Genomic DNA, 70,760 nt, shown 5'->3' on the forward strand with positions numbered 1-70,760 from the left:
GGAATCTAAGATTTTAGAAAAATACTTTTGAAAATTTTGAAGTCATTGTTGTTACATTTTAGTATTCAAGTAATACATTAATTAGACAATCATCGCAGATTAAATGTTTGTTTTGATGAATTACTTGAACCAAAATAAATGCTTCAATAATCTTTTTTTTTTTTGTTAAAATTCTAATATAACTTTCAAAATTATATATATGTTTATTTGTTAAAGTGTCTATTGCACATGTTTTAAGAAAGAAAATGTGGAAGATAAAAATCAAAATATTTAACTTAAATTAAAAAAAACAATGCCTAGTATTCAAAGTTACAGAAAATGGAAAATATTTGTTGGAAATGTAGAAGAATATGTCATTATACTAACAATTGTAAGTACACAAAATAAATGAATTAGAATGGGATAAAAGTTTTAAAAAATTAAATGTATTAATAAACTCCAAGTTAGAAGTTAGAAGAATTTTCTATAGAAGAAAAATAAAAATAAATAATAAATAAAGCAAATTATCAATTAAAAATCTCCATTTTTAAAGATGGTCAAAATAAAAATAGTAAAAAAGAAGGATATTTATAAATACCCTGTGAGAACTAATCTTTTGACATTTGCATTTTTTATATTTTTGACTCGTGTTTGTTTATTTATTGTGGAAAAAAAAATCTTGCAGAAACTAGATAGGCAGTAAAACTCAAGCCTAATGGCAAAACTAAAATTAATATCATAACTACTACTGCTTCATTCTATTGATAAAAATATTATATATTTTCAATTTTTATATTAAAATATAAATAAAATTTCATATCATTAGAATAAAAAAGAATTAAAGATTTATATTGTATACGCATACTCCATTGAAATAAAATTCTTTTGAATAATAATCAAAAACAAATTTATAAGAATTTAATTAAAAAGAATAATATTATATGAATATAAAAATATGTGTGAATCTTTGATGCATATCAAGATTTTTTACTTCTTTTAAAAAATATATCTAATTATAAGATATTTATTTTAACTTAAAATAAATTATTTTATTTATAAAAATGTGTCATGTGTGAATTTTAAATTTATAAATGAAAGAGTAAAAGATATAATTTATTTGTAAAAAAAAACTATATATAACATATTTTCATAAAAAATATCACTACATATAACAGAATATATCCTTTAAGAGATTAAAAATTATATTTAATTCACAAGTAAAAGCATCAACTTTATCCAAAGTAATTAAACTATTTTTTTTAAATGATCTTATCACTATTAACACAAACCATTTAAATTGGATTGTGGGATTTCTGAGCGTTCTTGTTAGCGAGTAATGTTATATTTTTCTAAAAATTATTTTTATAAATGTTTTTAATATTCCATAAAGATATTAAATAAAAAAAATAATTATAATTATTGTCTTGAACTTTATAAACAAAGGTGTTAAATATATTTTTATTCTTTAAAATATTTTAAAAGGTTAGTGTAAGTCTTTATTAAACGAAAACAAAATCAAACAATTATAAAAGTGAGTTGAATTCAAGGAAAATTAAATGAATTTTTTTGGTACAAAATTATTATAGGAGAACGAACACGATCACCTAAAATGATCCTCTTAAAAAAAAGGTGTGAATAATTCAGAAAGTGCGTGGGAATAATAAGTAGTGCAAAACGACATATTAATTTAATGTCTTGTGTTAGTGTCTTGGAATGTAAATGAGAATGATTTAGAGAGAGGTCATAGCATAGGTGGGTCTGATATTTTGGGGCACGAAGCTTCCTGTTCCTCTATGAGTTGGACAAGGCAAGTGTCATTCATTTTCCTCTTTTTTTTATTTTTCTTTTTGGTCAATAAGAAAGGAATAACTTGAACGACTCTTTCTTTTTCTGAGAATGTCAAGGTTCGATATAACTTTCCAACACGGATATGGGCCCATTGGAAGCCCAAATTCAACCAAAATTAGGCTAACTTAGCTATCCACGCGGAAATTAAAAAGGGGTCATTTGGGAGAGACGTTGCTATTAGAGTTAGTGGCACATATGGCACTGACTCGAAAAACAACTAAACCCGTGACCCAATAACCAAATTTTTCTAAGGCCCACAATATCCACTATCCATATTTTCCCACCGTTCCTTCTCTCCTGACTCATACTATCACTTATCAACCTTTTTCTTTTATTTAGAGAGTGATATAACCAGACAACCAATCTTAAATTTCTCTAATCATTTATGCTTCCTTCTTTTTTTTGTCTGAGCAATTACGGAAACTAAATAATTTTAACAACCTCAAAATCTGTTCCTCATAATTATTGCTTTTACAAAGTTGTTCTAAGATAATGTTTTACAGGTAATTAATTTCATTGAAGAATAAGAGAATAACCAATTTTTTATAAATTAAAAATGTAATTTTGTTAGATGAAAATAAGAATAACCAATTAATGTTCCTGTCTCTCGTTACATAAAAAATATTTTTTGTTTACTTAATAGTTGAAAATGTGTAATATACTAAAGTGATCTACAATTGTGGGTGTGACTATGAGAATGAGAAGGCAGAGGGCATGACTTATTTCATAGGGTTCAAACAAAACGTCTTTGGACACGTTAGCCCATTTTAGTTTACACACAGAGCCCAAGCCAAGTTTTCATTGTAGACCCAATCTATTAGGAGGACACTTGATTTGGGCCTTTTTCCCACCAAAACAAAAACAGTGGTAGAATTACAATCTTACCCTTTTGGCAGCTGACGTCACAATATAGGGGTTTTTAAAATAGTGAATTTGAGTTTAACTCAATCTTATAAAATCAGTTTGTAAAGTGAGGGTTGTTTTTCACTTATATACTATTTAATTGTCTAATCTCTAAGCAATGTGAGACTTAAATTTTTTCCAATATGCCCAATAATGCTAGACGTGAGAAGGTGTATTGGAAAAACTCAAGTTTCACATCGGCTAAATATTAGACAATTAAATAATATATGAATGAAAAGTAACTCTCACCTTATAAACCGGTTTTATAAGGTTGTGTTAAACTCTAATCTACAATAATAAGAGAGGTTGGAATCCAATGGTTCAGCGTGAGAAAGCACCGGCGAATTCATTCATGTTAGGTTATTTCTTCATTTCTCAACATTGGGATAATCTTAGTGGCTTTTGTGCAAAAGAGAATGGGTGAAGTTGGTGATCATGTTCCTATTTTACTTGTTTGGTTTTAGTTATTTGGTGGCAACATGCAAATGTTACATTAGAATGCTACTGCACATTGACACAACGTTATACTTACTGTAGAATGTCATGTCAAAACTATTTTTACTACAGAGCCTTGTACAATATAACGGCGCAGTACATTAGTTGAGCGAGCCAGTATATAATGGTGGTATCCATGATTGTCAGGGTCCTGCATGATTTTCTGCCTTTATTCTTTTTCTTTTTGGGATTTCACGTCCCTTCGTTTGAAGTGAAAAATGAAAACCACTGTTTGTGAGTTTCATCTTTTTTGCTGAACGTTCTCTCTATCAATTTTTAACTGTGTCCTCCACTTTGGACTGGAGTACTGGATCTTATTGTGTCATATCAGAGATCAAGTTAATGATGCATCAGATTGGCATCGACTCACATGTACCTTGTCCTCAACATTTATAATCTTGTACGAACGAACTGATATATTTCCAGTTTCAATCCTCTTGTAATAAATTGCTAAAATTGATTTACTTTACAAGCAGCTGAAGGACGATGTGGTTTGGGCATCTTTACTCTTTGTGAAGGCAATACTTGGATCTGACTCAAAAGAATATGTTTCAAATTGGCAGATTTTGAAATTTTAACTCCATATCATTGAGTGAAATTCTGGTGAAACCTACTCAATGGAAATTGACATTTACATCATTTAGTGACACTTGACATAAATTTCTCTTAATAATAAATAGTGTAAAAAAAAATATATATATATATTTAAAGAATGTTTGGCTTATATTCCTTGATTGTATATTATATTGAAATGAAACGAGGTTTTGAGATTTCACATGAAAAACAACAAGGGCACATGTTATGCTCTTTGTAAGTCACGAGACGTGATATAAGTAGCATGCTGTGTTCATATGTTAAAGCATTTTATTCAGAAATTGTTAAAGAAAATCTGTCTTGGGCCTGGGTGATGTGATATGAATTAATGTGGCCAGTTGAAACTTAGTTTGCGGTGCGTTTGGAAGTATATGGCGCAACTCATGGGGTGCAAGTGCAACAGATAATTCATGTAGTTTGAATGGTAGGCATTTAGTTTTGGGTCATATCCTGTTACTATCAGAAATGTACATCCCCCAAAGAAACTCAAAACTTTCGGTCTTGGCGTTACTCTTTGGATTCCCATTATGATAAAGCTCAAGGGCCACTTGTGGGGTTGGTTACCTGGGGGAAAATCATAATGGGTGCTCCATGTTGCATTAAAACAGTACGATTGGACCCACCTTATTAAGCAGCAATCGTTCAAAGATAAGCAAGAATCAAACTGCTAGTGTTGCTTTCTTTGTGCTGAATGGTGTCTCGCCACTGTAGGTAGTGCCAATCAATGCCCTGGCTGCTCTCGTCTCTATCACCAATCCCTCAACACTCCAAGGTGATCTCAATTCACACTTTAAAGATTTTCTTTTCTATGCCTCTCAAACCCGATTAATCGTGTCTTTACTATAACCAAACCGAACAAAAGTTGTCTGAGATAATCGGAATTCGTAAAAAAGAGATTGATCAGAACATGAATTTTATGGTCACTTTGCAAAGTTAGGCAGGCTAGAAAGAGAAAGCAGCAACAAGGAAAATCCTATTGCTATATTAGCTAACCTGCTATTACAAAAGTGAAACTAAAAAGGCCATCATACCCATCATTTTCCACCAGTTCCTAGCTGCTATAGCAGCGTAGGATCCGTGAAATTCAACAATCAACACAAAACAATAATACATTTTTTGTTGAGAGTTTTCTGGAGTAGTTCTTATTCATTAGCAGGCACATACGACACATGGTAGCTGCTCTTGATTGATGAGAATTGAGAAGACTCATAACAAGTACATTCAAAAGGGGACCATAACATGCATTAGCATACATAACATTAAAATATATATGGGATTTGATTGAAATCATCCACCGTTTCATGTCGGCTCAATAATTGAGATGAAGAACTGTGGCAGAAGATATCATTGAAATCGCTGCTAGTGGAAAAGTCAGGGAATGGGGGCAAGCTAACATGTGCATGCAAGATATCAGGAGAAGGGATGGTAGCAGCAGCACAAGCAGTAGCATGACAACGAGCAAGACGATCCTTGGCAATGGCCAGGTCATGTTGAAGCTCCACCATCTTCCTTTGCAACAGAGCTATGGCACCAATGCATCCATAAACCGGATCTCTCAGCCTTGCCTCAGCCTCATATGCCAGAGAATTCACCGTGTCCTCTCTCTGCTCCTCTGGCACTTCAATCAGGATCTTGCTCACATTGCTCGCTCCAAATACCTTGTGCACCTTGGCAAACTTCTTGCACTCATCAGACCTGAAGTACGGTGCAAAAATACAATTGGGTATGCATCTTCTCTTCAATAACTTGCAAGCTGCACATGAAGAGCTTGAACGGGGCTCATAACCCTTCATGGCTCTCACTTACATCCACTTTCCTATGTTCTATCCTCTATCCTTCGCTCTCATAAATATGTGGTCCTTCATGTGCCTATTTCTATTACCTCTCTTAAGAATTTTAACATTTAAAATTAGGACAAAACTCTCATATAGTACCATAGGTGCGACTCATTCGGTCCTTTAATTAATTAAAATTAAACTTACTTCAATAAGACACATTGATATTTAATATGAAAAATTTATGAATATTACCAAAATTAAACTCTAATTCTAATAAGTGAATAATACCAATACTTTTGTCCTTAAAATTAATATAATTAAAAATGTTATTTTGTTTTTTAAAAAAAAAAAGAGTATATAGACAGCATTAATATCTCTTTCCCAATGGTCTATTTTGTGAGCAATTACGTGTCATCACCTATTAGCTCAGCAGGATTGATCATCGTGCCAGTAACAAGAAGGTAGCAGCAGGTTTGGGACCTGCATGGGCCAGTGCTGTCTTCTCACTTCATTTTCTAATTGCTTTTTACAAAAAAATTCATTTGCAATTTTAGTTTTTCTGGTTAGTATTGATATTGATTTTTCTTATTTATATCATTCATTCAAACTTGAAGAGCAAAAGTAGGTCCAAATAATTGATTCATTCGGACAATGGGTGCGATGTGTTCGTAGTTTTCAAGTCAGACATGATAGTTCATGAATAAAGACGGGATATTTTGATTGATTGGAGGAAAGAAATATTCTACTCCATAAAATATTAAAAATTATCTTTGGGGGGGTAAAGAGGTATGGTCACAAGAAGGAAACTGATGGGATCAAAATGAGTACTTCTATGAAATGTAGTTTGGCAGCATAGCATGAGTGGAGCCAAAAATCATTAAATCAAGTAGTTGTTGTGTGTATTGTTTTGTGCTTTCTATCATAACATGTTTAGTTTTTTCAGTTGCTATTTCTTTCTTTCCATTATTGTTGATTTCTAACACATGAATTGGGAATTTTAGGTGAAACACATGGAAACCAAATCAGTGCTTGCCAAATTTAACCACATCAAAACATCTATTCAAAGAAGAAAATTAGGGTGTGGGTCTGGCTGTTATCTGTTTTCTGATGTTGATCATTTTTGTTTCCTTAACACTAATGAACCTTTTTTTCATAAGTGTCAATTCAACTCATTATCACGGGAGCACTTTGGTTTGTTAAACCTTTCTATTTTTGTTGCTAAGGATATATAAACGTTTTCAAATGATCCGTTATAATTCATTTCCGTACTCCAACTTTCATGTTCCCTGCCTGAGAAATGAAAAAGTTACATTTGGGTTGTCTTATTTAATAATAATAATCAATTATTAATGTGAAAAAGTAGGTTACTTTCACAAACTTTTTCAAGTATACACAAATAAAGCGAGATAACCTTACACCCTCCCCTAAAAAAGTGATATATGGTGCAAAAGGAAAAAAAAATGGCGAGGATTTAGTTTTTATGGTGTGTATTAAGTGGCATTACCATTATTGATACACTTGGATCGTGAACATTAAACATTAAAAAAAAAAAATCATTTTAAAACTTCCCACCTATCATTTTAGGCTTTGAAACAATTGTTTTTATAGCAGTAGCAATTTCCATTTTTGGCAAACCTGAATTTAAAAGAAGATTAACGAAATTGTATACTTAAAAAGGTTGATATTAAAAATGAAAATTAAAAATATTCCTTTAATATGGCAAACAATGATGATATACTAAAAAATTGACATTTTATCTTTTGCTGGTTACCTCTCACCAAAATATTTGCTTGAAATGTGAAGAATGGAAACAATAAGCAGTAAAATATTGAGCACTATATGAAGAGGACTTGATAGTATTTTAAGAATAAACATTATCTTTAGCATATTGCAAACCACCGTCGGTTGGAAACGCAGACACGTGCGATAGAAGAATTTATATGACTATAACAAAGTGCTAAAATGACAGTACAACAATTCAAAGTTTAGAATAAATTATTGTTATTTTTTTGTAACCCTTTGTGGGATACGGAGAAAACAAAACAAATGAGTAGGAAAACCTTGAAAATTGAATTAAGGATAAAATGAGAGAAAATAAAAATTTAAATATTATTTTCACTTCATTTTTTTAATTAAACAGAGAATACATCATTTTATAATTATTATTTTTCTCGTACAGGGAGAAAAGAAGACAATGAAGCTAAGGTTTAAAAATATATTTGGATGAAGAGTAGTCATTATAAAAAGGGGGAACAAATGAGTGAATGTCACTTCAAACGCATGGTGGAAGATTGAAAAGGGGATAGAAGAAGATAATGCAGCCTCAAACTCAACAGTGAAAAGACTCCACTTGTTTAATTCACCAACTTGTTTCATTTTATTGTATTTTCCCACTTCCCAAAGGAAGGGGAATACGGATGAGGATATCACATGAATTTAGACACACCATTTTATATGTCACTTTAAAAATATTATTTAACAGGTTTTAAATTTACGAATATCATTTCCAATAAAATACTTTTAGAGGATCCAAAATCAAATTCAAAATATGATATATATATATATATATATATGTGTTTAAAATTGGTTTAATAAGTGAAATTAGAAATTTTTTAAAAAAACTCCATCCAATATACTTAGATTAGTATGTTTATACGTGGAATAGAGATAAAAATTTATTATTTTAAATTAGCATAAATATACTTCTTATATATATTAGTAAAAAAAACAAAGGGTATTACAAGTTTTGTTATTAAAAATTATGTATAGTTATTAAAAGTAAAATAAGGAACATAAAAATAGATACTAAAATTTCCTTTCTTGTATCGAAATTTATTTATATCGTCTTAATCTCATCACTATTAGGTTTATGAAATAATTTTTGTTATTATTAATATATATTTTATTAAAAATTGATCTTTTACTTATTTGAAATTTAAGATTTATGTTCATTAATCTAGTTAACGGGCCATTTAAGTTATGTGAGCCTAAAAAAAATAGACTACAAAGACCATTATTATTAGTATTATTATTATCAAACTACGCTTATATGTTTTCACAGACCAAATTAAGTTTTAAAAAGTAGGGTTTATATATGATGGGTAAAGCCAAACTAAATCATCATTTTGCACAACATGTCAAATCTATTTAACTAAATCCTAACTTATTATATCTTTTCACAGTTAGAAGAAATGGAGTTTTTATATATTTAAGGTGTCTTTGGATAAATGATTTAGTTAAGTGTTTTTTCTAATATATTTTTATCATATCAAAACTTATATTATTAATTAATTTGACCATGAAATATTAAGATAAATAAAAATATTTTAATAAACATTATTGAATGAGTTATTAAAAAAAGGTAAAAATAAATTTTTAAGAATTGTAAACAATTAGAATTAACGTAGTGATAAAGATTGTGACAATATATATAAATTTTTAAGATCGACCTTTATTATTTTTATTGTAGAAAAAACAAAAAACAAAAAAGTTTATATGATGGATCAATTGATTTAATATAATTGACATAAAAAAAAGTGATATAATATAATTCGCAAGCATAACTATGCTCATTAAGCATGTGAAGTTAGTCCTTAAATAAATTTTCATTCCTTGAGGATTAGTCTCTAGCTCTTGACCTGAGGATACAGAGAAATTCATTTTCACTATTTTGGTAACTAAATGAGGATACTTGCCCTAACTTAAACTCATATTATTCAAGAAATTTTTAAAATTTTGTATATTGGGTAATTTCATAACTTTTATGTTAAATTGACAACCCAACTCAAACTAACTCAAATATGGTTAGTTTTTTTTTCTGGGTGTAAAATCGGACCAAGCCTAAACTTATTAATATTTTAAATTTAAATATGTTTTAAACTGGAACTATCTATTCATCTCCTGCCATATAAACAATAAACATACATAGTATTTTAGCATGTAGAATATATAGGTAAAATATTTATTATATATAACTAAAATAAATTATATATTAAAATAATTATATTTAAATATATAAATTATATTTAAATTTTGAATAAATAAATATTTTTAAATATATATAAATTTGTTTTAGATTTATAATAAATAGTTTATATTAAAATATTAAAATTTAATTTATAAATAATGATGAAAAGTAAAAGCTGAATTAGATATAAAGTTAAAAGAATCTTATTAAAATAAAAGTTTTTAAAAATAATCTTGTATAAGATAATTTTTCGTATTTTTTAATAAGAGTTTGATTCATGTAAAATAACATCATTGAGCAATTTTGAGACATGAGTGGGAGAAATGAGAATAGGAAGATGAAAGAAAGAATGTCGTTAGCTTTTAGAAATTAAACGCATTAATAAACTTTGGATTGGAAAGCCTCATACTATGGTCTAACTAAAAGCTTAGCTGTTTTGTTTGTCCAACACTCCAACTAATGATTTAAAAAAAAAAACTGAAAAACCAAACACACCTTTATGTCACTGTTTTTCATGGCTGGTTGCCAAGCCCAAGTGGTTAGAGGTTAGTGAGGATGACAGCTGTTTCCATTTACAAAAGTGGGCTTCAGATTTCCATATGGGCTTTAGGAGGTTGATCCAAAGAGTCCCGGGCCTGAGAACTAAAGAGTTTTCCTTCTTCTCATTTGTTATTATTTATTTGACAAAAGAGTCGTGTCCTTAAATCTAGACAGAAACTGAGAAACATCTACCAATGTCAAGAGTGTCCTTAAATCTTTAATTTGGTTTAACAGTAGCTGGATCGGATGAATCTTCCATGCTTGTTATTAGTGTAACAGTATATTTCCATTGGCTCTAAATATTAATTAAATTCTTAGAGAAAAGAGCTGATTAATTATTTGTTATGCCCAACCTTGTATTGTTAAACACCATGTAGTTGTTATGCAAATATGGGTGGAGCAGGATAATCCAGAAATATGATATCAAAATTGATAATAGGAAGTGAGGAAAGTTTAGAATCAACAATTTTAGGATAAAATCATATTAACCTGATTTATTGACAAAATATATTAATCATGGCATTGTACATAGTTGAATTGTAAGATAAAAAGGCATACAACTATAATTAAAGTATAATCTACATGCAAAATATTTCAAAGATAAAATATTATATATTAAATTAAAAAGTTGTATTGTTGTTATTTTTTGTTAATTTTTTTTTATTATTATTAATACATGGTTGTTAAGAAATTATATTTTTAAAGAAATATATATAAAATTAGACCACGTTGGAACAACTCAAAACATAACATTTAAAATCTAAATTGTTAAACTCCAACACCAAATAATTCTTTTTCCCCGGTGAGGGATCGAAGTCAACATTCCCAAATCATTCCATCAAATATAGTGTTAATTTGTGGTTGCAATTTGAAGTCCAAAGCTTGAATCTTTGTCTAATAATTGCTGGTAATGAAAATGCACATTAATTAGAATTTATAATTAATGAACCGAACCGCATCAGTGGAAGTAGATCAAAATTAAAAGTTGTGTCTAGCTAGATTCAAAACTCCATTTCCTTTTATCTCTATCTTTATCTCTATATTACTTTTGCAACTTTTGTGGTGTAGCCGTTAATGGAGTGAGTGAGTGCTTAACGAAATCAACACATGACATGTTTTGTTTTTTCATAAACGAAACACCCCTTTTTTCGCTTTAGAATCCGCTTTCAACTTTGACAGAATTTACAGATTCAACTGTATCATCAACCAGTGTAGTTCGCAAATCAAAATAGACTCCAAAGTTTCAAAATATCAGTTTCACTAGAAAACTATAAAAGGGAAAGGGTAAAAAAAGACAACTGCGCTGAAATCTAAAAAAGGAAAACCAAATTTAACGGGATAAATAAAAGTAAATTCTTGAAAAATTGTGACAAACAAAAAACTATTAAAGTCAAATATTAACTTGATTGGCTACTTTTTCTTTTAAAACAACACATTGTTGGTTGTTAGATTTCGGTAAATGTTATGAACTTTTTTAATTTGCTGGTACATTTTGAGGTACAAAAGAATCAAGAATGAACTATGCCCGTTTATTACGAATACCAATTACAATAACGAAATTCAAGCCCATGAACTTTAATTTGCTAAATGTAATCTCAGCCGAAAACCCAAGAATTAAGGGTTGACTTTTGTTTAATCTGCCACTTGGTAATTGAATACAGACTGGAACGTGTTAATTTACTGATATAGAATTCAATTAAACATCCTTAAATTAAAATTTATACAAAATAATATAATGCAAAAATGACAATTATTATTTATTAATAGTCGACTATTGAAAAGTAACATAATACATCGATCGTATTAATTTTGGCTTAGTGATTTCCCGAAAAGGACCAAGAGCAGGATGGAGAAGGATTAGAAATGAAAGTATCCACCCTTTATAAACTTACATGCATTATCACATGAACTTATAGTAATATGAAATTTTACCCAACCCATGCCAACCATACGAAACTGAATTATTTTATGCATAAAATACACATATATATACCTGAAGAAGTCTGATATCACAATGTGAAAGAAAATCACGAGAAAGATAATTCTAATACTTCAAATAACGTCTAGTACGTGGTCCTTCAGACAAATATTAATAGGAGCAACTAAAGCTCATAATAAGAGGTAAAAGGACGAGAGATAATAGTAAGAAGACTGTGTGGAGCAAGAAATTGAATCAACGCAATGCATTCATGTTTAGTCATCCCAGGAAAAGATTGAAGCAGTAAATCCACCCTCACCAACACCAATCAGTGACAATAAATAGGATGGCGGGTAATCACTGACCCTAATAATGATGAATTTTATTTTGAAGCCAGAAAAGGAAATCCATCCATTTCAACCTGTGGTTGTGATTTTTCCAAAATCAGAATTTTCTATTTGCGTTGAAAAATATAGATGCAGATCAACAATAATAAGATAAGGATATAGTATAACAGCTTCAGTAGATAGTTACTGGTGAGGTTAAACATGTATTCCTATAGGTATTTTGAAAAGAATTATTTTGGAGAAAGCATCCATGTTTCTGTTAACAGCAGTTTATTCGATGGCGACGCAATTCAGTGTGAGTGAGGTTCCTTCCACCAAGTGGGGTCCGGGGAAGAAGGTAGATATACCAAGGTGGAGTATAATAATTTAGCAATTAGTAGCAGAATAGTTTTTTTTTTTTTTTTTTTTTTTTCCTTTTGTTTTATGCCAAGTTGGTCCCAATCACGTGGAACCGTGCAACACAGGAATTTCAGGTTTTGTTATTTAATTAATCATAGTTATCCTTGTTTCACGAGAATTCTACAACTAGGTATAGTATACTATAGGGACACATAGATGAATGGGAGAGACAGAGATGTATATGAAATGAAGGAACAAGAGATAAAAAAAAACAAGAAAAAAGATTTGGGGATTGATTTTGGAATATGGATGAGGTGGAAACGGAAATGACTGGTCATCACTTAAGAAAGGAAAGCAAAGGCAACACAGAGACAGAGGTCTTTTACTAATTTTTGTTTTTGGGTTATTCAATTTTCTTGGAAAAAGCGATGCCCCCAGAATCTTGCCACAAATCTTTCACACTTTGATCAGAAAAAGAAAAAGAAAAAGAAAAAGAAAAAGAAAAACCAGCCCACCCCCTACAAATAAATACCACCCTCTAGCGCACACACTTGTCACTACAAAGCTAAGCTAATAACTCCACAATGGTGCGTGTCAAAGAAGCTGTGGTAATAACCCCATCGGAGCCCACACCCAACACTATCCTCCAACTCTCCGCTTTAGACTCACAACTCTTTCTGCGCTTCACCATAGAGTATCTCCTCGTTTACAGGCCCGCTCCGGGAATGGACCGGGCCTCCACCACGGCCCGTTTGAAAGCCGCATTAGCCAAAGCGCTCGTTCCTTATTACCCATTCGCCGGGAGAGTGCGGGCCCGCTCCGAGGGGCCGGGCCTCGAGGTTCTCTGCCGGGCCCAGGGCGCCGTCTTCATCGAAGCCTCCTCAGACCGCTACACCGTCAACGATTTCCACAAGGCCCCCAAAACCGTTACGCAATGGAGAAGTCTCTTGTCGCTCTACGTCACCGACGTTCTCAAAGGCTCGCCGGTTCTTGTTTTTCAGCTGACGTGGCTGGCCGACGGGGCCGCCGCCGTCGGCGTCGGGATCAACCACTGCATCTGCGACGGCATCGGCAGCGCGGAGTTTCTGAATCACCTCTCCGATTTGGCCTCCGGGAAGCGCGATCTGAAACCGAAGGCGGTTTGGGATCGGCACCTTCTGAATCAAAACGGGACTCGGGCGAACCCGGCTCGTCACCCCGAGTTCGCGCGGGTTCCGGATCTATGCGGGTTCATGAACCGGGTGACGAGCGGGCTTAAACCGACTTGCATTGTGTTGGACGAGAGACGCATCGAGGCGCTTAAAAGCGCGTGCGGAGGAGGAACATCGTTCGAGGTTGTGGCTGCGCACGTGTGGAGGAGTTGGGCTCGGGCGTTGGGGTTTCCGAGGAACCAGACGGTGAAGCTTCTGTTCAGCGTGAACGTGCGGAAGCGCGTGAAGCCGGGATTACCGGAGGGGTATTATGGGAACGCGTTTGTGTTGGGGTGCGCGCAGAGCAGCGCGTGGGAGTTGGGGGAGAGAGGGGTGGGGTTCGGGTGGGGTCTGGTGAAGCGTGCGAAGGAGAGGGTGGACAGCGAGCACGTGCGGAGCGTGGTTGAGTTGGTGTCGGAGTCGAGGGCGAGTCCTGAGCCGGTGGGCGTGTTGATTCTGTCGCAGTGGTCGAGGCTTGGTTTGGAGAGTGTCGAAATGGGAATGGGAATGGGGAAGGCTGTGCATGTGGGTCCCATTTGCTCTGATAGGTACTGTTTGTTTCTCCCAGTCACCGCTGAACGCCACAGCGTTAAGGTCGTCCTCGCTGTTCCCTCCCTCGCCGTTTACAATTTTCACCGCTTTCTCCGCCAATCCCATTCCTAGCTTCTCTAATTATCTTTCACTTCCATCTTCCACATAAATAATAACAACCAACTAATTCCTAACTTTCTTTTTTCCATTAATTTCATTATTAAAATGGAATTATTCCTTACAAACACTAATCAAAATGATCAACGTATTAAAATGGTTTAATTATATAATGAAGATTAAGGAATAACGGGAGTGAACATATGATAGGTTACTGATCTAATCAATCAATCAAATGTGGGCATACTCTTTACGATCTTCGAATTGAAATTTATTTTATGCCATTCCCACTTGCTGGCCCTTTCGTGAACTTTTGTTATCCCGCTACAAATGTTTCATCTAAGCACCTTATAAAATATATATTTTAAAATACCATGAATTTCAAAAGACAAACACAAAAGATTAACAACTGGATTCAAGTTTATCTATATTTCTATAAATTGAAGGGGGATTAACAGATTGATTACATTTTTTTCTTTTATCATGATCCATGTGCCATTTTTATTTATCGATGAATTAGTTTCTAATCATCATTATTTTCTAACTAAGATCATTAAAAGATTAAAACGAAATTGAACTATTTTTTTTTTAAAGATTTATAACTCATTTCTTAATAAATTTAAATAATTTGTAGCATGTGAAATTATGGTTTTTGAAGATAGGCAGATGTTCTTAAAAAATATTTTTAATGTTTACAAAATTAATAAGTTCTATTTTTTTTATCTTTATAAAAAAGTTCTTTAATTTTTATCCCTCAAAATATGAAATTATTACTTTTAGTTTTTACTTATGTGACTCTTATTAGTAGCTGTTCTTACCGGAAATCTGCTGTAGAGCTGATCCGCCGGGTAAGATTGGTGAGCCTCCTTCGCTGGGTGTATTGGTGCTCCGAGATGGGGGAGGTACCTGCAAAAGAGACTCCGATGCTAAAGTTAGGGTTTGTATGAGTATGAGTCTCGTATATATAATGCACATACCTTTGTGTGAGTTAGGGTTGTCTTGGGCCTGAGATAAGATATGATATGATACGATATCATATAATATGATATGATCACGTTGTGACATAATATGGTATAATTGGAGAACGGTTTTAGCCTGGGACGAGATCTCCGGGCTCGGGCGTGATCTGTCCGGATTCCGGGCTGACGTTGTTCAACGCGTGCCCAGGATGATCCTTATAATGTCAACCCGGGCTGAGAGCCCGGGTGCGAAATGCGGTCAGTATACTAGCCCCCCAAGCTCCGAAGGCCGTAGGCCGAGGAGTTAAGGTCGGGCTCGTGAGAGGAGAGGTGGCTTTGCGCGTACGCTAGCTGGAGGCTCGCCACGTGTTGCGACTGTTCATGCTCTGGAGACGTTTGACTGACGTATTGGGGGCAGTGACGGTTTTTTAATGATGGTTTGGTAATAAGTGTGTCGTCGGGTGTGCCTTTCAACTGACACGTGTCGCGTCGGTTTTGAATTTCGGGGAGAGTTTTAGCCTTTCTCTCTTCTCGCGCTTCTTTCCTGTCTTTCTTCTGACTTCTCGAGTACGAGAGCTTTTCTTGGTTCCCTTTACCTCCTTTCTCTTTTGCGCTTCCGTCGCCGTCGTCGTTTCCGGTAGTCCCTTCTTTGGTAGGGTTGTTTTCTAAGGAGGAGTACCAGGTACTTCCTTTTTATTTGCTTCTTCTCTTTTTTCATGGCCGGTGGAAGTGGTGCCGGATCCTCTGCGTCTGCCAGGGGCAAGGCGCGTGGCAAGGTGGTGGCCGCCGAAAGGGTCACTGTTGAGAAGAAAGATTCGCCGCCACCTAGGGGCCCAGAGCCGGGCGTTCCTGGTTACGACTGGGTCAAATGCGAGGTGGCCGAGGCTCAGAGCATTTTTCGCTCTTTCCTCGAAGTGAATGCGTTTCGGAGAGCGCATAGGGTTTGCGATTCCTCCATTTCCCACATGATTCGGCTTGAGCCCTGTCAGGCTGATGAGGGCGTGTATATGGGGAGGCCTACTGATCCCCCTCATTTCTATGTATATCAATGCTTTTTTAGGGATTTGGGTGTCTGTCTTCCTTTTACCCAGTTTGAGTGCGATTTTTTGAATTTCATCAACGCGGCTCCTTGCCAGTTGCATCCCAATAGTTGGGGTTTTTTGAGGGCTTTTCAGGTCCTGTGTACAGTTCTAGGTATAGAGGTGTCTCTTCGCGTCTTTCTTCATTTTTATCAGTTGAAGATGGGCGTTCCGCCTTATGGCATATTGTCCCTGAGCGGGAGTAGGGATGGGGGCTTGTTTACTCCCTACTCCCAATCGTACAAAAATTTCAAGCAGGAGTTTTTCCGGGTCGCCCTTGTGGGTGTTGACCCTTTGGAAGACGAGGTGTTCTACTTCGGCGGTTTGCCGAGGTTTCCATTCTATTAGTGTCCCAAGCCATCCCGGTTTCACGGTTTGGGGGATCTGAAGGTGACGGCCGCGGAGACGGCCGCCATCAAGAATCTTGCCGCGCTCCCTCGTCCGTTGGATTGCAAGCTCGTCTTGTCGCTTGCGAATTCGCCTTTTAGGGAGAGGGGCATAGAGAGTGAGTATTATGTGCTCTGGTAGGTTTTTAGGACTTGTGTAGTTGCCGGTTATTGATGTATTTCTGTTTCTTTTCTGCAGGCATTATGGGCAGAAACTTGTGGCGTCAGCTTAAACACCGCTACAATGTTTCCGAGCTCGAGGTTCCCGAGCCTCCGGAGGAGGATGCTGTCTCCCTAAAGACCCACCGAAAGAGGAAGAGGGGGAAGGAAGAGGTTAGGGGGACCTCCGCTTCTCACGATGTCGAGGATGCGACCTCCCGGGCTGTGGACGCTGTGGATCTCACCGACAGCCCTCCGGCCAAGGAGGCCTCGCCAGTGGCTACGGCGGAGGTGGTAAAGGGTGTCGGGCTTACTGCACCGGACGCCGAGGTGAGTAGCTTATCATATGCACGTGTTTTCCGTGTTAATTCCCCGTCTTTGTTTCTTGAGGCTTTATGGATCCCTTTGCAGGGCGGGGTTGGCGTTGCTGAGGTGGATGTCTGCGTTTCCGAGTAGACCGTCCGAGTTGCCAAGGTGGTAAGTCTTGTCTTCTCGGACTTTTCACTCTGGCTTTTTGCTATGTTGCCTGGCTGTTTGATCTGGGTGATTTTTTGTAGGCAGGAAATGCCTCTGGGCCTGAGCTGCAGGCGGGGAAAACCGCTGAGCCTGAGGTGCAGGCGGGAAAAGCCGCCGAGCCTGAGGTGCAGGCGGGAAATGTCGCTGATCCTGAGGTGCAGGCTTCCGGGCTGGCTGCCTAGGCTGCTGGGGTGAGTCTGGTTTTTTGTTTTGTTTTGTTTTGTTTTTGTGGCTTTCTCGCATGTCTCCTTATCTATTTGTGATGCGGGACTGGTGTTTGCAGGCGGGCTCATCGCAGGGGCCTTCCCAGACCCAATATCTGTCCCATCGCTTTGGGAAGGGGATAGATACGGTGCGGCTGGATCACGTGAGCGCGTCCGTCGATATGGATTCATTATGGAGCGCGGGGGTGACCGCGGAGAGGCTCTTTCCTCAGGGTTCGTTGAGCTCCGAGGACCAGGGATTGATTGACAGGATCGGTCCCGAGGACAGTTTTGATGCTGCCCAGGTCATGCTGCAGAGGGTGATAGGCATAATGAGTCACTGGAAGCCCAAGTGGGGCCAGCAGCGAGAAGACTTGGCCAAGCAGCAGCAGGAGCTGGCTAAGCGGGAGCAGGAGCAGGAGTTGGCCAAGCAAGAGCAGGAGCTGGCTAAGGTGAAGGGCCGGCTTCAACCATGGAAGGAGGCGAACAAGATCCTGAGGGAGGATAATAAGGCTCTCACCGCGGCTCTTGATGAGGCGAAGCGGCGGGAGGCTGAGCTCCGGACCGCGCGTAGCGACCTTGCGCGGGTGCAGAAATCTCTTGAGATTGCATTGCGGTCCAATGAGGCTTATGCTTCTCGAGTGGGGGAGCTGCAAGGGCTCGCCGCTTTTTCTCAGGCGCGGGCCCGTTCTTTGGAGGACGAGGTGACTTCCTCCCGTGACCAGGTGCGGGTCTTAGAAGATGCTGTGGCCTCTCTAAAGGGGGAGTTAGCAGCGGCGGCTGAGGAGCGTCTCCGCAGTGAGGCCATTCTGGGTGGTCGAGAGGATGAGATTGCTGCGCTGAGAGTAGAGCTCGTGGAGCTGGCAGCGGGGAAAGCGACCGTGGAAGGACGGCTCGTCGAGATGGAGCGCTTCGTCGTGACAGAGCATAAGAGGGGCTTTCAAAAGGCTGCCCGTCAGGCACGACTTCTTGCTCCCGGGTTCGACTTCTCCTCGATGCATGTGGAGAAGGTGGTCCGTCGCGGGAGGATTGTTTCGGAGGACGATGTTAACGACAGTTCCAGTGAAAATGCCTCCGTTTAGGTTTTCTTTGTAATTTTGGTTTCCTTTCTCTTTGACGTGAATTGATGTACTGAATCTTGTGAACTTTGCTTGTATACATGTATGCATGTTGCTCCATTTTGTTCGTTTTGGGTTTAATTTTGGCTGTTCGCGCTGTTTGAAGCGCATGTTTGGCGTTTGTTATATGCTTTTGTATCGGGTGATACCTCTTATCTTGCACTAGTGACGTCGAGATTCGAGGTCGGCTTTAGTTGCTTGCTCAGTAGGGTTTTTCGCGGAAGTTCGGACTCGGCCGTAGATGAATGTGTTAAGATTCGTATTCGATCTCAAATTGTGACTTTGTAATTGTTGTGAGAGTTTATAAAGGACCGTAGGCTGGAGTCAAGGTCAGAATTCAATCCTAAGTTGGTCGTGTCGGGGTTCGAATTCGACCCCGGTATCGAGAGTGGGGTGTGCTTTGCCAGGGTTCAAAGTTGTCCTCAGGTTAGTGGTTTGGTATCGACCTTTAAGGGAGAATTCGTGTGTGTGTTGAGATTCGTATTCGACCTCGGATTTTGAATTAGGCGACTTGGCTAGGTTCGGAATCAACCTTTAGGGGGGAGCATCGAGGCTCATACTCGACCTTGTATGCTAAACGAGGTTCGGGCGTGACTTCGAACTCCTGTTTGGGTGAGTGTCTCTGTAGAGGCTTGATGACCTTGATTTATTAGCGTCGAGGTATTGCGCCGACCTCAAGCCGGAGTGTAGCAGGTTGGATAAGTGGTCCATGTCCGCCCTTAAGTTTAGGGTCATGCATGTTTTGTCATAGATCGAACTCGATTTTGGGTATATGGTCGGGACTCGACCTCCGAATGAGTTACTAGGGTTCGACCTTGACTCTTGACAAAAGCGTCGAGGTTTGCACTTGACTTCGTAAATTGTGAGCGGGTTCCATTAAGGTTCGGACTCGACCTTTGAAGAAAGCGTCGGGGTTCGTACTCGACCTCGGATTTGACGTTTGATTAAGGTTCGAACTGGACCTCGGATTTTTGCGAATGAATGGGTTAAGGTTCGTGTTCGGCCTTTAACGAGAGTGCTGGGGTTCGTGCTTGACCTCGGGTTTGCCTTTTTAAGGTTCGAACTCGACCTTTATCAAGGATACCGGGGTTCGTGCTCAACCTCGGGTTTGCATTTTTAAGGTTCGAACTCGACCTTTATCAAGGATACCGGGGTTCGTGCTCGACCTCGGGTTTGCATTTTTAAGGTTCGAACTCGACCTTTATCAAGGATACCGGGGTTCGTGCTCGACCTCGGGTTTGCATTTTTAAGGTTCGAACTCGACCTTTAGCAAGGATACCGGGGTTCGTGCTCGACCTCGGGTTTGCATTTTTAAGGTTCGAACTCGACCTTTATCAAGGATACCGGGGTTCGTGCTCGACCTCGGGTTTTACGCGCGCGATTGGATTACGGGGGTTCTATTTTCGTGTTTACAGTAATTGATGCGGTAACATTGAAGGAAACGCAATGAGTGAGCGAAAAGGAGAATATTATTAGATAATTCTGTCGTACCTCGTTAAAAACCTTCTCCGTTTAGGACGGAGGCGGGAAAAGAGTGCGCGGTTTCGCTTTTACAAATGTGAAATTAGACATTAGGGGCATGTAGTGGGGGGACTCTTCTTGCCCTCCTTGCCGAACGCGGAGATCCTCAGGCTTTCGGCGTAGCATTGCCGAGCTATCTTCTGGTTTGCTCTGACGGAGATAATTTTTCCGTCCTTTCCTGGGAACTTCATGGTGAGGTGCGGGGTGGACACCACCGCGCCGAGATGATTTAAAGTCGGCCTCCCTATTATGATGTTATAGGAGGTGTTGGCCTCCACGAGGAGGTATCGGACCACGATTCTTCTGGCGTCCGGGGGTGTGCCAAAGGTTGTGAGCAGGTCCACGTATCCGCGGGTGTGGACCCGTTCACCGGCGAAGCCAACTAGGGGCTCTGTATGCGGCTGGATGAGAGAGTGAGGGACGTCGAGCTTGAGGAAAGTTGGCCAGTACAGGACATCTGCCGAGCTCCCCTGATCGATGAGTGTCTTTTGGACTTCCCAGTTTGCGATTTCTACCCCGATGACCATGGGGTCATCCTGATTGGGGCTGATCCCTGCGTAGTCCTCGTCGGAGAAGGAGATTGGTGGTGAGCTCTTGTAGGGGATCGAGGCAGTGGAATGGGCGCAGTTGATACTGTGGAGGTATCTTTTTCGGGCTGAGCTGCTGGCACCTCCTCCGGCGAAGCCGCCTGCAATTGTGTTGATTATTCCCCGCAGGGAGCTGGTTCGGTCTCCTGGCTTATTTCAGCCTGTACTGCGCCATTGGCGTTTTGCTGAGGTCCTGTGGGTAGGTCCCCCCGAGCTCCTGATCCGCGGCCTCTCCCGCGTCCCCGGCCTCCAGAGCCACCTCGGGAGCCTGGCTGTCGCTGAATGTAGTGGTCGAGGTGTCCTGCCTGGATGAGTTCCTCGATGCGGTCCCGGAGTGTGCGGCACTCGTCTGTGGTATGGCCATAGTTTCTGTGATACCGACAGTGTTTGGACTTGTCAGCACTATTTGGTGTGTGGCCGGGTGGTGGGAGGTCTAGCAGGTTGTTGTTACTGGCTTCCTCCAAAATGTGGACTCTTGGGGCGTTCAGAGGGGTGTAGAAGTCGTACCTCCCGGCTCTGTTTGTCCTGGCTGTCTTCTTGAATTGGCTGTTGTTGTTGACTTTAACCTTGTCTTTGTGGCCCTGTTCTGGTTTTGCGGGGCCCTTACCACGAACCTGGTCGCGGAAGGCCGCGTGATCCTCCATTTGAATGTATCCGGCGGCGCGGGCGCGCAGTTCGTCCATATCGCGAGGGGCGTCGCGACATAGGCTGTCGACGAACGATCCGGGTTTCAGTGCCATGAGCATGGCGTGTAGGGTGACTTCCGGGTTTAGATTTCGGATCCGGACTGATATGTTAGAGAAGCGCTCCATGAAGGCCCGTAGGGGCTCGTCGTCATTCTGTCTGAGGTTGGCCAAGGCGGCCGAGGTTGTGTGGTGAGGCCGGCTAGTGGCGTACTGTGCCGTGAACCGCCGCACCAAGGTGGCGAAACTGTCAATGGACCCTGCCGGCAGTTGGGTGTACCAATGGAGCGCGGGTCCTTTAGGCGAGGTCGGGAAGACCCTGCACAGTATAACGTCACTGTTAGTGTAAAGGTTTACCTGAGTTGTGTACGCGTCGACGTGCTCATCGGGGTCCGTAGTGCCGTCGTAGCGGTCGAGGTGGAGGGGCTTCCACTCGCGGGGTAACGAAGTCTCCATGATGCCGTTCACAAAGGGATGACGGCGGAAAGGCTCTTGGCCCTCGGAGACGTGAGTGGGGGCCTTGCTGGTGCCCTGCCCTGATCTGTGTGTTGATGCATGAGACCGGTGCGTGGAGGGCTGTGAATGTGGTGCCCTGGTGGTTGCTTGGGAATGGGGGGCTGAATGCGCCTCCTCTCATGATCACCGCTGTCGTGCGGTGGCTGGCCGGGGCGATGTCGAGGGAGCTGGGCGCGGATGCGCTTGTTCTCGGCACGTAGCGCCGCTAGGTCTGCTTCGTTAGCGGTGCGCATCGCCGCGAGGTCATTCTCATGCTGGGCACGCATATTCTGGAGGTCGGCATCGTGCTGTCGCCGCATCTGCTCGACTTGTTCGACTAAACGCCTCAGGGTCGCGGTATCGCTGTCCATGGTAGTTGAGTTGCTTGTTTTATCTGTTGCTCGTCTAATATGGCTTCTGGTAGAAACCATGCAGGTGGCCGATGAGAGCTTGGTCTGATCGGCCCCACGGTGGGCGCCAAATGTTCTTACCGGAAATCTGCTGTAGAGCTGATCCGCCGGGTAAGATTGGTGAGCCTCCTTCGCTGGGTGTATTGGTGCTCCGAGATGGGGGATGTACCTGCAAAAAAGACTCCGATGCTAAAGTTAGGGTTTGTATGAGTATGAGTCTCGTATATATAATGCACATACCTTTGTGTGAGTTAGGGTTGTCTTGGGCCTGAGATAAGATATGATATGATACGATATCATATAATATGATATGATCACGTTGTGACATAATATGGTATAATTGGAGAACGGTTTTAGCCTGGGACGAGATCTCCGGGCTCGGGCGTGATCTGTCCGGATTCCGGGCTGACGTTGTTCAACGCGTGCCCAGGATGATCCTTATAATGTCAACCCGGGCTGAGAGCCCGGGTGCGAAATGCGGTCAGTACAGTAGCTAATGAGTTCAATTGAAAGTGAAGTAATTATCTTGAATAACATCGATTAATATTTTGTATTATCATATTAACATGTGACACTTCTCATAAATCATCTAATTCTTTAAAATAAACTTTATTTATCTACTTTAAAATGATTAATATGGACAAAAATTAATTTTATAAGATTTTAGAAAGGAAAGAATAAAAAATATTTTATAAAGATTAATACTAAAATTTATTTATTTTATAAGAATACAAATAATAATTTAAATTTTGAAAAGATGAAAATATTTTTATTTATAGAAATTAAAATAATAAAAAAATATTTTATAGGGACAAAATTATATTTAATTACTTTAATTATGAGTGAAATATGATGTTTAATAGGAGAATATTTAAAATGTGTTTAATGGGTTGAGTTTAAAAATCTTGCTCCCTTTATATTAATTTGAACACGCCTTATACCTGTGTAAAAGACAAACACGGCTGATTTAACAAGTGGATTAAATTTTAAATTTTTAATAATTATATTATTGATATAAAATATTCATTAAAGATAGTTTTAAAGTTTTTGATCTTCAGATGAAATGAAAAAATAATGTCCTCATAAATATTTGAATACTATTTATGATTATAATTTTTAAACTTAAAGGTTTAAGCATACAAGCAGTTGAACATACAGTTACATAAAAATGATTAATTGTATGATACTTTTGTACGAAATTATGAGTTATTATTATAGATTATTATACAATAAAAAATATATCAATAATGATAATACATTAAAAAAATAGATTATGATTTAAAAAAATAGAAAGAAAATAAAGAAAATTGGAAATAAAGGGAAAAGGAGGAAATTAGAGGACATTCTTATTTATAATTTTACTTTAATACTTATGAAATTTCATACTAAGAAAAAAAAGAAAGAGGAAATAAGTTAATAACATATAACACTTTCCTCTCTATATTTAATATCACCAATTTTTTTTTCATAAAATTATTGATAGATTTTTGTTGACTAATAAAAAAATTTGATTATTGATTAATTATTCATAATTATTTTATTTTCTCTAATAGATATTAATAATTTAATTATGTAATTTTTATATTATATAAATTAAATAATTTTTTTGGTGTATCTTTGATAATGAAGTCCTAGACGGTCATCCCTTCGATTAATACTCAAGTTATTGCTGTATTTACTAATTTTGTTGATAATTAATCTTTGATGGGTAACTATTTTTAGTGGAATTTATCTTTTTGACCATATTTGTTTTCCATACATAAAACTTGAAGTCAAAATCATAATTAAACTAGTTGAGTCTAATACTCTTCGGCCAAAACCTTATTCGTAAAATTTATCTAAATTTCTATAAATAAAATGAAATTTCCTCGCTTAATATTCAGTAGTCCTTTCTTTATCAAATCCTTGTGCGATTTTAATTTTTCAATATTTTTCTTGGTTAAGCATAGCCTCTCAATTTTATATCATTAATTATAGTTAATTCGTTTCATCTCGTTTTATTTATATAAAAAAACAAATTTGAAATAAAAATGATCTGAAATAATTAAAACTCAAATTTTTTTAAAAAATTAAGGATTTGTCGCGTGTGAAATTATGGTTTTTAGGATAGAAAGTTTGTTTGTTTGTTTGTTTTTTTTTTTTGTTTTTTTTGTTTTTTTTTTATTTTTTATAGTGAAATATGTTGTGTTGAGTAAGATTGTTTAAAATGGTTTAATCATTAATGGGTTGAGTTTGTAAAATTCTTGCTCCCATTATATAAATTTGAACACACCTTCCCACTTGCTCCCAATTGTCTGAATATAAGTAGATGGAGAATTTCTCCCACTTAATTACTATTATCATGATGCATTTGCGATTTTAATTTCTCAACATTTTATCGTTAAATCTAGTCTCTCAACTTTTAAACTACTTTAAGTCATTTCATCACGTTTTATTTCTATAAAATTTTCAATCATTACTTTTTACTTAAATCATTCAAAGTTCAAAAGGATTTTGAAATAAAGATGATTTAAAATATTTAGAACTTAAAATTTTAATAAAATTAAGGATTTTGTCTCATGTAAATTATACAACTTATGATAGATATATTATCCACTAGTGAGAAAATCAACAATAAAATTAATATGTAACAATTTTAAATAATTAAACAACAAGTTTCTCTTACCTCAAGTATTTCAGAGAAGAAGAAGAAGAAATGAAAGAAATTTGAGAAACCCTAAACTTTCATATGATGATTTCTATCTAAGATTCCCAACTCCTCTGGTTGAATATTAATTTCTACCATACCAACTAACGATAAAGGGAATAATAAGAACATTTCCATGGAATCAAATCAACGATTGAACTTTGTTAACCTTAGAACACATGTTTTTAACTTCTTTCTAAACTTATAAAATTATGAACTTATTATGATTTTTGTTTCTTGAAATTCGTCTTATATACCTCAATCCTCTAAAGATCAACTCTTACACATTTAAATTATATCTATTCTTAATTTTTTTTTAGGTAAAATGAAATATATTAAAAGAAATACTTTATATCCATTATAACTTGTGTTTAGAGTTTATATTGTTTGTATCTTGATATATATAAGTAACGAGTGTATATATAATTCAATAATTGCACTGTCACGTTGGAATTTTCTTTTCTAAAGTCTCACATCGGAAATTACTAAGAATACGTAGGAGCATGGGTATGAACTTTTTTTTTTTCTTAAATAGAGATATATCAAGACAATTTTTCTAATTTCTGATCAAAATTTCAACAATTACTATTATTTTATCTTTTTTTATATATTAAACAAGTTTCCAAGTGGTCCTCAAAACCTTGAAAATTCAGTAACGTTACTATTTAATTAAATAAATAATAGATGATTTTTTTTCCTAACTTCGGCTTAATCCTATAACTTTATTTCATTTTATTTTAGTATTTTATATTAAACTTAAATATATTTTTATTTTTTGTAAAATGAAGGAGTTTTAATTTTACTCCTTATATATATATTTGTTTTTTTATCTTCATAAAATTTAAAATAATTATTTTTAGTCCCTATTATTATGTAATTTAATTTAATTACTTATTTTTTAAGTAAGTAATCATTTTAAGTATTATTTACGATTACTCGTGATGTTAATTATATCGATATGTGATACTTTTAATTTTTTTTAAGTTCTTAAAATAAATATTATTTATTTATTTTAAAATAATGATTGAGAATAAAAAAAATAATAACTTTATTTTAAAGAAAAAATAAAAAAAATATTTTATAAGTATCAAAATTAAATTTTACTAATTTTAAAAGACCAAAAAAATATTTTCAAATTTTAAAAAGATGAAAAAAAATTATAATAGGGACTAAAATCAAAACCCAATCATTTTATGGGTATTAAAAAAATTTAGGTATAATTTGATCTATGACAATTATATTAATTCTTATTGCCAAAAATATATTTTTTCTTGCCAATTATATGCCTTTTAATCACTAAAATCAATAAATTTAATCAAAACAAAACGAAATAAATAGATAGAAAACAAAAATAAAATGAAAAATGTAAGAGAATCAAACAAAGACATAAGTTTTTTTTTTTTTTTTGAATCAACAAAGACAAAAGTTAGAAAATCAAATTACTAATTTTACCATAACAATATTAAAAACTTTCACATGGATATGAATCTTTTATTTAATAAAAAAAATGCTACTATGATTAGCTGTTAATATAGTAAGTTATTTTGGAATAAGTAGAGGAAAATGGTCGGGTCCTTTGTATGAAGCCATCATTTTGGTCTTCTTTCATTTTCTATTATTAAATGCTTTATTTTAATTGAAGACCTGTTAGTATGATGATGATGTCTCTCAAAAACTTCGTTTATTTTTATCTCTAACTCATAGTATAAAGGTGAAAAGTTGTTTATTTATAAAATTTTCCATAAAAAGTGGATTATGTCTGTTTAGTTTTTCAACAAGATATGCATGACGTATGGTATAGAATTTTTACATATTTTAAAAGCATATTCGAAATCTTTTTAAAGAACTTGATGCAGACAAATAGTACTGGTGGCGTGATTAATTATTGCACATTTCATGTGCAGCGACATTTAATTTCACTTTATAAATTGCATAAAACATTTGACTTTGTATGTAATCATGTCTAGTATAATTGACTGTATAACTGTGATGAGAATAATATATGATTGTTACAATAAATATAATGGCCAAATGGGTACGGAAAGAATACATTAGATGTTTCCATGACCATACTTTTCTTTAATTCCATTTGATGTTACACTGAAATGATCCTTTAGGTGCTTCCAGATAACATTAGAAGGATTCTTCAACTTAAATAATACCAAGCAAAATTAAATGTCTACCAATACAATATATGGAGAATTTTGAATTAGGTGTATCAATTCATGGGATCTAATATTAGATAACATGTAATATCATTCTAAGAGAAAATAATCGCATACTATTATGTAACTGTCCTTTTTAAAAGGATTCTTCAAGTCAAATAAATTTAAATGTCTGCCACAAAAACAAATTTAATGTAGAAAATTTCGAATCAAGTGTACTGTGTATAACGCGTTAAATATACATGTAATAATTATATATTTTAAGAATGAATAGTCTATGCATTCATCATATAAAATAAATTATATTGTCATCTTATTTCATGCAGTTATATATGATAATTTTGTTAATTTTTATTATAATTACTTTGAAGTCATATCATACTAACACTTGTTTCCCGATGGATTGAGATTGTAAATTTACACTAACTATATATAACAATTAAACTTCTTTTAATTAGTATCTTCCTCATATATGTAATAGAAAAAATGGGTAATAATGTAAAATAGTTAATTTTATAGTGTCATTTAATTACAAATTATTATTTATAATAACTTGTTGATTTTATAATAAATAAATAAATAATTATATTAAGAATGATATTTATAGATTGGGAATAGCAGCCTTTAAACTCTAGTAATATATCAAAAGTTATGCAATTTGTGTTGAAGTCCCTTGTCATGTAAAATAGTCCATTTTACATTATTGGTAGCTGGAAGGGTACAGTGGTACTTGCTGATCTTTTGTATGCAAGAAATCAAAAAGACAAGGCTGCAATTCATAGATGAATGTGTATGCGTGTTGAAATGAAAGAAAGGTGTTGGAATGGTACGTGAAAATGTGCAATGTGCTTTGTCTCATGTGACACAATTAGCAGTACAATGAGCATGATGCTATTGCTAGTGCAATGCAATTGGTAAGGCAATAGAGGTTGTGGGGTGTATGATCCAGAGGGTCCTGTTTGCTACCTAGAGCCTACATTTTGTACAAAATGCCTCTTATTGGCTATCACCCAAAAAAGAAATTCAAGCAGAATAAATTATTTTCTCTTTTTTACATATCAGACTTCTTTTTATGAAAGACAATTTTATTTGAATCAGATAGGATTATCATAAATAACACAATTATCTGAGTATGTAATAAATTGTATATCTAAGATTTGAATTCAAGATTATTGATTAAATTGAAACAATTTTATATTAATTGATTCATGTGCTCATCAATAAATCAAACTCTGTCCAGAACTTATTTCTTTTTTACAAATTTAAAGTAATATATTAACTCCAAGATGAATTTTGCCTTGCTGGGCCTGGGGGATGATGCATTTTTCTATGAGTACCTTCCCTGACCATGATTTTGTGGGATTTAGGTGTATTCCAAAATGGGACAAAATAATTCAATTCCCTCTCCAACTCAAGGCCAACAACAAAACGCCACTTAGAACATAGAAGTGACGTGCGTGGACAGTAGCTATAGGTGTAGTGAAGCAGCAGGATCATTAATCAGATAGTGCTTGTCTTCCTGCTAATTTCTCTAAAACCCAAATCCAACAACTTGTTGAGGACAGTGCAAATAAACTACTAGCTTAAGTCCTTCCAGATTCTATAATATATGACTAGACCATCTGATTAGATTTAATTAATGTGACCTTTCTAGTCAAATTGAATAAGCTATATGAGAGTTTATAAAAAAAAACAATTACATATGAAATTAAAAAAATAAAAATATTTTTAATATTTCAAATTTAGAGCGAGTAAGTTTATTTTGGTCCTCTAAATATAAAAATAACTATTTTAAAACATTTTTAATCTTGTGATTAATTAAAAGAAATAGCTATATGGTGATGCTTACTGTATATTAAGGGTATTGTGTCATAACGAATAAAGTCTCACCATGTAAGGGTCATTGATATTAAGACACATAAATTGTTCCAGTATCTCGTGTATGGGCAAGGGACAGTGGTGTCGAAACAATATATGTCAGCTGCAGAATTTCCCCAGATCATTCATATTTTTCGAATTACGACATATTCATATTCCAGCCGAGTGCGTAGAGATAGATTCTTATTTAGATATTTATGTTCCTTCATTTTAAGGCAGCTTTGAATATGTGATGAACAAGCCAACAAGTCGATGATTATGATATGAGATTGAAAATCTATTATTACCCATCTTTGATATTTTATTCTGGTTCTTGTGCATTGCGTGTTGTGACTCCAGTGTGGTGTTTAATTATCATTCTTGTTTGGGTAAAAATTATGATGTGCCTTGTCTTCTCCCTTTTCAAAAGTGTAGAATTTTAATTGTCAACATGAAATTGCTATTGCAATCTACTAAATGTCCATGATCATTGTAAAAGTAAATTCAAGTGAGATGATATCTAAAATCTAAATGGTGATACCACTCTTTTTGGACTTTTATCAAATTATATCATTTATGTTAAAATATACTTTTTTTTTTATTTTTTTATTTTAAGTTACCTGAACTTATTAGTTGTTTTAAATTATTTAATGATATAAACAACAAGTTTGCACCGACTAAACACAATAAATTATTATATAGCTTGTGACCACCATGTATTTATGATCTTGACCGTGACATATCATCAAAATTTTTAATTTATAGAAAAGAATTAATAATACTTAATTATATGTTATGTAAAGATTAATTGAAATCACGTAATCCAAATCTAAGTAATAATTTCTCACTAAACACTATTTTTGTGACATTTAAACATTAGCATGAATATTTGTGATATAGATTTAAGAAGCCATTTTTTGTCACTCTTACATATCTTATGAGAACATCTTCTAAATAAATTTGTTAGTTTACATAATTTTGATCCCTCGCTTATAATTTGAGCAAGGAAGGTGGCAACCTATATTGTTATGGAAATGATATACAGTACTATTCAACAAGTTGACCTTGTTTACTTACAGGAAACGGTATCCTTATTCTGTACGCTGAGGCTTTTGTAAGAAACGAACCACAATGAGTATGTATACAGCATATGCAGTAAAGATATGTACAGGGTTCTAAAGGAAGCAAGTGTACCACAGGCATTCAATTGCTGCAAATAATTTATCATGAGTTGGTTTTGCCTGCAATATACAGATGTATCTTGTTTGGTGGAACTCTTATCTTATTTTTTGACAACTAAACACAGTTCACAATAATGAAGAATTAATTGTTTTTTTCCTAATTCCTAAGCATTGATATACATTTCTTTTTCAAAACAAATCAAATTTTAATACAAGAGAAAGGAAAGGGGATACAAGTAGTTGGACGATAACGAATCCTCCAAGACTGACAGGAGTGTTTTCATGAGCAATGGACACAACCATGTGGCATGCCACACAGCAAATAATTGGTACATATAAATTTTTTAAAAAAATCCAGAAATTTTAGGGTATGCACAATCTTGACATTTCATGTTATTTTCGAATTCATTTTAATTTGGTAAATTCATTTGATAACTTATGTATCGTCAAACTTAATAGGATAGTTCATTCAAATTGGCATGGTAATGGATAGCAGAGCTATAGCTCAGACTAATTTCAACATTTTCATGTTTTCTTTTTTATTAAAATTTTCAATTTTTTTTCTTTTTCATTTGTAGTTTTGTATAATTGAGATAACTTTCTTCGGGTATCAAAAAGTAATAATTTATTAATATACTAAAATTATGATAATTGATAAAGCATGATTTTCAAATATTATTTATTTATTTTTATTGAAAAACCAATAATAAAAAAATAAAATTACATCTAAATATCCAATTAATAAGTCATCCGATATAATTTATAAAAAAATGACTAATTTATAAGCTCGTTTCACGTAAATATTTGTTTTTGATAAATTGATTTATCTCGCTAATTTCTAATAATTTTCAAATTTTATTTGAGGTTGTGTTCGAAAATAAAATTAATAATCAAGTCAAATACTAAAAAGTTGGATTTTGAAAAACTATTCGTTAGCTAGAAGTTTTTAACATGTTGAATTAAAAGTACTTGGAAAAAAGTTAGCTATTAAACTATTTACTATATAAAATGACAAAAAAATATACAATTTTATTTTGAAGACAACTCCTTTTTAGGTTTAGACGTTTCTAGCTTTAAATTTTAGTTAATTTTTAACTCTTATCTTTGTTGAAAAATTAGATATTTATTAAAAACTAAATAAATAGTGCAAATATTTAAGAGGACTATGATGAAATAGGGAATTAGCGGGTAAAAGTGGGACAGACAAAAAGTTATTAGTTATTACGGTCAAATATTAACATCATTAGCTACTTTTCTTTAGAAATAGTGAAATATACTGTTGATTAGCTTTTGGTAAATACTACCATATTAACTTTTTTTCTTTTTTGCTCGTACAGTTGAGGTACAAATGAATCAACAAACAACGCCATTTACTACGAATGCCTACAATAACGCAATTCAAGGCCATGAAATTAGCTAAAAATATTATATGCAGAAAGCAGAAAAATAGATTGGGTATGATAAAATGGATCCACATTCATTGCATGAATTCCTCAATTTTGACAATGTTGGTTATATTACATTAAATGAAGAGATCATCCCAATAATAAAGATTACAAAAGAATGGGAAAATAGAAAAGACAGATGGATTTTACAAGCCTACCAACATATTACAAAGAAGTCTAAAACAACCAAAAATGACAAAGGCTTAACTTCTGTTCAACCTGTCATTTGGTAATCGAAATTATTTGCGTGAACTCCAATACCAGCTGTGAACCATGATTCACGCAGCGGATATCTAAAGGGGTTAGTGGTCTTATGATTCTACTAATTCTAGCTGAATGTGAGAACCTTCTATCTTGTAATTCCAGTGCCAGCTTCCACTCTCCATCATATCTTGTTCAATCGGATCTAACTGGATTGCTAAACCTGAACCGCAATTCATGAACTTATATCAGCAGCATTCTATGACTAGAAAGCACAAATACAATTTGACTAAGGACTACAACAGGCATCTAAAGCAACAAAACCAAGAAAATGAATTTCTAAAGTTGAAGAAACCTGGGCTTCCTGGCATGATTTTCATTTTGAAGCCATCTGGAACTTCAAAGACATGATTCCCCTATATCAATTAAATAACAGCAAAAATAAACTTGTTAGTTGTGAATTTATACGTATCAAATATCCACCAGAATTAACAAAAAGAGTAATTTTAACTTATTTATTGTTTAGGCTATATAAGAGAGCAAATGCCTTTGATATGACAATGGTACTTCTCAAGATTCATTTACAAATGACTATGGGGTTAGTTTGATGGCTAAAAAATGCTACCTAATAAGTTTTAAACTCAAGGAAACCTTTTAGTGTCTAGAAAAGAAAGTGCCCCACTCCCTGACTATCATGTTGTTTAGAACAATGTGGTTTGGGTATCCTTGACAGCTATAAACCCTACTGTGTCAAGCAATACCAGGCCTGTGTCGCCATCTTACCATTCACACTCACTTCCCTAATTTCCCATCAACTATCCAATTGGTTTGATTTTAATGACAACTTTTCTTATATAGTATGAGAAATCTTTGGCTCAAACTTGCAACTAATTTTTTAAAGAGAATAAAATCCAAATTTAAACATTAACCTGTAAGACAACATCAGTAGCCTCAAATTCAGCATTTCCATGCAGTATGATCTGCAGCACCTCGGATCGCTGTACATCGTGTTTCCAGTATATGTTCCCACCATATTTCCAATCAATTCCCTTGTTCAATACCTTAACATTTTGCAATTTACATCTTCCACACCTAGCATGATGAGAAAATAAATGTGTATGAAAATGTTTGATCCTTGCAATCTAAAATAATTTTATGCCTGAGGCATTGGATTTTGTAGGTAAGATCGGGTTGATACAGGATTACAATAGTCTTGTGAAGTTATAAATACATATAGCACAGTACCTTTGCCCGTAATGTAGTATGGATTCACCACTCTCATTAATCTTCATTGAGCCCATAACATTATCAGCAACTATGACCAGGCTTCCATCGAGCTGGAATGAAGGGACAAACCACAAATGTCAGCCCATGATCTTAGCAACTCCATTCCATATAAGTTTACAAAATCTATTTGAGTACCTGAACATTCCTCCAAAAAAACTCTGCAACCTCTATTTGTAACTCAGAGCCCTCTGATATGGAACCACCATTAAACTGAGCACAAGAAAAAACGACAAAATAATTGAAACCTATGTTTCTATAAATGATGATCAACACATTAACACGAGGAATGCTAACAATGCTCAGTTTATTATTGGTTGGAATTTATTAGAAATCATAAATTTTAATTGGTCTTGTGTCTCGTTCAATAGGCATCTCTTTTGATTTAGTGGTGAAATTCACAAAAATTTATGATTTTATAATATATTTCAAACAATAGTAGAAAGTGTTAGAAAGTGAGTATCAGAGAAAGTGTTGCTAGCATTTCTCTCAACACAAATCACCCTTGTAAAGCTGTAGAACTGTCATATTCCAAACAAATTGAATTAAAGAGAGGACTACAACCAAACAATATGAAGAAAATTTTACATAAAAAGGTAATAACCATGTCTTGTCATGTGTTAGAAAATTATGGGTGGAGTGGTGACTGGACACAGACAAAACACACCCTATTTAATTAATCATATCTAACACAATTTCACTAACAAGAAAATGTGTTAAAATGCTAACTTATTAAATAGACCTTATTTCACCCATTTAAGGTAACACTTGGAACCAACAGCTTTAGAACACAACCATTTACTGATAGAATTCAATTAAACTTCCATAATTTAAAATTTATACAAGCAATACAATGCAAAAATGACAAAATTATTAATGAATGACTATTGAAAAATAACATAATGCCAGAGTTACTTTTTGCTTTGTGACTTCCCAAAGAGGACCAAGAGCAGGATGCAGAAGGATGAGAAATGGTGGTCCCGAATCAATATAGTTCTCATTAGCTTTAATCTGCAGGAGAGAGAACGTAACAAAAAATAATTGTAAGTTCCTAGAAATATAGTTATACACCCTTTACAAATTTACATGTATTACCAACTGAACTTGCAATAAAAAAATGTTTTACAGTAGCATACTAGCATAATATGAAATGGTACCCAACCCAACCAAATGAAAATGAACCGATACCATAAAACACACATCAGTATCCATATATTATACCTTAGGAAGCCTTATATCACATTGAGAAAGAAGATCATGAGCATTTCGTAAGATATCCAACAGAGCGCCATCAGGTGTCTGCATATAAATTCAAAACATATTATATATTTAGGAGCAACCATCATTACAACTCCAAGACATAAATTGTAGATTGTGTTGGAAAATGTTCAAGAACTTAAAAATAATCCTAAAACTTCAAATAACGTCTAGTTTGGTTCTTCAACTCTCACTTGTTCTAAAAACACATTTGTAAGATACTCAGATGATACCAACTGCTAAGTGAAGTGAACACTATCCTAGTATCTAAGTAAATATTAAGATCAAACCTCATAATAAGAAGCGAAAAGAACAAGAAATAAGAATACAAGGACTGTATGGAGCTAGAAATTAAATCAACACAATAAAATATCACATACTGTGTTTAGCTGATGTAAATCAAACCTGATGTAAAGACTTGTCGCCATGTCTTCTTTTTTTCTTAGCTGAGGAGGTAACCCTTCTTCTTTCATTATACACAATAAAAGTATCTAGCTTATCTGCTCACAATTATATAAGCATTTTGTTAAGCTCAACTAAATTGGAAAGGGAGCATATGGTTTGTTATATCAAACCAATACAAGTATGGTATACCTTCTACATCATTATAACATCTGGATGAATATGAATTGGAATAATTGTCAGCTATATTTTGCATTGTGCACTCAAGCCTGCCGCCAGATACACTAGTGAATCACAATGAAAACAAGGGGGATGAGTAAGTTTTACATGCAACGAAATAATCAGCAATATAGACATAGTTATAACATCTCACCACAAGAAAAATTAACTTAGAAGTTAAGACCTGTATAGAAAATTTGAAGAAACTTAATATCTACCCTTACCAACACCAACAAGTAATAAATAAGAAAACATAATCACTGCAGAAAGTTCGAATAAATTTTATTTTTAAGCCAGAAAATAACCCATCAATTTCAGCTTGTTGTCATTAATCCAAAATCAAAATTCTGTTTCTAGATACATGAATATAAATTGGTGTCAGGTAAAGAATATAGATTATGAAATGGTTCAGTAGCTACAGCTGTGACTAAACATATATATCTATTTTGAAACTTTGAAAAAGGTTATTTTTGAGAAAATATATATGTTACAGATAATACAAATTTAATCAAAAAAAAAAATGGCAACCCAATGCACGAGGCTCCAACTAAATAGGGCTTGGGGAAAGTAAATATACAGTTTTACCCCTTCAAACACATAAATTTCCCCCAAGATTTGAACCTGTGACCTTTATTTAGGTCACAAGGCAGCGACCTCACCATTGTGCTAAGGCTCACTCTTAATTTAATCTATATAAAAAGGGAAGTAATAAAATTTAATTGACAAGTTCAAGGACAAATACATACCTATGACATCTTCCAAACTGATCTGTGTAGACTATTGACTTTCTAGTATTTAGCACCATTCCAGGTAAACTATTCTCGCTCTTACTTGATCCAACTAGCTCCGCAGAAGCTAAATCAACATATAAGATGTTTGTATTGGCTGGGAACTCTGCCTGCAAGCTTGATTGCACAAAATAAAGTTGATATTTGGGTTATGCACTCCAACTTAGAAAGCCTAAGAGAGTGTCAAATCAACATCATCAAATCAAGTGACAGTCAACTGGGCAAACAAAAACAAGTCTCTGGTTGCTACAAGATTAGAAGAACACACAATAAGGCTCCAAGCCTCAAACTAGGCATTCAACTTTCTTGGGAGGTAGGGTTGGGTTTTTTTAATCCAAATGTTAATTATCTCAACTACAAATGACAATCTAACCATTAAGATAATCCCTGGAAGAAAAGAAATCAATGATATCAAATGCATTCATTTTAAAATGAAATGTATGGTTCTCCTTTGGATGCAGGTTTATAAGATGCATGTCATTCTCAATAGTCAATATTGACACAAGTTTGGGGATATTGTGTTTTTAATCATCAAAGTTTATTCATTAAAAATAGTGTCTCACTATAAGGACACCATAGCTTAAGAATTGTAAATAATTTAAAGCAACACAATATATACCACAGAATTTGGAAGAAAAAAAATTTGAACAAATTAAGTCCGTTTAGATTATGAAAAGTCAAATCACATTTTATGAGATAGCTGAAATATTGAAATAAATCAATAACAGGAAAATCATGTACCTTTTTGGAGCAAGAGGTCCAGCAGTAATTCCAAACTTGTCAAACTCGGTGTATTCAATACAAGACACACCATATTCCCAGTTCCCGTGAAGACCTTTCTTCTCCATCAGCACATTAATTCCTTCTGTGGCACCCAAGATCCGCTTACAAGATGCAAAACCTAGTTTCTGTTAAACATGCACAGTTAAGAAAGTGCAATTGATCTTATTCAACTTATGATTTCAGACTGTTTAGTTCAACAAATATTACAGAAAATAGTTTTTTTTCTTAAAGTTATCAGGCAAGATAAACTATTAAATTGGATATTGTGGTATTCAAACAAAGCATTTAAATGATAAACAGATTGACTGTGGTATGTAATTTTTTTACAGGGTATATTACTCGTCAAAGTCCCAATTATTTGCCATTTGTTGATTTACCCAAATCTTACATCAGAAATTTTACAAGACAGATGGTAAGAAATTACAATTAAGAATTATAAGCCATTATTTACCCATTTGTCATACCATGTTCTTATCTTCGTCAATATACATATAGTGATAGGAAAGTATGACATTATCGATTAAAACAACCTACACCTACCTTTCCTTGACGTAAACCTATCCCTGCCAAGGCCAGGAGGGTTAAATCTGTAGCAGCGACAACATTACTGCAAGGTCACCAGTATCAGTCACCTGTAAAAACAAGTTTCTCTACTAGAAAACTAAGAAAAGCAAACACTAGAGACATCAACCTGACTTGGCGCACAGTTGCACCTTTTCTTCCTTGACAATAAAACCATTTGAAGATGCCTTTGTCATGAGCTAGTTTCCATATGACACCATGGCCACCAGGCTTGCTCAAGGGACTGAATGGTTTAGTGACTAGCCACTGACCTTCTTCTGCACCAACAACTGGAACAAGAGGCTGCCAATTTACAAATCAGATATTTAGAGATTGTAAAAATAAGATCAGCCCTTCTAAGAAGCCATGGTATAGATCTATATAAAACCTGCTCAAAAAGTTGAAAAGTTGATCGACCTCTTCCAAACCACGAAAGTCTTTCACACAGAGAAGTGACATGTTTGTGGTTGTTCTTTGCAGAACTTGTCATAATTGCAACAGGGGTGATGCACTGCTTCCCATATAGCTTGAAGTACAAGAATTCTCTAGCCTTCAAACATAAAATGACAGAATTAGATATTTCAGTGCCATTATAAATAATTAATCTTGTCTTGTTTTTATGATCAAGAAATGAGCACAAGTAGTATGACTCTCTGTTTCATAGTTGGAGATTTAATACCTGAAGATCTCGTATAAGGCCTTCCAACAAAGTCCTTCCACAATATGGTAGCATTGCAGCAGGTAGGCATTCACCTGTCTTAGGATCAACCAAACCAAGCCTGTCGGCAGAACCTCCCAGAGGATAAATTTCACCTAGGTCTGGCAAACCCTAGAAGGACAAGATCTTATTATTCCAGGACCTAGGTAGCTATGAAGAATCTCAATCTATATGCAAGTTACAAACCAGGTAGTGTAATTAGACTAACCTCTATACCCCATAGAGCTGCTTGAGATGCATATTCTGTGTCTTCAGAGAGGTTAAGCCCATTAGGTGCATTAATTCCCAATATTTGGCTTTCATTCAAATCATGCCTGTGGTGGGACCAGTTTATATTCTGCCTCTCAAACGATTCTTCAACAAGAAGTTCCAGTACTGTTATCTGATATCTGCAGTGTATTAATGTTAGCATACATTTGTGCTCCAAATTGCAGACCACATCACCAGATGTGGCCGCAAATTTTCAGTTGTGGCAGTGTCCGCAACTGCATCCGCATCACACCGCAATTGCACTTACATGAAAATCCACTATGCAATGTACAACACAGCAGGTGAAATGGTTGCAATAAGCTTCATAGTTCATAGTCCTCTCACACATTTAGTTTTTTTAATTTTCCACTTTATTATTATTTTTTTTATTTTGTGGATTTATAAGGAATTTTGCATAGTTAAATATACAGTAAAATGATAATGGGCTAATAACAAGGGATAGGTGGAATTTGTGAGAGAGAACAAGAGATGTAAAATGTTTAAAATGAATCATGATGGAATATGTTTGGTGCAAACATGAAATAAATTCCCGCCGCAATAAGCAATTGCAACAGTATTGCTATTGCAGTGGCGCCAACCGCAACTGCATTTGCGGCCACGATATGAAACCATTCATTGACTTATTCCAAAACAACATCCGCTCCTATTAAACCTAGTTTATACTAAGCAAAAGCGAAAAAGCGAAAACATATAATGAGGGCGAGGTGCACAAGTTCTTTTGATTCGGAATTTATAAATATATAAGAAAGGAAATGAATTAAAGCATTTTTACTCTCAATGTTAATATAATCGCTTTCAGTGAGCTTATTAATATATACTATAAAAAAATAAAAAAGCAAAAGCAACTTAAGTTAATTTTATTTCATTGTGTTGAAAAGTAAAGAACTAACCCAATAATTCCTCCAATACAGTCATAGAAGCGCTCAATTTCTGCCAACGTCTCTAATAACTTATTCAACTCCCGAATCTCGTGATCCTCCAAAGCCATCCCCAAACCCGCACCAGCATTGCCGTTATACGAATCCAAATTCTCAATCATCTCCGCCAGAGCGTAGAGCGCGCTCTTCACGGCACTATCCGCGGCGGCGGAAGCTTCCAGCGATTCTGTTTCGTCCAAACGCAGCACGTGCTCCTGCCGCGCGGCGACCAAGCACTTGAGCAGGAACAGCTGGTCGGAGCTCATCCGGAGCGACGCCAGAACCCTAGCGAGGCCGCGGCGCGAGCCGAAGAAGCGCCTCACTCTGGAATCGGCGTCAATCACTCGGAGTCTCTGGTCGAGAGAAGCGCACGCGGCGAGCCTGTCGCGGAGCGCGGCGAGCCTGGCGATTTCGCGGCGGAAGTGGAAGGGCGGCGGCGGCGGCGGCGAGACCTCCAAGGTATCGGTGGAGATTCGAGCGACGCGGCAACATGAGGATTGCGAAGACGATTGAAGAGAGAGGAAGTTGGAGAAAGAGAGAGGGTTGGAATAAGAATAAGAAGGTTTTAAGCGGAAGGAGAAGACGAAGCGGTTATTATGAGGAAGAAGCGAAGTGGAGTGAAGCATTGTTGTGTTGGATGGAATATGCAGTAATGAATATAGAAAAAATGAAAGGGTTTTTGAAGTTTGAAGGATGGAGAGAAGATGCTAGAAGCATATACCAACACGAGAAAGAGGAGGGAAAATTAATGCCATGCTTAACCGTCCATTGTCTCTTTCTCTTCTCTGCCTTTATCCTCTTCTTCTTTCGGGATTGGCTCACAGTATCTCATTTTCTCCTCACACTGTCCACAAATTTTTATTTTTTTTATTTTTTTATTATCAGTAACCATTTATTATAAAATCTTCTTTTAACCACTCAGCTAAGCTTTCAGGTTTAACCATTTTCTCCTCAGGTCAACTTTAGTGCATTATCTTGTTTTTTTCATTTACCTTCAACTCTAAATCTTATTCGATTTCACTTTATAAATGACCTGTTAGTATTTATTAAAAATTATATTAGAAAAATTAATTAAATAAAATAAATAATAAACTTGTTTAACATATAATAATATTATGAATTTTTTAAAATAGTTTTACACAATCATTCAATCATAATTATCATGTTTATCATTTTTAATAATAATTATCTTAAAAATCTACCAAATATAATTTTTAATTAATTAATTATGTAAATTTATGTTTACAGGACATGACGATTAAACCAGTAATATTATCATATTTTCTTTACACACCTTTCAAAATTTGTTAAGGGTTTTTAATATATGTAGGAGTTGAAATTGGTAAAATGAGTTAGTTTTACGCAACTAGTGAATCACAATTTAAAATTTTATTGGAAGATATATTTACTGTTCGGTTTACAGCCATATTTAGAACAGAATTAGTTCAGTAAGAAAAGAGAATGTTAGTTACTAGTTTGAAAGAAAAAAGAGGGGCAAAAATGAAGGGCTTTTTTCTTCTTTTTTTTCAATGAGTAAAACGATGTTTTTATTAAGACACAAATGAAACAAGGCACTGATAAAAAAAATGAATCAAGGCAGGATAAATTTCAGTTAACCCTTTAAAAAAAAACAAATAATTAAATAAAACGCAACATTAGTAATCACTTTACAAGGGAAAAAAAACGTGGTGAGATTGATTGTTTTCCATTTGGAACCATGTATAAAATAGAGTGAGTTTTAATTAACAAAATCCTGTATCTATGTTCAAAAATTCCTGTTAATTTGGAAATTTCAATAAAATATATTAGAGATTTTTCTATAATATTATATGCAGGAGAGGTGTTTGGTAATCTTGGTTTTCATGTTTGGTAATCTTGTTCCTCCCATCATCAACTAATGGAGTTGACTCCTCACAACTGAGACATATTTTTTCTCCCATTATCAATTAGTAGAGTTAGCTCTTCACCACCAACTTCCCTAAGCATATTTTTACTCACGATCATACTTGTACACACTTTCCTCTGTCCAAACTTTTTTGGATACATATCTCCATCTTTACCAAAAAGGGATTTATCATCTCTTGTATTGCACTCCACTTCCATAGTAGTAGGATTTGAAGGAGGATCACTTGATAGTTCATCATCACCTTTCCTTACAAGCTTTTCATCCATTGAATATTCTTTCTCACCAATTTCATCATTCACTTCATTTGAAGATGAGAAATAATTCTCACTATGGCTAATACCATGCCCCACAACATGATCCACTAAAACTTGCTCTTGGACACCAACTTGGGGCAAATTGGTCCTACCATCATCTTCTAATGGAACTTGTTGCTGAACACTAACTTGAGTCATATTGTTCCTCTTATCATCAACTAATGGAGTTGCCTTCTCACCACCAACCTTAGGCACATTGTTCCTCCCATCATCAACCAGTGGAGCTAGCCCCTCATCACCAACCCTATGCATGTTGTTCTCCACATCATCAACTAATGGATTTGGCTCCTCACCACCAGCTTTAGGAATATTTTTCCTCCTAATCATACTTACATACACTTTCCTCTGTCTAGATTTTTTTGGATACTTATCTCCATCTTCATCAGAAGAGAATTCACCATCTTCTTTTGGATACTTAATATTTGCAGGAAGATCACCTAATAGTTCATCATCTCCGCTCCCTACAAATTCTTCATTACTTGAAAAATCCTCCTCGTCACAACTGTCATCTTTTGGTTTTAGAATATTGTCCAACACAATTAAATTATCATAATCCTCTTTATCTTCTTTAATTATTGCATTAGGCCCACCCAAGATCACAATCTTATTAATTGAGGGATCATAACACAATTCTACCTCATGTCCATTGTGTTGTGAAGTGATTACCATGTCCAACTCATCAAGGTCACAAGTAAACATACGCAAAGCAATTTTGAAACCCTTTCCTTTTTCTACCAACCAATAAACATTGCCAACATTGTTATATTGTCCATAATACTTGACTAGATCATTTAGGATAAATAAGTTCAACTTCTCTAAATCAAAATCCTCCCACACATCATTTTCACCACCAACATATTCCACCCTATCATCTTCTTTTCTAATAAACTTGCCTCCATGTTGCAAAATAAGTATGATATTATACACCATCTGCACATCACCAAAATATTTTAATATATAACAAGGACAAAGTTGTGACACCAATAGGGACCTAATTGGCATCAACTAACAAGTAAAAAAGATAACTCAAACTCGATAACAATATAATAATTGTGCAAAAACATGACACTAGTTACCTAACAAGGGTTATAACATAACACCCACATTTAAGCTGCTTCGTCAAAATAAATTATTTCTACTTTTTTATACAATCACCAATTATTAGACAAAGTTACTAACATCGCACAAGTAAGGAAGAACAGAAAAGAACAATGAGTTCAATAAGCTACTTAAAAGTTAGCATGAGAAAAATGAAGTGAACAATATGTTCAATATTCATACCTTTGCTTCGATGACAATAATTGTTATTGCCCCAAACAAGCTCCAACAACCCACACGCACAAATGAGGAAGAACAAAGAAGACAAATGCTTCAATGCCAAGAAAGAACGGATATAAATTTTTCATCTTCCCAACACCATGCATTCAAGTGACAGGCTACGTCACTCGTCCAACTCATGTTAATTGACAATGTTAATGTTTGAGTCCCAATACAGACAAAAATATTTAACGAAAATAAATACTAAGAATTAATTTGTCATTTTTTATACGTTAAGAATTACTATAATACCACCTCACAAAATCAGGACCAAATCAATACTTTACTCTTTAATAGTTTTTTTTTAGTACAATACTCTTTAAAATATTAAAGAGTAAGGTACCCCTGAAAAATTTATATATTACTCCATAATATTTTTAATTGTTACTTAGCCTTTTACAAATTATTGTTTTTAATACAGTCCTTTCTTGCCTCATAAGGCCAGCTCGGATTTGGCATGACTTCGACGCAAGTTACATGAATCGTGATGATGATGCCTTTGAATCGTGGCTCAGATAATATTGTTATAAAAAAAATTGACAAAAAATCAAAATTTAACCCGGGTAAGCCTTCAGGAACCACTCATCAAATATACAAGTCCACCAGCACAAAGCCAATTTGCTGTTTTACCATTTGGAAGACAATAGGCATAAATATCCACAAGAATGATCTCAACCATTGTTAGCGATTTATTGAAGTTGAACAAAGAAAGTATGAGAATTCTCGGTGCCAATCGAGGCCTTCTAAAGTAGCAATACACGAGTGAATAATTTGGAATTCCGTACATCATCGCCATGCGCATCAGCTTATATGTGATGACCCTCAAGGGGTAATGTCTACTCCAAAAACTGACCCTATAAATCCTCAACGCTGAAACAGTGCCCTTTCTCAATTTTCAGTCTGGATTTCAAACGACAAGAAAAGGGAAAGTACTAGCCGTCCATTGACAGACAGCGAAAATGTTAAATGCTCAAGAATAAAATAAAAAAGAATCTCGGTTGTGAACTCAGCCTCTAAGAAGGAGCTGAGAAGCTGAACCTAAATCCAGTTTTCCCACGATCGTGTTCATCCTTCCTGAGTATGTAGTAGAAGTTACCCTGAAACAATGAGAAGTGAGTCAATGTAGAAATCATACAAACTTATAAAGTCTTGACTCTTGATAAATAACAATTTAAGTTCAGAACCAAATTTTAAGGAAAATAAAAAGAAAAATTAACATTTCATTCCATCAAATAAGACTAACTACTAACTATCCCAAAGTCTTGCCACTGCACCCCATCCTCTCCCAAAAAAATATGGTTAGTTTGACCCCCAATTAATATAAAGAAATTGAACATAAACTAACCTCTAGGCGAAAAAGTCTAGTAGGAACAACAAATCCACATCCCACTGATGTTCGAAAGGATTCTAAGAACCTCCGAGGTGAAAAGCGTTTATATTCATTCTGAGTTAATTTAGCAGTATTCCCAGCACCAGCAAAAACATGACCATGGATTCCATGATCTCTCAACCACCTAACTGGAAAATCAAAAGACAGGTCTGCAAAAGCAGTAACAGCAAGATCTCCTCCAATGGAGTCCCATCTAGAGGAATCATCATCGTCATCAATAATTCCATCTCTGCTTCGTCTTCGTGGTTCGGTAGGACCTAATCCCCTAGTTTTAAATCCCCACAATGTTATTGGCCCTCCTAGGGCGCAAACCGGAGAGAAATCACCGCCCAAATAAAACCTTTCAGGAAGCGGGGATGGCTTGTTCATGAAACCATGCCCCCATGGAAAAACAGCACCAGCAGAAATCCCAAGGTTAAGTGCTGTATTATAAAACCCAAAGGGGATGGCACAGCGCACATCAAATTCCTTCATTAAAAGTGTCAAACAAGTTAGTCGAAAAAAAAAAAAGGTGTATATATATACACACAAAAAAAAAAGCAAAGAAAATAAAAAATATATTTATACATATGATATGAGGGTTATGAACACGACTTGTTATACATGTGTTACTGAAGATGCCTTGGAGACAGGATTGCCCCATTTCCAACATTTTTTAAAGAATACATAGATAATTTTCCACCCCCCCAATATATATTATTTACCATAATCCAAAGCATTTTCCAGGCAGGTGGTGAAAAAATTGCATAACATTATAAACAATAAAGTTTGCAAATATGATTTCTGAATTACACAAGATATGGCCCCTATTAGAGAAGCATAAGACCATACGCAACCAATCATGCACCAGTGCCAAGATTTTGCAAATACTGGGAAATGGGAATAACCAAAATAGGTTGTTCAACTTAAGAGCATCCTACTCGGGCAAAGCAAGGACATTCTTTCATAAGGTGGAAAGGTCACACCCAGGTCAACCAAGCACCTCATACTCTTTCTAGAACAAACAATATTAAAACTAAATGATGTCAACATGTATAGGAAAAGAAGAATATTATTACAGATACCAGATTCTGAAATTTTCAAATGTCCAAGGAGATGGACTCTGACATGCCCAAAAGAATGGGATGTTTTAATCCTGGTTTCCAAATCCTGAATTTAAATCTAATTGAGTTGGATGGTAGAAAGGGTAAAGAATCAGAAATCATTTTCTGTTGTTCCAAAAAATACATAGATTAGTACAAATATATAGACTGCAATACAGAATAGAAGTTACAGCCTTACAGGGAAATAAGATTGGGAATAAAATCTGTACACTATCAAATCCCCCTAATTACAGTAATCAGGGTAATTAATCAATTACAAATATATAGTTATGCCAATAAATTCATTTAAAATTTCTTGTCTGCATCAATTTGGAAACTATAGCACTCTAATCATTTCAACAAGTACTACACTGCTATCACTAAACAGAAAGATTACAATTGCATTTCAGCAGATTAATTAAAGCACAAGAAAATCATCTAAATGCACCTGACGCAGAAATCGCAAGCTCCGATGATCTGGTGTAAGGCCACCTAAGTGAGTGGCAGAAAGAAAAGCATATCCTTTTGTAGGCCTAATTGGTGAGTTTCTCCTGTCAATTTTAAATGTATACTTCAAAGATGATAGTAAACCATGCCCAAGCTGCCTCCTTATAGACCTGGATGACATTCGGGATGGATCAGTCAAGGTACGCCATCCAAGAGTGTAGACTAAGTCATGGTGCCTTGCCGAGATTAAGCCAAGAGACAAGCCTAACAACTGCTCTTTGTATGAAGAAAACTCTTGCCAATCTTGGGAAAGCATTGATAGTCGTGCTACAAGAGGGGTTAACAATCCTTTCAGTCGAGGGGCATACAGCCCAACACTCACCTCTGTTGCTTGGTTGGCACCATAGGCCAAAGAGGCATCCCATAGATCACCATAACCTAATAAGTTTTTGTACTTGAGAGCACCTTCAGCAGTCCAAGAATTAGTCTAGAAGAGCATTGCAACAATTCCAAAATGGAGGGGAAAAAAAAATTAGCAGATTAAAAACTATAAATGCTCAGCAGATCAACATAAAGCTTTCAATAAAACAAGGCTGAAACAAAAATGTTATATTCCATCACAAGGAAAATATTATAGCTGAAAATTATCAGACCTTTATATTTTATCAATAGGCAACAAACAAACCATATCTTTGTCCCAACCTGATAATGTTTTAAAGATCTCAACAAATTAACATTATATAAATGGCACATACATTGTAACTTGAATCTTGATTTTCTTATCAATAATACAAGTAGCAGAAGGAACCCATTAGAAATTGAGATAATCATTCTAAAGAAGGACCTAAGCCACAATAGACTTCACTCGTGGAAAGAAAAGTTACATTGGAGCTCCAAGAATTTGGAGTTTGTTCTTAATTGCCACCCTTTCAAATACTTATCTCTAACCAAATAACTAATAACAGGGAAAAAAAAGAGCAACATCCAAAAGAACTGCTGCTCATCCCTAAGCATAATACCAATAGCCAAGAAGTGAGCCAATGGTATATATGTCTAGAACAAGTTTACAAGAGCTTTTGAAAGTTTCATTACCGGAAAAAAAAATCTTTATTTTTAGTGAGGAACTATCAAAAGCTCTTCTAAGCCTATTTCCAAACAGGCTCATAGTAGTTTGCTTTGTCGTAATTGTATAAAAGCTTTCACATTATAAGGGGGCAAAAAGCAGGATGGAAATCAAACCTCCCAAGGACAGAAAGAGTACGTGATTTCTAAACAATTTAACCAAACCAAAGCTTATGGAAGAAACGGATGGAAATCAGGAAGTGACACTTTTAGAGCAAGCCAAACCCAGTCCAAGGATGCCCTTAGTTTATGATAACCAGCAACAGTGCCGTTCTCTCGAAATGTAGACATGTTACACTCACCTAAAAATTGTGATCATTGTCCTGACTCCTAATTAAACTATCCAAAATAGAAGCCTCCTTCCTTTATTTTTTCAATGATTATATATTTGCTGTGGCGTTTGCACTACTGTACTAGCATCTCAAATGGAAAGCTACAAAAGCATTCTCATATAAACCATCATTAATTAAAATCCCTGCAACATTTCAAATTCCTTATAACGCCTCAAATAACACAAACATCTATCGCTATGAATTCATCACATACGACAAAAATAGAGAGCGAGATTGTACCGCGGGTTTGGTGTAAACGCCGAAATCGCCGGAGATTTTGTCGGCGGTCTCGACGACTTCGACGACGACATTGGTGGTGTGAGGCAGCTCCGGCGGTCCGGCCTCGAGCCGGAGCTCGGTGGAATCGAAAATCCCGAGGCTCCGGAGCCTGGCGACGGCGATTTCGGAGGCGCGAATTAGGTCCTGCACGGTGGCGGCGTCCTCGAGGGGCTTGAGCTCCGCCTCAATCACCCAATCCTTGGTCTTCGTGTTGCCGCGAATCAGCACGTCGTGGACTCGGATAGGAACCAGCTCCGACGCCAAGCGCCGCGACAGGGTTTGCAGCTTCGAACGCTCCTCGCGCAACCGCGACAATGGGGATTGCTCGCCAGGGTCCTGCGATACGTCGTCGTCGTCGTCTTCCTCTTCGTCTTCGTCTTCGTCGATCTCGTCTTCTTCTTCGGCATTGTTAGGGTTTGGAGAGAAGGGAAGTTTTTCGTTTTTTTCATCTGAGTTTTCCATTGATCGGATTCGAAGGTTGGAGACGAAGGAAGAGTGTGAGTGGGTAAAAGCAACGCACTAGGTTTTTGCTTCTTTTTTGTTTATTTATTTATTTTAATTCAAAAAACCAGTGTCTTCTGTATTTCTGAAGTTGAAAATTATGATAGAAAAATGTTTCTCGATTTAAATCATTTTTTAATAAGTTAAAAAATTATCATCGAGTAGTTTATAATCACATTCTTTAAGAAAATTATAAATCTATTTTAATCAAATAATTATTGAAAAAGAAAATAGTAATTTGATAAAATTTATTAGATAAGTATTGCAAAGCGAGAAAAAAATAATATAATTGTACGAGGAAAAATTAATGCAACAATTAGTTATTAAAAATTTACACCGCTTTCAAAAAAAAAATTGCACTCGAATTTACAAAATATTTAATGTTCTTTTTTTAATATTCTCTTTATTACATGTTACTTTCTCCATATAATAATTTTTTATATTTAAATTTTTAAAATTTCAATTTTTTTAATACTAATATGTTAGTTTAAAGTATTCTCATTTAAAAAGAGTAATTATAGTGTAGAAATAATAAAACAATTGTTAAATAGTGAAAAAAAGTAAATTAATATTACTTACAATGAGTAAAACATCAACAACAACAAAAATGAACACAAGAAAAAAAAAACTAAAACTGCAAAAATTATGGGCAAGACAAATTAAAATTTATCAAAATAAATTACAAATTTTATTTAATCTTGCTGCTAAATTAAGACATATTCATACATCTATTACTAAATCAAGAGAGAGTGAAGAATTCTCTTTTAATCAATAAATTCATTAAATGAGACTGAAATTAACCAAAAATTGTAATTTCTTCTGATAAATATTTCAGCCAATAATAAAACTAGTGTCGGATAGATTATGGTCGAGTTTTCTCTCTAACTAATTATTTTAAACAGTTTCATTTCATGCACAATCAACTAATGAAGAAGTGAGGCTATAGTATTCACAACGTTTTGGGCCAACCGTTATGCAGGAAAATTGGGCCAGCCCATTACCTCCACACAAGCAAACAAAAAACTCAATCTCCTGGATATAACGAGCAATCTCGTAGGCGCCCAGACTCAAAATTCAAATCAGGACCACCACGGGGACCACCGGTAGCGCCGCCGCAGATTGAATTCCGAAATGGCGAAGGAGGATGTGGATGAACTCTTATCTTCCTTGATCTCAGAAATCCACTCCTACACCGGCAAAGACCCTCTTCTTCCCTGGCTTCGGTACCCTTCAATTCCCACTCTCTTTCTCCACTTCACTTTTCTATTCACTCACTCATTCCCAACCTTGCAGCGCCATCCGAAAGATGAAGGACACTCTTCCTCCCAAAACCCTAAAGGAAAAACTCCCCCCGTTCTTGCAGAAAATCGCCCACACCTTCGAGCTCGATCGACGTTACAGAAACGACATGCGCTATCTTCGCGTTTGGCTCCACCTGGTAACCCAAACACCATTTCCCTCTTTTTCACTCATTTCCAGAACTGGGTTCGGGAAATCAACCCCAAAGTTTTTATTTTTATATTATTGCTATTGGATTTAGCGAGTTCTTAAATTTTTTAAATTACTATTCCTCTGATTGGTAGATGGATTTTGTGGAGGATCCGAGAGTGCTTTTGAGAACGATGGAGGTGAATTGCATTGGCACAAAGCGTTGTCAATTCTACCAAGCATATGCTCTTTACTACGAGAAGAGCAAGAAGTATGATGAGGCAGAGAAAATGTACCATCTCGGAGTGAAGAAGTAAGTTCTCTGCTGTGATCATCAGCGTCTTGTTTTTATTGTGGTGTTGTAAGTTGTTGAGTACATGATTAGTGATGGAACTTAGCACCGAACTTCGTACAAACAATAATTAACACGGTTCCTTGATAGTTGCCTTGCCTAGTGTCATCACAAACATCCCTTCTCTGTTTTTTTATTTTTTCCTTTACACATAGATGAGTGTTAGCAACACACTCTTTACCATGGATTAAAATTTGTTGCAAACTATAAAATAATGAGTGAAAGCTTATTGAATAAGAAGTAAGATTCTATAAATATGTGATTTTTGATAATTTTTAATTTTTAATAATAGTGTGATAGAAGAAGTCTTAATAGTGTGATAGATGAAGTCTTACTAGCACTTCTCCAGATAGGCTTAAGATGTATCACTGAGTATTTTTAACTATTTAGCTTAAACACTCTCACCTTTAACTGGATCAGGTGTCCCGTTTAATTTATTGTTGCAGTGTTTGATGCTCCGATTAAATTGGGATAGAAAACTCACATGAACTTGCCCTTAGATTATGCTTGAAACTTGGTGGATGTATATTTTCAATGGATTTTTATTTCTCATAATTTCAATTTAGCAGATTAGCACAGCAAATAACTACTTAGTACTTTAATTGGTATGAGAATGGGATGTATCTCTTTCCATAAAATTTCAAAATCATTTTTACCTTGCCTTTTCTGAACAGCCTTGCAGAGCCTCTTGACGACTTGCAGAAATCATATGAACAGTTTCTTCAACGCAAGGAGCGAAGAAATAATAAGAGAATCCAGGTAGTGACTTGCTTTTCCTTTATGTGGTTGTGTTGTTTTAGCCTTCTAGGCATCTCGTTGTTACTGCTAGTGATGTTCAGTTAGCTAAATTAGAAGAATCTCCTGCAGCATCAGGAAGGAAAAGTTGCCAGGAAGCCTCTGTCTTCAAATACCTTCCCTTCTCTTGACAAAAAGACTGAGGGAAGCAAAAGCAATGGAGCATGCTGTGTTGAGGGTGTGCAAAAGGGACCCCAAATTGAGAATTATGCAACTAAAAGTGAAGCTGATGATCAAAACGTAAGGACTAAGAAGGATGAGTGCAAAAGATTTCGTGGTGATGATACAGTTGTAGTTAAGTTTGTTGACACTGCCATGGTAGGAAAGTCTGAAGCAGAAGATGCATGCCATCATGGATTAGTGGATCCTACAATAAATATGAAGGAAGCCATGAATGCCATAAACAGCATGTTCCGGGAGCCATTAGAGACTGTTCCATTAGGCAGGAAATCACTTAAAAACCATTCAAAAGAAGTTCATTGTACAAAGAACGAGTTTGAGGTTTTTGTTGATGAAAACTTGGATCATGGAATCAAACCATCAGGTTCCTTGTCACTTCAGAACAGGACTGAAGCTAGCCAACCTCACCAAGAACCGTTCCAGATATATATTGATGACGAAGAACATTTGAATACGAATGATGTGAATGTGAATTTGTCTGAAGGTTGTACTTCATCAGCTTCACAACCAAATGGCTTTGTTTTTCTTCGCCCCAAGGATATTCCTTCTGAAAAGTCTAGTAAAATGGATGCTGAAAGCTCTCGTAATTCAAAGTTCAGAGAGGATACAGTTGTTCGCAGATTTGTTGGTTCCACCATTTTGGATGAACCAGAGGTGGAAAATGTTTGCCACCATGGATTAGTAGACCCCACCATCAACTTGAAGGAAGCTATGGATGACATAAATAACATGTTCGGGAAGCCAATAGATTTTGTTAGGAAAAGAAGATCCACCAAGAAGGAGAAAGCACCCCAAAGCAATAGGGGAAATGACTTTGGTGGGTTTTCAATCCTTGCTGATGATGACCTCCCGGAACAAAAACTTCCACCACCACCAGCACCAAAATTGCCAGGAAAGTCAAAGGAGTCTGATTTGTTTGAGCCAACTCTCCTCACAAAGGAAGCCATGGACGATATAAACAAGATGTTTAACATGCCTCTGAATTTTTAGGTGATTGCTGAGTGCCTATTCTGATTTCTGATTTGTAAGCAGAATTTGATTGTGTGAGGTATTCGAATAAAAGGTTTCAGTTGTCCTTTTTCTACCAACTTTTCTAACTTAAAGCCAGCCTATTCAAATACAAGTTTAAAATAATTTTTGAGAGTTTTTCTATCAAAAATAAAGAGCTTTTCTGGTAGAGAAGCTTCTAAAAACACTTTTAGCTTGTATCCAAATAAGCTACTTTCTATGATTATGGAACTTGATACTCAGATTGTGAAAATACTCCAATTTTTTGAAGGAATAAAAATATTAAAGAACCCACAGTAACATTGCAATTTAGTTTAATACAGAAAAATACCAGAAGGGTATAAACCAAAAAAATAAAAATTAAAAAGAAAAGAAAGGAACATCTTCAGATTGAATACTATGTAGACACAAATAATAGGCAACAATAAAATCATGATCCAGTGAATCTCAATGCATGATCAAGGGTAATTGTTTGAGACATCAGTAGTGAGTCTGTGAGCAATCAGAGGGACGGAAAGCCAAGGGTCCAGAAGCATATATGACAGCCTCGTACTTGCTTCCATGCAATTTTTTGTTCTCATAACGAAGTGGAGCTCCATTAAGACCATAATTGACATTGGACAGAAGGCTGCAACTTTCAAGAGGAGACCAAACAGGCTTCACGTAGCAAGAGTGGAGGGGATGATCAAGAATATAATGCTGCATCTTGAACCCTTCTAGTGGTGCATAAAGGTAACCATTTTTGTCTGTCTCAAAGACCTTATAGTAGCTGACATGACCATTGTGGCTTTTGCAGGTAACACTTACTTTGGCTGAAGGAATGGGCTTGGCTCCAATCAAAGACCACGTTCCAAAGTGATCACAGCTCTGACAGTAAACAGTAGCTTCCACCACCACCTCTATTTTCTTTTCTGTTTGTTTTGGAACATCTGCAGTGGCTTCTGTGTAAGGGAAAGCCACCATGAAAAGCAAGAGAGAAAGAATGCTGAAATGCCTGCTAGCCATTTCCTTGAGGAGTGAACTGAAGGGACTAGGAAGAGTTCAGAGACCAAGGCTTACCAATTGAGACATTCTGTAGATTGATATATATATATATAGCTGATAGGTCATTGGCAGTCCTGGACTAGTAGTATCTAATTGATGATAAGCAGATCAACGTGCCATCCATTATGCTGCCAATAATTCTCATACTTTATATCTATCTATATACGTGATGGTCACCTTTTGCCATGTACTTGTATGTAGGTGCATCTGTGTATAACATTATAAATAATTAGTGTGTGAAACGGGATATATGTTTAGTTATGAAATTATAAAATGATATTGACCCATAGATATTCCCAAATTTATTAGTAAATTTCATTAAAACAGCTATTAAAAGTTGATACTGATGAGAATTACTGAATTAGTATTTTGTATTATAATTATAATTTATAAATATAATATATAAGATGAATGCCAAAAACATACGATTTCCGGCATTCAATATCCGACAAATTGATTTCAATAAAACGTGAAATCAAAAATTAAAATAGTCTTTTTTTTAACAGCAAATTTAAAACAATCTTCATTAAAAAAAATTAAATATGATAAGAGTAAATAGTGAATATATTGTTATCAAATATCAAATAACAGATTACCATATATGGTAAGCTGACTTTTAGGATAACTATGTTTTTATGATTAAGAACTAATTATGATTAATTAACAATATAATTTTTTTTATACTAACAATAGAAGTTAAATTCTAAAGAAAGATACTTTCATATTAAGGTACAATATATGAACTTGTGATAGTAATACAGTTATGTAATAAATATGTTTCTATCGATACTAAATTTTGTTCATGCACAACTATATGCATCGTGTAAATATAAATTAAAATAACTTTTTAATAAGAATATTTTTTAATAAAATAGTTTTTTTAATTATTATTATTTAATGATAGTATTTTTAAGATTTTTTTTAAAAATTTAATATTTAAAAAATAATAATTAAAATTAACATTGTATTATGATATAAATTATTTATTACAAATAAAATATAATTATATATATATATATATATTGAAAGTTTTATTTATTTCTATATATTCAAAAGCACTTATTTTTATTATACAAACTGATTGATGATGGGAACAAAATATTTTGCATGTTTACTTTTGTTATCTCTAATTTGTGTCACATTACATTTTCACGTAAAAAACAAGAAAAAGACACTAAGTAAGCCTGAATTGCTTTTTATTAATCTGCGTCCAGGGGGTGATCCATAAGACCATAAAGTATAAATAGTAAACTCAATTTACAAGTGATTAGTTTTAATATAACTATACTGTAAAATTATTTTGACAAGCCATTTATCAACTGGATTACTTATTTATTTCAACATTTTAAATTGTATAATGATTAAATAGTGTTTCTTTTTTGTTTTTTTTTCTTTTTTAACACCGTATCCCAAGCAGTAAAGCAGAGACTAGTCCCTTAATAATATTAAATAGGTTTAAATATGTTTTTAGTTTATCAAATTTAAGGTGAATTTGTGTCTCTCAAATTTAAAATTATTATTTTTAGTTCGTATAGTTTAAAAAAATATTATTTTAGTCTCTCACGTTACCAATAACATATCTAAAAGCAATGACGGATTCATGTACATCCGTGTGGGGGGCAGTTGCCCCCACTAATTTTTCAATTTTTTCTTTTTAATATATATAATATTATATTATCTTCATTTAAAATCTAAAATTAAAAAATAAAAAAAATAAAAAGTTATAAAATTACAACTGAATTTGAGTCTTGTTACACTTATCTTTGTGTGAGAAAAAAGATTTAAAATAATATATTTTAATGTTATAAAAATTAATAATAAATTACATTTAAAAAAAATTGTTATGCATTTAAATTGTAAATCAAGATAAAAAAAATTATAAATTAATAATATATGTATTTTAAGTAAAAAAAATCGTAAGTTGTTATTAATTTCTTTTTTAATATTTTATATCTTTTTTGTATTTTATTTTTACTTTTTTCAATTCTATTCATATTTTGAGATTCCTCTCTACCTCTAACATATTTTAAAGTATAGAGGAGTGAAATTGAAAAATAAAAAATAAAAACAAACAAACTTCTTCATCCATCTCTACTCCTTCATATTTCAATAGATAAACTATATATTTAAAATGATCTTTAGGGTTAGTGTATTTAAAGTTATTATTTTTATATTACTTTATTTGAATTATTTTTTATTTTCAATGAGAAATTCAGTATTTTAATTTTTATTTACTCATTCTATTTTTATATTTAGAAGAAACATTGTATGTTATGAACATTACATTAATTAAAATTATATTGCTTTTAGTTATAGTAATGAAAAGGTATTTTAAAAGAAAATCATCTTCAGAGCAACCATCTTCTCCTCGAATACATGTTGAAAAAGAAGTCAAATTGGGTCCATCAACCAAAAAGAGAATTTTAGAATGTGATTTGGAAAGACTTCCTGATCTTTGTCTAAGGCCAAAAATTTCAAATTATCATCCAAGTGATAGAGATGAAGTTAGAAGGGATTGATGATCTTCCTATGAAGCTTGTGAAGACAAGAAAATATGTTGTATATCCATTGGTGTATTTGCTTTTAAAGCTAGCCTTGATACTACTAGTGACAACTGCATCAGTTGAAAGAGTTTTTTCTGCTATGTATATCATCAAGAATCCGATGTGAAATTGTATGAGAGATGAATGATTAAATGATTGTTTAGTTACTTATATATATAGAGAGAGGTTTTTGATAGTATTGAAAATGAGCAAATCATTCAATATTTTCAAACTATAAAAACTCGTAAAAAATAATTATGATATGTATTTGTCTTTATAGAAATTTTATTTATATTTTGACAAATTTATATATTTAAATATTGCCCCCACTACTTAAATTTTCTGAATCCGTCACTGTCTAAAAGTGATAAATTAAGACAATTATATAATATCAATTGCATTTAATATAATGTTTTCACTAACAAGAACACTAATAGGTAGATTTTATGTAATAATGTTTAATAAATTTCTTAACAAAATTTGAATATAAAGACTAAAATAAGATTTTTGAAAATTATAAAGACTAAAAACAACCGTTTTAAATTTAAAAGACCAAAATTAAATTTATCTTAAATTTAATGGACTTTATATTTAAACCTATTAAATATGTATGAGATATAATTATCCATCTATATTACATTATATTGTGATTAGTCTTAATATACACTATATGACAGGTCCACGTAACATATTTTTATCTAAAACAAAATTTGATGTGAAACTTTTAAAAACTAATTAAAGTAATAAAAAAAATTGAGTCTTTATAATAGATAAAATTATTTTTTTACCGGTAATATTCAAACTCTATTTATAAAAAAAAAATACATGCTAATTATTATTATACTAAACGATATAATTTTTTAGGAGGTCTAAAGTAAGGGACTACTTAACTTTATAGTTGGGTTGTATATGGTTAGGTATATTACATAGTATTTTGGTACAAGAAACATAATTATATGTAATACTGTGTTATTTTTTAATTACGTATACTTGTGATATATGTAATTAAGAATTATATTTTTGTTGTTGTTGTTTTAGCTTTTATGGAGTAAAAGTTAGAGTTGAGATAACTCTAAATTTAAGTTATAGAGAATATAGCTTAAATGTGTAAGAGTTGACTCGAAAAAGACTAAAATATATAAAGCGAATTTTGATAAATGAACTTCATAAGTTCATAACTTTAGAATTTTATAGAGAAGTTAGAGAGAAGTGTTTTAGAGCCAACAGAGTTCGATCTTCGACCTAATTCCACCAAAAGATCTATTTTCTCCCCTTGTTTGTTAGTTGATGTGGTATAAACTGATATTCAAGTTGAGGAGTTGAGAATCTTAAAAAGAAGCCGTCGTATGAGAGTTCAAAGTTTTCAAATTTTCTTCCTTTCTTCCTTGTATTTTGAAGCAATTGAGGGAAGGTAAACTTGTTTGATTTTCTAAGTTGTGTATGGTATTTTTGTCGTGTTGACTTATGCTTTGCTAAGCATTGAAGTTGAGATTGAGAATAAAACTTGGTGTTCTTGGTAAAGAATGAAGAAATTGACGATCTTGATGTGTTTAATGGTTGCATGTGACATTTTATTTAGTTTTTGAGTTATATAATTATAATAGATGACTATTCTTGAGTTACATGTATGAATCTTGTGGTTAGATGAGAGAATTTATGGAGTTGCCATGTTGTTCTTGAGTTGTGTTTGTTTTTGGATTTATGCATATTTTTTGGGTTTGATCGCTTAATGCGCTCATGGGAGTTGCTCATAGCAAGGAAATGAGGTTGTTTAGAGTACTCTTTGACTTGGCTTGCTTAGAACGCTCATCATGGATGCTCAAAGTAAATTATAGTAATTTTGAGCTAATTGTTGGGCACTACCAATGAATTTTAGTAGCTTTGAGCTAGTTATTGGGTATTTCGAGTGAATTTTAGTAATTTCGAGCTAGCTGTTGGGTGCTCTAAGTGAATTCCAGTTGCTCTAAGCAAGTTCTAGGGTGCTTGAAGTGCCTGTTTTCCTTTATAAACTTATTGAATTGGTTATTTACATGATGTATGATAAAGATTGAATGTAGTTCATTAAATATTAACCTATGATGATGTATGATGATGATTTAAGTTGCCTAATGTTGTAAGTTGCTTGCTGTTGTAAGTTGTCTAATGTTGTAAGATGCCTACAGTTATAAGTTGAGTTGTATGTTGTATTATTGAGGTAGTTTTGTTGAGAATGATTAGAGCATTATGTTGAGTTATGTTGATTAACTTAAGACTAGTGCTATCAAAATAGGCCAGCCTGGCCCATGTGGACCGGTCCACCTTAACCTACTTTAAAAATGGATCAACCCAACCTAGCCCATTTTTGCCCGACCCACCACGGGTTGTTGAGTTATACAAGCCAACCTACCAGCCCACCAAAAATTTTAAAAAAATTATCAACAAAATTCAAAATTTTAAAATAATTATAAATTAACATAATAGTCATGAAATTAGCATCATTAATAGTCATAAGTCATAACTCATCATACAAACTTAAATACAAATCATGATAAAAGTCAAAAATAAAAAAAATTAATATCTCATCATACAAAATTAACTATAAATCATAATTAAATTTTCATTACAAGAAAAAAATTGGTGGGCTGCCCGGCTCACCACGGGTTCAACCCGAGTGAGCCAAGTGAAAGTAGGCCGGATTTAGATATACCCACCTATTATAAAATTTTCATTTTTTTTGCCTTGCCCGACCCATTTTCAAGGTGGGTCAGGTTAACCCACGGGGCACAACTCATTTTGACTACTCTACTTAAGACTAAATGAGAAATTATTTTAAAACTGAATATCTCATTGTGAAGATATTGTGTTGTGATGTCCTTTGAGTCCATTTGTTGAAAACTTTTTTTGAGCTTACTTATGAACTTATTCATCACCTTTTATTTTCATATTATCTTCATTGTTTATCAAATTATTCATTTTATGTTATTTTAATCCTTATAAAATGAATAAAACTTGAAAATAATTTTATACATTATATAATAAAACATTAATAAATTAATTAAGTAAAATATCAAGCCAAAGTTTGTTTGAACTATAAAAAACTTAATTCGATAATTTTTTTATTTAAATTATATATATATTATTACCATTATTATAATATATATATATATATATATATATATATATATATATATAGTTATTTCAAAGTTTATATATTTGATTAAACTTTCAATTTAGTTCTCTAAAATTACATGTGTAACACTCATAAGTATTCTTAAATTTTGGTGACTAAATTAATCCATCAAATATTTAATTTGTGACCGCATTATTTTGTCAAAGATTCTTTTTATCCATCACCAATTTAGTCCTCCCCCTTAAATTGTGGAAGGAGTAGTTTAGTAATAAATTAAATCTTTGAAAGACTAAAAAATGACAAAATCCTTGGATGAATATTTACGATGACGTTTTAAATTCTTGAGAGACTGGTATTATATTATTAAATGTTTAAAAGATTTATGTAGTGACAAGCTTTAACTTTAGAAAACTAAACTCAAATTTATTTTCTATTTCTTTATTTGGATTAAAATATAAATAAAATAACATTTTAATGAATGGAGTAGATGTCATATGAATAAAAAAAATGTATCACATTATAAATTCGTCATTATTGGATTTCATTTATTTATTTTTGCAACCACCCTAATTAAGACTTTCGGCTCATGAACTTTAAAGATTTTCTTACAAACTTCAGTCCTTTTGACTGATATGAAACATCATCGATCCAAGGTTTAATCGCGAGTAAAATTCCTGGTTCCTCCCCCAAAAATATATTCGTCACTGGATTATTGGTAATAAGAGATAATGGCCAATTAATGAAATAATCATAATATAAGGGCCAAATAAGAACATTTCAAAATTCATGATTTCAATTGACAAGAAAAATCAAATTTTGGTGTACCTAGATACTATTTTCCTCGATAGAAGTTAGAAATGATATTGACACTAACACCATCAATCTTTTTCTTTTTGTATTCTAAAATGCCTACGGTTTCTTTAGTCATTGATTTTTCTAGAATGATGAGTAATGCACAGGTTAAGATCAAGCATGTTATCTTCAATTGGCAACTGTCGTATCGTATAGCAAAAGCAATTGTCACAAGTCAGATTCGAACAAAGTCAGTCATGCAGCTGCTATTGAAATTTTCTGGATCCCGTTATTCTATTTTGCAGGCTACAGCTTGGCATTTTGTGACATGCAGATGTCATTTCCCAACAAACATTGTTCATTCTTTACCATAGAAAATTAACAAGCCCCCATAAGACTTTGACCTTGTCCATAAGTATTATTAAAATATCAAACATCACAACCACAACTTTTTTTTTTTTTTACAGAAAATATCTATCACATGTTGATAAACATGGTATTATTACAAAATATTTATCATAAAAAATAGTGAATAAATTGTGTCAAGATTCAAATCTAAATAATATATTTAATTGACACAAATAGCTAAAGCTAGTGTTGGTTTCACAACCACAACCTAAACCCTCTTATTCTTTTCATATAAATTTCAACTAGGGCTAATGAAAGGCCCTCATGGTTTTCAACACACGTGAGTAGAACTATAGTAACTGAACTATTTGTTCCTCAGAACAAATCGTATTGCCTATGAAAGATAGCAATTTGGAAGAAAAAAAGGGGGAGGATAGTGGCGGTGAGAAATATAATTAAAAATAATTTTAATTCACCAAATAAACTGACAGAGCAAATGAAAATAACTCATGTGAAACTTTTTTGTTAGTGTAATTTTATAAACAATAACCAAACGAAACACCCAAGAAAATAAAAAAAATAAAAAACACATTTTTCTTTTTATCTCCCTTATGTACATGTAATTTGGCACTTTTCTGTAATAAACACAAGATGTATTAATCTACAGGTGAATACACTTTAGCGGCTTCACCGATTGAAAAAGGATGAGGATGGTAAGAACCCCATACTTAACAACCTGATTTACCGATTTCAGCTTGCATCTACAGAAGAAATCTCAAGCTCTGCCCACCAAAGTGGAGAAAGTTTTGGAGTAGCTGCTTCAGGTGTTATTTTTGTTATCTCTCTTAATCTCACACAAACTTCCTTCATTGTTGGTCTTTGCTTTTGATCAGGATGGACACAAGATTTAATCAAAGCAGCAACTTGCTCCACCTGTTGTTCTTGGAATGATGCTAGAGTTGGATCCACCATTTCTCTGAGGGGTTGGTCCCCTTGTAAATAGCGTGAAGCCCAGTCATCAAGTGAGCCATCATTGTTCACTGAATAAGGGAGTCTTCCAGTTACCATTTCTAATAGAATAACACCGAAGCTGTAAACATTACATGCTAGTGTTGTGTCGGTATGTTTTCCAGCAGTAGATTTTATCACAGCTGAAGCTATTTCATTTGAGAAACTAAGATCTGCGATTTTGGCGGCGTAATCATCGGTGAGTTGGACGGACGACGAGTTCAGGTTGCTTAGGGTCAAAGGCGGGTCCATCTGGTGCAGATGTTGTAGGCAGTAAGCCATGCCCATGGCAGCTCTAAGTCTTGTTACCCAATCCAAGTGCTCAGCTTCTTTTACTGTAATTCCCAACAAAATCAAATACATAAGCTAGATTCCAATTTAAACACCAAAAAGTCCTTAAAAGCAAATATTGTAAGCATATAAATTCCAAAATACTGTAAGCTCAATGTCTCACACAAATATACTTCAAAACCTAATTCAAGCGTATATTTGGATTTCTGTTTGGAGCCTCCAAAATGGACGTTCACACTTTCCAAGGAGACAAATGGAGAAGCAAACATGTTGTAACTGAGTTGAACTGCAGTTACGTTGAAACAAACTGTTCCAAACACACTAGCAGGGCTATTAATCTAGCAAACTATCTTTGGGGATGGGATGAGCATTATAAAACTGATTAGTTGAAATCTTTTGTTTTTAACTTTTTGGGGCTCTCCTATATATCCTTATGCTCTAAATTGCACTGAGATGCAATTTCATTTTTTTATTATTTATAGACATAATTTACACAATATCTTAAAACTTACAGTTAAGGACTAATATTCATTATCAATACGTGATTTTCTACGGTCAAACATTATTTTAACATTGTGGGAATTGAACTTGAGAATATCAGGCCAACCATCCGTGTACTAGGACAGATCTTACATCCATTGCGCTGACATGTTATAGCAAAACACTAAATAGGTTGAATGGTTGATAGAACACAGCATCTTTTATATATAATATCTACAATGAGTCAGAAAATGCCTTAGTGGGTGACCAAACCCATATGTCCTCGTCCGGTTATGTCTATCGGATGATATCTATCCAATGCGTTAAAGTTTTATTAGTATTCAATGATCAGAGGTGATGCTATAGCAAAACTAGATGACAGCAAATTAAAAGTTAATGATCATAAATAGGGATACTCAATCATTAATTTACTTTCTATGTAATAATAACGTTAAAATAAAAGGCACTCACTGTGTAAATGCTCAAAGAGTGTTCCATTTGGAGCATATTCAAAAACCATCATTCTGGTGAAAGGCTCATCTTCTTCACAATGTCCAAGAAGATTTACATAATTCTTGTGGTTCACTTTTGATAATGTATCTATCTGAAACCATAATTGCTTGAAATGTCAGTTACAATAGCAACTTAGTTGAAAACTTACAAATGATTTTATTTCCATTTTTAGGTGGCAGTACCTTTTTCCTAAATTCGGATTCTGATGTCTTTGACCAATCTTTGGATGATTTCACTGCAACAGATGCCACAGCTATTTCAACACCACTAGATAAAGTCCCTTTATACACTGTACCAATGGATGAAGTGCCGATTACGTTACTAAAATCTTCACATGCTGCTTCAAGCTCTGATCTCTTTAGCTTCGGCACACCTGAAAATATAAAACTCTGTGATGCATGCATGTATAGAGGCAGTAATCTAATATGTGATACTCAAGTAACATAGCTCAATCAAGGGAGTGCAAGACTGCAATCATTCAAGCTAGATCAATTAGATGATCTAGGGACCTAATGAAAATATGAAGTTCTTCTTCTCTCTTTCTCATTTCAAGAATCCAGAAGCAGTGGCTGTGTGCAAGTTAACTACTGTTATCAGTCATTGCCTTATTTCACTACTTTTAAACTGATAGGAATTACCTGTTACAAATGCCTTCTGAAGCTGTCCGCTTAATCCTGTGGCCCAAGGTTTTACGGTAGCTACCTTGTTTGTTTTGCAGAGATATAGGACAATGATTGAAATGAAAAGAAATACAGCACCACCTATAACTCCAGCCAAAATGACAACTGAATGATTATTTGATTTGTTACTTTTAGATTTTGGTAATGAGCCTTCTGGTTCCGGCAGAGGAGAAGGAGAAGCAGAATTATTTCGGTCAGGGGAAGCTGGCGTCTGAACCGCTGGTGGCATTGCTGAGTCAGGTGAGGGAGCTGAAGGAGATGGAGCAGGACTATCAGGAAAAATAGTGGCGCGATTATAAGGACTATCACGAGTAGGAGATTGCAGTAGCCTCCGAGGACCTTTTCTATTTTGGCCAACATGCCTTAACAAAAAGAATGATAGAAAAGTTATTTTTATGAAATCTAATGGAATAAAATGGACACAACTTACAATATATAGAACTAGTGAACCAGAAACATAATGAAAGACTCGTGACTCATAAACTCTAAACTAGAGATGAGCCCTTTCGGAGGCTTAATGACATACCGTGTGACAGATCTTGTACAAGCTGGCTCTTTATTTGCACTGCTTAGTTGGTTTTCATCTACTTGATCGTTGTTGTCCAGCAAACTGCAATCAGAAGAAACTGAGTACACAGTTGGAAAAGAAGTTTAAAAAAATGAAATTTGAACTGTTCAAAGAGCATTATCCTACAGAATTGTTAGTGAAACATTATTCCCAAGATCTGTAGACAGCGGTCCACTGAAATTGTTGTAGCTCAAATCCAAAACCTCCAATTCATTCAAGTGTGCAATTCCTTCAGGAATGACTCCATAAAAAGAATTGTTCCGCAAAATTCTGCAGCATATTCCTCACAATATTATTAGACATTTGAAAACTGAAATTATAAAGGAGGTAGCTGCTATAAACATCGGAAATTGGTAAATGGTAATGAGCAATTACTTACAAGGACTTTATGTGAACAAGGTTCGCAAGCTCGGGTACCAGATCTCCTTTGAGACTAAGGTCTTTCAAATTCCTGCCAAAAAAATTATTTTCTCATGATCAGCATGCTACTAATACCAACAATATGAACAATAGTCAGTTGATATTTATCATGAGAATATCAAGCATCTATGGATTTTGATCAATTGACTCAAGAGTCAAGACCAAGGCACATTTCAATTGAGGAGATATTATAATACAATAAAAAACCATTATAGGTTTCTGCCATACAGACTCAAAATATCATGGATCAAACAGTTTTGCTAATAACAGAAAAATAAAGTACAAAATTGAAACTTGGATGAATGAAAAGAAAAAAAAAAAAAAAAAACTTATTTATATTCAATTTCTGAGAAACAATCACAAAATCAGAACTTACAAGACCACCACTCTTCCATCAGAGCACTCAACTCCAAACCAATTACAGGGGCTAACTGCTACTTCATCGTCGACCCAACTCAACAAAGCACCAAAAGGGTCTTTTACTATTCTATGCTTGAACTTCAAAAGAACTTTACCTGCACATAGAACTCACTAGTCATTCTCAGCTATATTTTCCCCTAAGATACACACAATTAACCGCACGAGAATACAAAAATCCAGTACCTTCTTCATTCAAAGAGCAGCACGAACCAAAATTCTGAAACAACAAACACAACGCTAGAAGGAACAGAACTCCCCCAGGATCCCTGAAGCTGAATTTCCAGTTTTTGCTCATGTTGCGAAAAAAATTAACTCAGGAAAAAAAAAAAAAAAACACGACCCAGATTGAGTTTTTGTTCAAAGAAACGAAATTGAAAGGAGTTGAATCCCAATGAATCAGTCTTCAAAAGTATCGAAATAGGCCAAAGCGGTGATGATCTAAACCATGTTCTGAGACCAAGCAAACCGGTTTGGACCCACACAAAAAAATACAATACAAAAATATTTGAAAGCGCGTTCCCTCACAAAAGATTTTGTTTTTAATTATTATTAATATATTTCTAAATCTAAAATAACCCTTCTCTTCACATAGCACTCAAAATAAGTTAAGATCCTCCTCCCTGACCCAACTCGACATATTATATAATTAGGTTGGATTAGGTTGAAAAAAATCGACACATTTTAGATATAAGAAAAATTTGATTCACAACATCACGAGTCAATGAATTGATTTTACTCATGAGTTAGTTTATTTAGTATATTTTTATTTTTATTTTTATAAAATTTAATTTATATAATTATATATTTTATTATAGATAATTTTCTACATACTAATTAAATTATGATAATTAGTATCAATATGATATTATTTATTATATTTGATGTAATAATTTTGATATTATAAGTTTATTAAGTTAATTATGATTAATGTTTATTTTTTTACATTTTTTCTTATTATTAACATAATTATAATTTTAAAATATAAAATTATAATATATATATATATATATATATATATATATTATAAAGTTGAATAATTTTTTATTTAAGTGTACTAGCTCGTTTAACACGTCAATTTATGACAAATCAGATCAAAATAATTTTTTTATGCTCACAGAAGTGAATGGAATTGGGTCAACTCATTATTGCCGAATAAGATTACCTATAAAACCACGTAACCGACATATAGCAACGTCAGTTGCCGTGTAATAAAATTGTACTATGTGACCAACATACATATTGTGCATTTTGTTTTAAATAAAAAAAAAAAGTATTTTTTATCATTTGTGAATTTCATAAATGTGAAATCAAAGTTATATTAAAATTGTGTAAAAAAAATAAAACGTTTTAACGTTTTTATACCTGTAAGTCAAACTATGGTGGAGATCTGTTAAACTCTTATATTAATATTATTTGTAATTGATTATATTTATTTAATTAATGGTAATAAATGTTTATAATTAGATATATTTAATTAATTAATTTTTAAACAGTGTTCATTTGTTGTCAACATAATAATTAAAAGTCAAATAATTAACAGAAATTACATACAGTGAAAGAGAGTACTAGTCTTCAACAACATGAAGAATCAATGTTCATATCTTGTTAGAAGAAGTGTATATATTTAATATTTAATCCTATAAAGAAGATTATTTTTAGATGGAATGGGTCCAACTCCAACTAAGCAAAATAAAGGTGGTAGAAATCGAATAGATGAATAGAAGGTGTGAAATGTGAAATAGATGTGGGTCATATTATAATTACAAATACAAATACATTGGCTGTCCTTGTAAGAGAATTATTAGATGCATGGGTCTGAGGAAATTTCCATTTTTAAATATTATAGTCATTGCGTGTCTAACAATATTGAGATACTACTATTATATAACAATAAAGAAATAATGAAATATTGCTGACCATTATTAAATGCATGACTATTATTAATGATTTAATCAACATCGAATGCTTCAAAGAAATTATTATAATTTAATTAGTAGTTTAAATTTTAGGCATATACGTTAAATGTGTTTTTGTGTTCTATGATAATCTTATCTAATTTAACTACAAATGTTTATAATTTGCAGTTAATATGCTTATTATTTTCTTTAAAGAATATTCCAATAAATTGTGTTTTAAATTATATATCCCGTGCATCGAGGGATAATTATGCTAGTGATATAATAATATACACCATACGTGCACATATATATTAACTAATCAAAGAACCTGTTAACTATTTTCTTTTAAAAATTTTATTATTATTCAAACATTATATTCCTCTTCCTTCGCCTCTAAAATATTTTGAAGTTATTTATTTTAATGAAACTAAATTTATATATAATTACCTATGGAAATATTAATATTATAAATATTAAATTTGTTAAATAGAGTATATTTTTTTAAAGTATATAATACATTTATTAAATGTATTATTTTTATATTAATATATGTATATTTAAACTATGTTATTAAAGTAAAATATACAAAAAAAAACCCAAAAATAAATATTATATTTAATGTTATTAATATGATATTTTATAAATACGTGATTAAACATATTTTTTGTATAATATTATTTATTATGTATATATATAATTGTTAAAAATAAAAATAAAGTGTTTTATTTGTTATATATCATTAATTTATTTATTTAGTAGATATTATATATAATTAACTTTAGTAATATTGTAAAATATTGTATTTATTAAATATAATACATCATATATTATTAAATATAATTAATAAAATATAAATTAATTAAATTCATTAGTTTTAATATCGATCTATATATATTCAAAATATATCATTAAAGTAAAATGCACAAAAACATACAAATTAATATAATATATAATATTATTAATAAAGAATCAGAATTTTTTAACACTAAATGTAAATCTAAAAATTTACTCTAAATTTTATATCATCAATAACTTTTTATATAATGCAATTTAATTGAATCAACCGTTAAATTATGTGATATTATATTTAAGATCGTATATATTAAATATTACATATGATTTAAATTTTTCTGGTATTATCTAAAAATAAATATTCACACGTATTTTAAATATTATATTATATGTTAAAATAAAATAATATGATGAACTATTAAATAATTTTGAAATTATGAAAAATTTAATATACATTATCTTGGGTATAATATTACATAATTCAACAATTAAAATGATTAAATTTATATTATATAAAAGATTTTTGAAGGTATAAGATTCGATGTAAGTTTTCAGACATACACCTATTGATAAATTATTTTATGAATGTATGGATAAGTATATATCTATATATATATATATATATATATATATATATATATATATATTATTTTATTTATTAATTATAATACAATATTTCAAAATAAAAAATTAATGTGATTTACTTCAAATATAAAATCAACTTTATTTATTAAGTTTATACACAAATAACATTGACAATACTATAAAATATCGCATTTATCAAATTTAATAAATATATATATGTTAAATGCATTCTTTTCATATCAAAATATATATATATATATATATATATATATATATATATATATATATATATATCGTTAGTGTAAAATATAAAAAGTCAAAAAAAATAGCATTTTTATATTATATTAAATACATGAATAGGAAGAGTTTTTGTTATATATTATTATTATTATTATTATTTATTGTATTTATTAATTATAATATGTATGAAATAAAATTAAATATAAAGTGATTTTTTCATTGTGCAGTATTAGTTAATTAATTAGTAAATATAACCACTAAGGTTAACCTAGTAATTGGGTGGAGAGGAGTTGTGATAGTTAGAAGCATGAGACCTAGGTTCAATCCTCATTGCGACCATCTTTGTAACCTTTCTCATATTTACAAAAAAAAAATTTAATAAATAATATACATGATTAACTTTAATAATACTATGAAATATTATATTATTAAATACATTTTTTAATGTCTATTAATTTTTTTATGTATATTATTACATAGAAAGGAGAAGAGCTTTGATATTTTAGAAATTCAAGAAGTGAGACACAACATTTGAATAAAAAAATTAAAATAAAATTAATAAAATGTTGTTTATAGATTTTTGGATTTACATGTAATACTAACAAATATTAATATACGTTTACATATTATTGGATAATAAGTAAGAAAATATTGAAACTGTGTTAATTACAACATGTATCAAAAGAAAAAAAATCATAAAAATACCTATGATTTCTATAAAATAAAATAAAATAACAATTGAAGCAATTTCGTAACAGTTTAAAATTTAATAAAATCAGCATTGGAATATTAGACTATAATAAATGTGAAAAATACAAGATAGAAAAAAATTAATGATATAAAGGATAAAAAAATTAAAGTAAAATGGTAAAAGCTAATTTATTTTCAAAAACAAATTAAATGAAAGAGAGTCAAAACGTTAAATATAAATAAATATAATTAAAAATATTACATACGATAAAAATTTTAAAAAAAATTTGTCTCCAATAATTGACATTAAATGAAAGAGGGATTATCATTTTTTTTCTATTATATTTTAAAAAATTAATTTTTTTTATAACATATGAAATTTAAAAATAATATATAATCATATGTTACAACAAAAATAATGAAGCGAAAAATAATTTTTTAATTAGTTTAAAAATGTTTTACATACAACTTATTAATTTGCTTTTACTCTATATATTTCACTCATTCAAACAAGTTGAAAAACAAAATCTCTTTTTTATTTCTATCCATCTAAAAAATATACTTTTTCAATTTATTTTTCTTCGATTTCTATTTTTTTATTTCCTTATTCTTTATTTTCTTAATTAAAACAAGGCGAAAAATGTTTGAGAAATTTCTTTCCATTGGTATATCATTTTTATGGTAAAAAAAATGATGTATCTTTTGGCTCAACAATGTTTTGGATCCTATCATGCGGCGATGACTTGACTAAATGATGATAATATAATACTATTACCTCTCTCTCTCTCTCTAAGACTTGGTAAAAGACTACGTGCTGATTTGATAAGCTTGTCAGGAATTTTTTAACAATATATAAAAAGAATGTATATAGCAATATTGTATAATATAGTTTTCAAAGGAATTTTTTCCTAAAAAATATTGACCTCTTTTTAATGAAATTAGTTGCGTTGAAGTTAAAAATATGAGTTTGGTGTATCTTTACAAATTATTGTTTGGATAAGAGAAAATAACATAAAATAAAATCGAAACTAAAAAAAAACAAAGAAATTAACTTTTAGACTTTTTTTTTCTTGAAAATAAATTTTCTGTTTATTTAAATAAAAAGTATTAATTTGTTTTCATTTTTCTTTTACCATATGGAGCTAGTGTTACAACAAAATTTTGACTGAACAAAGAGTTTTCATACTTAATATATATTTAAATGGTTATGAACTATTTAATTATATATAAGGAGCATTTTTATTTTACAAGCTTATGAATTTAAGAGATTGTACTACTTAATTAAATATATATATGATTATCGCAGTTCAAACCATATAAAAATATATAATGATAAGTTAGAATTAAAGCATCAATATATACAACAAGAATTATAATCAACAGGATGTTAAAATGCAACTCATATTTTTCAATATCAACATTTCAACACATTCAATTCTATCAACTTTACAATTACATTTATTATAACACAAGGTTAATACTGCATATTGAACAACACAAATAAATCAACATGTCACATACACAATATACGTTGTCACGCATTTCAACTAGGAGATCTCCTACTACACAAGGTGAGCACTTTAAGTAGTTTGACATTATTGAATCAACAATATAGAATGCACTTTTTGACTTGCTAGATCAACAACAAATTGAATATCAATACAACACAACAACTTAGTTTTTCAGATGTCGCTACTTAAACAAGGAAGTCTAGTACTACTATTAGGTAGAACAGTTGAATATAAGTCTACCACAACATTAATTAACTTAACTAAGTCTCTTATGGGATTAGCCCACCAACTATCTTTCAAATACTAAGCTCTTCCGATACTTGATTAGGAACTAAATTTCTGACTTCATATTTTACTCAATTGGTTACTTGTAATTAGTATAGTTCAACGTGACCCATATACTGTGATTACTTTATACATGTGCGTCTTGACTTTGCCCATACACAATACCAATTAAGTCCCATAGGAGACGCAACTGTCATCTTCAACAGTCAACCAACAAATTGGGCTCTTAGAGCACCAAACACAATATTCACATAATGACATATGCAACTTTTAAAATCTCTCCTTTAATCACAGGTTAGTCATCACAACTCAACAACACCATGCCTAAATGTCTGAAGCATTATTAACATTCATCATCTCAACAACACAACAAAGTCATGCATATAGAAAATTCAACACAACCACATAACCTACAAATCAACCATATACATCATAACAAATGCAAAAATGTACTCAAATTCAGGATGCGACAAAAAGTTCACATCTAATCAACACATTTTATTCACAACCCGAAACCCAAAATTCCCACATTCTTTTCCCTTTTAATTTACCAACACAACCACATATCTTTGAAATTTCACACCACATGCAACTCAGAAATCATTCACTAGCTAACAACCTATCCAAAATACAATAAATCCAACTTAACTTACCTCAGAAATCTCTAGGTCGAGAAGAATAGGAGAAGGAAAAA

At 33.4% G+C, this 70,760-nt stretch overlaps 10 protein-coding genes across 10 annotated transcripts; 3 read left to right on the forward strand and 7 right to left on the reverse strand.

Annotated features, from left to right (window-relative positions):
* Positions 1-4,770: 4,770 nt before the first annotated feature.
* LOC109809120 (LOB domain-containing protein 21) lies at positions 4,771-5,699 on the reverse strand. The gene has a single exon (XM_020372350.3). The coding sequence runs from the start codon at positions 5,610-5,612 to the stop codon at positions 5,079-5,081; it is 534 nt and encodes a 177-aa protein (XP_020227939.1). The 5' UTR covers positions 5,613-5,699; the 3' UTR covers positions 4,771-5,078.
* Positions 5,700-12,950: 7,251 nt separating this feature from the next.
* On the forward strand, positions 12,951-14,623 carry LOC109808601 (alcohol acyltransferase 9). The gene has a single exon (XM_020371652.3). The coding sequence runs from the start codon at positions 13,293-13,295 to the stop codon at positions 14,559-14,561; it is 1,269 nt and encodes a 422-aa protein (XP_020227241.1). The 5' UTR covers positions 12,951-13,292; the 3' UTR covers positions 14,562-14,623.
* A 147-nt stretch (positions 14,624-14,770) lies between these two features.
* LOC109812928 (uncharacterized) lies at positions 14,771-19,033 on the forward strand. The gene is made up of 5 exons (XM_083071407.1): positions 14,771-17,089; positions 17,170-17,459; positions 17,541-17,606; positions 17,687-17,836; positions 17,929-19,033. The coding sequence occupies exon 5, from the start codon at positions 18,031-18,033 to the stop codon at positions 18,928-18,930; it is 900 nt and encodes a 299-aa protein (XP_082927533.1). The 5' UTR covers positions 14,771-17,089; positions 17,170-17,459; positions 17,541-17,606; positions 17,687-17,836; positions 17,929-18,030; the 3' UTR covers positions 18,931-19,033.
* A 1,504-nt stretch (positions 19,034-20,537) lies between these two features.
* Positions 20,538-21,014, reverse strand: LOC145956479 (uncharacterized). The gene has a single exon (XM_083072085.1). It carries the CDS (start codon positions 21,012-21,014, stop codon positions 20,538-20,540), a length of 477 nt encoding a protein of 158 aa, XP_082928211.1.
* Positions 21,015-21,190: 176 nt separating this feature from the next.
* Positions 21,191-22,213, reverse strand: LOC145956480 (uncharacterized). Its single transcript, XM_083072086.1, has one exon. The coding sequence runs from the start codon at positions 22,211-22,213 to the stop codon at positions 21,191-21,193; it is 1,023 nt and encodes a 340-aa protein (XP_082928212.1).
* A 9,796-nt stretch (positions 22,214-32,009) lies between these two features.
* On the reverse strand, positions 32,010-40,214 carry UGP3 (UDP-glucose pyrophosphorylase 3). Its single transcript, XM_020370825.3, has 17 exons — positions 39,370-40,214; positions 38,418-38,598; positions 38,171-38,320; positions 37,880-38,041; positions 37,622-37,794; positions 37,471-37,537; positions 36,889-37,055; positions 36,106-36,264; positions 35,333-35,424; positions 35,144-35,238; positions 34,703-34,780; positions 34,397-34,492; positions 33,620-33,694; positions 33,443-33,534; positions 33,127-33,289; positions 32,553-32,613; positions 32,010-32,420 (listed from the first exon to the last, which is right to left on the reverse strand). The coding sequence occupies exons 1-17, from the start codon at positions 40,020-40,022 to the stop codon at positions 32,308-32,310; spliced, it is 2,577 nt and encodes an 858-aa protein (XP_020226414.1). The 5' UTR covers positions 40,023-40,214; the 3' UTR covers positions 32,010-32,307.
* A 3,375-nt stretch (positions 40,215-43,589) lies between these two features.
* LOC109808678 (uncharacterized) lies at positions 43,590-48,126 on the reverse strand. Its single transcript, XM_020371775.3, has 4 exons — positions 47,547-48,126; positions 45,854-46,339; positions 44,279-44,791; positions 43,590-44,030 (listed from the first exon to the last, which is right to left on the reverse strand). The coding sequence occupies exons 1-4, from the start codon at positions 48,045-48,047 to the stop codon at positions 43,947-43,949; spliced, it is 1,584 nt and encodes a 527-aa protein (XP_020227364.1). The 5' UTR covers positions 48,048-48,126; the 3' UTR covers positions 43,590-43,946.
* A 1,015-nt stretch (positions 48,127-49,141) lies between these two features.
* LOC109807582 (Mad3/BUB1 homology region 1) lies at positions 49,142-51,925 on the forward strand. Its single transcript, XM_020370127.3, has 5 exons — positions 49,142-49,309; positions 49,380-49,524; positions 49,670-49,827; positions 50,541-50,625; positions 50,734-51,925. Exons 1-5 carry the CDS (start codon positions 49,218-49,220, stop codon positions 51,829-51,831), a joined length of 1,578 nt encoding a protein of 525 aa, XP_020225716.1. The 5' UTR covers positions 49,142-49,217; the 3' UTR covers positions 51,832-51,925.
* Positions 51,926-52,042: 117 nt separating this feature from the next.
* MOP10 (Pollen Ole e 1 allergen and extensin family protein) lies at positions 52,043-53,004 on the reverse strand. Its single transcript, XM_020370128.3, has one exon. It carries the CDS (start codon positions 52,852-52,854, stop codon positions 52,330-52,332), a length of 525 nt encoding a protein of 174 aa, XP_020225717.1. The 5' UTR covers positions 52,855-53,004; the 3' UTR covers positions 52,043-52,329.
* A 7,166-nt stretch (positions 53,005-60,170) lies between these two features.
* Positions 60,171-64,579, reverse strand: LOC109809330 (Protein kinase family protein). The gene is made up of 9 exons (XM_020372602.3): positions 64,249-64,579; positions 64,022-64,160; positions 63,605-63,676; positions 63,352-63,495; positions 63,184-63,267; positions 62,616-63,019; positions 62,160-62,350; positions 61,936-62,068; positions 60,171-61,028 (listed from the first exon to the last, which is right to left on the reverse strand). Exons 1-9 carry the CDS (start codon positions 64,358-64,360, stop codon positions 60,436-60,438), a joined length of 1,872 nt encoding a protein of 623 aa, XP_020228191.1. The 5' UTR covers positions 64,361-64,579; the 3' UTR covers positions 60,171-60,435.
* Positions 64,580-70,760: the final 6,181 nt, after the last annotated feature.

Source organism: Cajanus cajan, chromosome 3, assembly GCF_000230855.2.
Source record: "Cajanus cajan strain Asha chromosome 3, NIPB_CcT2T_4, whole genome shotgun sequence".
NCBI classification, from domain to species: Eukaryota; Viridiplantae; Streptophyta; class Magnoliopsida; order Fabales; family Fabaceae; genus Cajanus; species Cajanus cajan.

What these genes read in the sequence shown, in the direction of transcription:
- LOC109808678 (XM_020371775.3), bottom strand. Translation starts at nt 48,047, where the DNA reads ATGGAAAACTCAGATGAAAAAAACGAAAAACTTCCCTTCTCTCCAAAC. An exon ending in GCGTTTACACCAAACCCGCG is followed by an intron (nt 46,340 to 47,546) that starts GTACAATCTCGC and finishes ATGCTCTTCTAG; the next exon opens with ACTAATTCTTGGACTGCTGA. An exon ending in CTAGACTTTTTCGCCTAGAG is followed by an intron (nt 44,031 to 44,278) that starts GTTAGTTTATGT and finishes TCATTGTTTCAG; the next exon opens with GGTAACTTCTACTACATACT.
- LOC145956479 (XM_083072085.1), bottom strand. Translation starts at nt 21,014, where the DNA reads ATGGTCATCGGGGTAGAAATCGCAAACTGGGAAGTCCAAAAGACACTC.
- LOC109807582 (XM_020370127.3), top strand. Translation starts at nt 49,218, where the DNA reads ATGGCGAAGGAGGATGTGGATGAACTCTTATCTTCCTTGATCTCAGAA. An exon ending in TTCGCGTTTGGCTCCACCTG is followed by an intron (nt 49,525 to 49,669) that starts GTAACCCAAACA and finishes TCTGATTGGTAG; the next exon opens with ATGGATTTTGTGGAGGATCC. An exon ending in TACCATCTCGGAGTGAAGAA is followed by an intron (nt 49,828 to 50,540) that starts GTAAGTTCTCTG and finishes TTTTCTGAACAG; the next exon opens with CCTTGCAGAGCCTCTTGACG.
- LOC109809330 (XM_020372602.3), bottom strand. Translation starts at nt 64,360, where the DNA reads ATGAGCAAAAACTGGAAATTCAGCTTCAGGGATCCTGGGGGAGTTCTG. An exon ending in AATGTTTCACTAACAATTCT is followed by an intron (nt 63,268 to 63,351) that starts GTAGGATAATGC and finishes TTCTGATTGCAG; the next exon opens with TTTGCTGGACAACAACGATC. An exon ending in TCAGAAGGCATTTGTAACAG is followed by an intron (nt 62,351 to 62,615) that starts GTAATTCCTATC and finishes TTATATTTTCAG; the next exon opens with GTGTGCCGAAGCTAAAGAGA.
- LOC109812928 (XM_083071407.1), top strand. Translation starts at nt 18,031, where the DNA reads ATGGATTCATTATGGAGCGCGGGGGTGACCGCGGAGAGGCTCTTTCCT.
- LOC145956480 (XM_083072086.1), bottom strand. Translation starts at nt 22,213, where the DNA reads ATGGAGACTTCGTTACCCCGCGAGTGGAAGCCCCTCCACCTCGACCGC.
- MOP10 (XM_020370128.3), bottom strand. Translation starts at nt 52,854, where the DNA reads ATGGCTAGCAGGCATTTCAGCATTCTTTCTCTCTTGCTTTTCATGGTG.
- UGP3 (XM_020370825.3), bottom strand. Translation starts at nt 40,022, where the DNA reads ATGCTTCACTCCACTTCGCTTCTTCCTCATAATAACCGCTTCGTCTTC. An exon ending in CAGCTCTATGGGGTATAGAG is followed by an intron (nt 38,321 to 38,417) that starts GTTAGTCTAATT and finishes TTGTCCTTCTAG; the next exon opens with GGTTTGCCAGACCTAGGTGA. An exon ending in AATCATGCCAGGAAGCCCAG is followed by an intron (nt 32,421 to 32,552) that starts GTTTCTTCAACT and finishes ATTGCGGTTCAG; the next exon opens with GTTTAGCAATCCAGTTAGAT.
- LOC109808601 (XM_020371652.3), top strand. Translation starts at nt 13,293, where the DNA reads ATGGTGCGTGTCAAAGAAGCTGTGGTAATAACCCCATCGGAGCCCACA.
- LOC109809120 (XM_020372350.3), bottom strand. Translation starts at nt 5,612, where the DNA reads ATGAAGGGTTATGAGCCCCGTTCAAGCTCTTCATGTGCAGCTTGCAAG.